Raw genomic sequence first — 72,089 nt, forward strand, 5'->3', positions numbered from 1 at the left:
GAGAAATATGAGTATATTTTTAGCCGTTCCCAAAAATAATAGCCGATAAAATATATATATATATATATATATATATATATATATATATATATATATATATATATATATATATAGTGTGTGTGTGTGTGTGTGTGTGTGTGTGTGTATTATATACATATAATATAAACATTCTATGTATATTTTGGCTAGCATATGCAATAAGTTTCGGCCGGCTGATTAATTTTATATTTTTTCCTTAAAATAGGAATGACCCAACCCGGCCTGACCCAATACCCATATACGTAAGTTAAAATAATACTAAAAATGAATTCTTCTCCCATAAGAAACTTAATTCGGAATGCATGAGATTCTAACAAAAAAACAAGAAAATAAAAGATATAATTAGACTTGAAATAAAAATGCTATCGATTTGAATAAAAATCTTGAAAAGAAAAAAAATAAAAGATAGAATTATCATGTTTTGAAGGATTTACTATTCACTTTTAGTATTATTTTAATTTTTATATATGAGTATTGGGTCGGGTGGGCCAGGTCGGGTTGGCTCATCCCTATTTTAACTGGATTATTATTTATTGGATTGAAAATAAGTAAATAAAACACCACAAAAGAAGAAAATACTACTGAAAAATTATATTTTCCAATCACTATGATTTTTGTGTGAGTTAGTAAATTTTTTATGATTTTTGTGTGATAAAACATAGTTATATGACTTTGGTGAAAAAAAGTCATAGTTATATGATTTTTGTGTGAGAAAACAAAGTTATATGACTTTAGTAAAAAGAAGTCATAGTTATATGACTATTTTTGAAATTTACCCATCCAATGCCCGTATCTGTTCATATATATATATATATATATATATATATATATATATATATATATATATATACTAGTCTCTATGTTCGCGCGTTGTACGAGAAATGCATACCGACAGTAATAAACTTTCAATTGCATATACTATTGAATATATACACAGTACGAAATTAGTTTCTTAAAATAAATAAAAAAAAATGCAATATATCATATAATCAAGTCATGAATAATGTTTTGACATAATATAGGAGGACAAATTGAAATTAAATATTCCGGAATCACATAGTTATGTGACTAAATTTGTAAAACAACTTAAAGAATACACTATTATTTATTCTGTTATCAGAGGTTATGATTAATTTTAGTTAAGCCTTAAGGTATATGAAGTTTAATATATATCTTAAGATAAAGATATATTGATAATGGAGAAAACAAAGCTTAAAAGTCATTTAGTCAATAATGTCCTTTATCGAACTTTTTTTAGTTGGACGTTATTCTATTTCAAGTATTACACATTTTTATGTTTAAACATTTTAATTTCTTAGACACACATTGAAAACACATTTGTGTGATTATACAGAAGAAATCATATTATACAAAACTTATCGCTAGGAAATTATTCAACTCAAATTCTAATTAATCCATCTCTTAGAAAGCACAGGAGTCATTATGTGTCTATACGATAATATACTTGCTCATATCAAAATTGTTTAGTATGTCCAAATCAATTGTCACAGAGAACATTGCGATGTCATTTAGTATATATATGTTTGAAAGTAATTAATTTATTATGTGTAATAATTAGTGTATATATTAAAACATCTTTGAAAGTAATTGATTTATTATGAGTAGTCATCAGTTGAGATTTAGCGTTCTGAGTTGCAAATTAGTGTATACATTAAAAGATTGTCATACCTACCAAATCAAATGTTATATCCCAAATTATTATTATTATTTTGATGAAATAATTCAATTTTGAAGGGTATACAAAATTGGTCAATATTTGAATTAGAAGGACCCGTCTTTGGGTAAAAAGGAAATAATTTCCTAATCATAACAATTTACCCATATTTATTTACTCCTACATAAATTTATAGATTATTTTGGTATAATAAATATCAAATTCTATTTAAAAACTACCTCTAATTTTGAAGCTAAAACAAGATAGACCGCTAATTATATGGTTTACATGTTTAAGCTTACTCTAACTTTTTATTTCTTTTAGGTATTCTTTCATGTGTTTAGACAAGGAGTTAGAGACTTAGAGTGACATTGGAATATTACGGTTATGTTGTGGCTTAAGAAATTCTTCTTCGTGTTTTCCAATGACAAGTGGCTTTAAGAATTTCTATTATTAGTTGGTAACTAATTCCTTTATTTTTGGCACTATAACTTGATTCACGTTATTTTATAATTTTAAAATTTTCTAGTATTAGTTGGTTTCAAACTCCTATATTTTAGGTACTAAATGTTACAATTTTATCCCATATTATATTATTTTTTTTGAAGAAATAATTTATTTTTAAGGGTATAAAAGTCGGTCAATATTTTAGAGATATTTTTTTCGTTTAATATTTACCGATCCAACATTCGTGCTTTTATAATAATATAGAAGATAGATAGATATAGATATAGAAATAGATATAGATAGATGTATAATAATATAGATATATAAATAGAAATAGATAGTTGTAGATATAAATATATACGTTCTCAATCGGGGAAGATATAGGGAAAAATAAGTACCATTAATAAGTGTTATAGTTTTTCTTTTAAGCTTTATAAATCGGTAAATCATTTAAAATTTGATCATAAGTTAAAATTCAATCTACAACATATGTTGTAGTAAATTACGTAAGACACTTTAATTTTTAAAAGAAAATTATTAATGTGCTTTTTTAATTCAAGTAGAATCAACTTTATAGGGTCGATGTATGTGTAGTTTAAATCGAAAAAGAATTCCATCATTGAGTAATTTAATTACAATTAGATCCTTAAACTATACAAATATTTAAGGGCATAAAAGTCGATCAATGTTTTAGGGATATTTTAGTCGTTCAACATTTAGCATAAATTATTCGTGCTTTTATATACTATATATACATCTTAAAATATATATATATATATATATATATATATATATATATATATATATATATATATATATATATATATATTTTATTATAGCTATTATTTTTGGGAACGGCAAAAAATATATATTTCTTTAATATTTATCCTTTTCTTTAGCAAGCCCAAATACCTGTTCGAGAAACGAAAAGAATCAAGCCCATATATATGTCTGTCTATAGAGCAATCCCGCAACATTTAGTGAACTCTTTTGGCTCAACTGGAGGCAACCTCAGTCCAATTTAAACCCAATTCACTTGAATATATACCGCTTATATATTACATTCCTCGAAAATATATTACACATATTTCAGGTTACTCTTATATTAAAATTAACTACTCTTTTACTGCTTTTAATTCTATTTATATTGATTGTTTATCGTATATTTCTGCTAGTCTATGTTTTATGTTGCAAATTAAACTTTTTAAGTCGCATCTACTCTAGAAAAATATTTTCTTAGGCAATTAATAAATTAATTTATGAATTTGAATATTTAATCTAGAACATACTAAACTTAATTACATAAAGTTTAAAGGAAATTTGAGGAAGTGCGAATAAACTTATAACCAGAACATGATTCAATTTCTTTCTTGAAGGAAATTGAATATATTGGCTTTTATTTATATTTTCCTCGTAAAGTGGTGTCTTTTAAACATGTCATTATAATTTTAGAAATTGAATGTTATGAACTTGTCATAGATTTGCTGACTTTTGCACCCAAAAGATTATTTAATTGCGTTTGAGCTTGCTTTCAAATTGGATTTAACCTCCAAAACTATTTAATCAAAAGTCAAATTATTCATTTTGTCATTTCCGTAGACTAATTAATCTCATGTGAAAGGTTTGCCATAAATGTAATTTCAACTACTACTAATATTACTTTTTATAGACATCAGACAAAATAAAAAGAAATCAATATTAGCTAGTGGCTAAAAAGGGTGAAGAATTATGATAACATGTGCTGTTTCCCATTTGGATGCAGGAGCTTTTTTAGCAGGGTAACTTTTAAGCTTTAGGGAGTAAAAAAGATCTAAACCAATTTCAGATGTGTTCGGCGGGAAAATGTGAATGATAAAAGAATATCCACTAATGCTGAAAAACACATTTATTTACATCAATTTTAAGTTGTCTTTTTGTGGATATATTCAAAAAAGGGAATTAAAACACTTGGGAAATAGCATTATTTCCTACAATTCCTAGTGGGAAAGAAAAAGACATTTGGACTTTGAGCAGAGTCAAAGATTTTTAACTCTTCTGAGTTTGTGCAGAACACCACACAAAGTGTGTAATTTTTTGCAAAGAAAAGAAGTTGGAAGCATATAGAAAAAGGCATTGGCACGAAAACAACAAAAGCTCAAAAAGAAGGAATAAATTGAAAGGAAATGAAAGGGAAAGTTGTTTTTGTATTGGGAGAGGGATCTTTTAGTGCACTCAATTCACCTACTTATTTTTGGTCTGTCATATCCGTTCACAACTATCCTTAATAGTGGTTGTCTAGCCGCGACGAACTCCAGTGTAGTTTTATCAGATTCAATTAAACTTAATATTTTTTTATTATACGAATCATATATATATATATAATTATTTAAATTTTAATTGACACAAAATAATATTAATTTAATTGTGGAATATAAAATTTAAACATATCAAAGTTAAATTCTTTTTGTGGAGTTGGTGTTTGGAAGGGAAAAAGAGTGTTCTCCTCTAACAAATCACTTTCACTGCAAATTTGCACCCACTTTCCCTTACATGACATGACAATTTTCTCCATGCGATTATGGAATGTTACTCTCAACCACACACTTTCTTTTTCTTTCTCTTTTTTCCCGGGAAAAAAGAAAAAGGGGGAGAAAAAAAGAAAGGTAGAAATTAAATAGACTGTAGATCCATAAAGTCATGACCTAAGTAGATAATAAAGTCGATGTTGGTCTAAAATCTTAGTTGGGGGAATAATTATTCAAGAATCAAAATGATGGCTTCCTCCAATTTCATCACTTTCAATTCACTTTATTTGGCATATGTATGTTATGGGTAAATAGCCATTGAACAACACTGATATCGTCCTTTCCTTTTCCATCAATTTCATACCTATAAAGGCTTCCAAGCAAAACGAGAACTTTGGATATATTACATATGTTAAAAAAGACTTCTTGGCAAAAGTGGTTTGAGGATGACATTTCATCTGTCTTTGCAATTATATTATTTTTCTTTTTGCCATACTTCTCAATAAAATTTGGTACCACGTGTCAAAGCCTTTTACCTATTCTTACCGACATGTTTGTCCCTGGACAGACCCTTTCACGATTCATTTGTAATTTTGGTTCTCATTATTTACTGAAATTGCTTTGTTGCACTCGATTCAAATATACTTCTACATGTTACTCGTATGATATCGCACCTGTTTTGAAAATGTTTTTTCAGCCGAAGTCCGAAAATAGCCTCTTTAATTCACACAAAAAAGAAATAAAGTATGTGTACATCAACATTTCACTTGTGAGACGACACTTGATATGTTTTTTTTTTTTAATAAATTATAAATATTATCATAACAATCAAAAGCTTTACAAACTAAGGTGTCATTTGGTTGGGTGTATAAGAATAGTGTTGAATAAGGTGTATTAGTAATGCAAGGATTAGTAATACATAGGTTAGTAATACAAGCATTAATTACGTAGAGATTATTTCTTATCCACTGTTTAGTTTAGTGTATTAAAAATTAAAATACATTGCATAACTTTTAAGAAAATAGTTGTTTACAAGAATGCCCTCCATATTCTTTAGCTTAAGGGACTTTAAGGATAATTTTGTCTTTAACCATGCTAATGCATGCATTACTAGTCTTGGTATTGCTAATATCATGGTTTACTATGTATTAGTTATACATAGGATAATTAACACTTGCATTTATAATACATAGGTTGAAAAGTGTACCAAACAAGGGTATTAGTAACACCAAAAGTTAACGCATATATTATTTTCTCTAATGCTTTTTACCAATAACCCCTAAGAGCATATGTTGTTGTTGTTGTTGTATTGTTTCATGTTACTCGTGTGATAGTCCTGTGTCACTCAGAGCTCGTTTGGATTGGCTTAAAAAGGATGGCTTTCAGCAAAAATAGTTTTTAAGCCAAAAAATACTAAGTTGAGGTTGTCTAGCTAATTGTTTTTGGCTTGTTTTAGACAGTTTTAAACTTATTTTAAGCACTTTTCTTTGCCAAACATTAAAAAAAATTAAAAAGAGCTTAAAAGCTGATTTTGCCAATTTAAAAGTCAAACCAAACACCCTCTCAATCTCACTATTAGAGTACTAAGGTTTTAAGTTAGGTTCACGTGCTAGCTGATGGGAAGAGGTAGAGCGGTCAATACGGTTGGCGCAATCCAGCCTAACCCAATCCACGCGCGTATTGGCATGTGATGAGCTAGTTTGGGCTGGCCCACTATTTTGATGGGCCTTAAAATGATCAGCTCAACCCAACCTTACGTGGGTCACCGGCCCCATGGGCCAGCACACTATTTTTAAAAATTATTTTTTATATTTTTTAAAATTATATATATATATATATGTTGTCTAAGTGGCTAGCTTCCATAACAAAGTAAAGTCGTATGCCCTGTGAAAGAAGCCATTTTTCCTTGGCATGTATGCCCGTGACCAATAATAAATTTGCAGGATCTTCAATCATGTGAAAGTTTATTATAACTTTAATTTCAATTCAACTTAGGCAAAATTCAGATTAGCCTAATGGTGAAAATAGTTAATGTCTGTGGCTAACAATCACAACTTAAGCAATCCCTTGTGATTTTAGGAAAACTATGAAATATATAGTGACATAAAATTCACAGTTAAAGTTGAGCTAATCTATTAGCTTGAACTAATAATCTCTTGTAAATCTAACAATTAAACAAGTGATAGTACTTATATCAGTCGTATGATAAACAAGTTCAACAAACATTCATTGCGAGCAAATGAAGATCTGATGGTTCCTGCCCAACAAATTACCTATTTAGACCCAAAAAGACCATAAATGAACTTTCATTTTATTTAAAGTCGGATTTTCACGAAATGAAAACAGGCGGTATTGCTCTACTTTTGTTGCCCTAGTTTATATATCGGAGTACACCTTGAGCATATTGCTGATAAATGAGTTGTATTTCTTCATATTTCAAAATCTAATACCTGGTTTAATCTATCCTTATAAACTTCTTTTTCCGAGGGATATTGCATCTCAATGAATTAAAAATGAAAATATACGTCGCAAACGTTATTAAAAAGCGTATTTATTTTTCTCTTATATAAATGTTTGAAGCTGGGCCAAGGGGACACGTGCAAATGATCGTAATTTTCTTACTCTTAATGATAGTTTTCCACCATTTCTTCCACTGTGTGGGTTCCCACAATCATGCCAATTTATCCCCCTTACTTCACTAAAACCTTTTTCTTTGACCAAAGAAAAAAAAACCCAATCAAATCATCATATTTTCCATCGTTTTTTAGCATTTTGATTGCTACTCATTTGTGCTTTGTACCTTCAAAGTGATCATCTACTACTATCATAAAATCAACTCAAAAGGTTGATGCCACTGTCGTTTTATCATTCTTTCACCTTGTTTCTTGTCTTAAGTACCCCAACAATATCTTCTTCTATCATGTTGTCTTTGTACTATTTTGCCTTAAGAGTACACTGTTTATTTCAATAGAATATTTTGCCTTAAAGAGTACAACCTAGCACTTAAGTTGAAGATATATGTACATGCAACGACATGCACTTGCATCAAAATTGTATTAAGTTGGGCATGTCCAAGTCATATATAGTTTTTGAGGAGGTTTGATTTTTGTGAGCTTGATAAATCTGAGTTCACACCTCAGATTTATTCATGCAATCTCAATCGAAGCTCAGCCATGGTTGAGAATGAAGAGAGGAAGAAGACAATTACAGAGAAGAAGGAAAATGATTCTATATATGTCAAAATAAAAATAATTATAAAATATATACCTCTAACTTAACTATAGTTGTAACAATTAACTATAGTTCTAACAACCTAACCATGGTCAATTGGGGCCCACCACTAACTACTAACTAACTATTCTTCACACTCCCCTCAAGCTGAAGGGTGTAAGATATTAAGCACTCCAAGCTTGCCTAAAAGAAAAGTATGTTGTGAATGGCCAAGTCCTTTGGTTAACAAGTCACCATGTTGATCCTTAGTGCCTATAAAGAGAGGCATGAGCAGACCTTGCTTGATTCTATCAGTACGAAATGGCAATCAATCTCTATGTGTTTAGTACGTTCGTGAAAGATGTGATTAGCTGCTATTTGTAAGGCAGACTTACTATCACAGTAGACATTCACAGGCTGCTTGATAGTCACACCTAGCTCAGCAAACAACCCCAACAACCATACAACTTCGGTTGTTACTGCTGCTAAACTTCTATATTCTGCCTCTGCAGAACTTCTTGATAATGTATGTTGCTTTTTTGATTTTCAAGAGATGAGTGAATCACCAAATTTGATCAAATATCCTGTAACAAATCTGCGTGTGTTTGGAGAACTAGCCCAATCAGCATCACAGAAGCAAGTCAAGTTATCTTCATTCGACTTGCCCAGAAGGATTCCCATTCCTGGCTCATGTTTGAGGTATCTGACAACTCTCACAGCTGCATCCCAATAAAACTTTTTGGGCTCCTGCATGAATTGACTAAGAGTCTGTACTGCAAATACAATGCCTGGCCTAGTGATGGTAAGGTAAATCAGCCTACCAATCAGTCGTTGATATTCATTTGCATCAGATAGTACCTCATCATTTATAACACCAGTATGTCTATCAAATTCTGCAGAAGTAAACTTTTGATTAAGATCAATTGGAGTGAGAACAGGCTTGGCACCTCCTAGGCCTAAATCAGAAATCAATTGGAGGCAGTATTTTCTTTGGTTCAAAAGAATTCCACTCTTGGACCTTAACACTTCAATCCCCAGGAAGTATTTAAGATCACCAAGGTCCTTGACCTTAAATTGTTGATGAAGCACCCCCTTAGTCTCATTGATGAATTGTGTGCTATTTTCAGTTATCAGCAAAACATCTACATATATTAGTACTGCCACAAAGTCTTCACCCTTTCTCTTAGTAAACAAGGAGTAGTCATGAAGGCTTTGAATGTATCCTGCAGCTATGAGGGCCTCACTAAGCTTGATGTTCCATTGCCTTGAAGCCTGTTTCAGTCCATCTAATGATTTCAGAAGCCTGCAAACCTTTGTCTCCCCCTGCTTTTTGAAACCTTGAAGGAGCTCCATGTATACTTCCTCATACAAATCACCTTGTAGAAAGGTATTGTATACATCTATTTGTGAGATATTCCAAACCCTGGAAGCAGCAAGTGCAATAACAGACCTCGCAGTTACCATTTTGGCAATTGGTGAGAAGGTTTCATTGTAATCTAAACCTTCTCTTTGGCTATACCCCTTGGCAACCAACCTGGCCTTAAACTTTTCTACTTCTCTACTAGCTTTGTAGTTGATTTTATATACCCATTTTGACCCAATGGCCTTTTTTCCTCTTGGCATATCAAAAACATCCTATGTCTTGTTGTCTTCTAGTGCCTTGATCTCCATTTCCATTGCTTCAATCCACCTTCTGTCCTTTGAAGCCTCAGTAAAGTTCTTTGGCTCAGTCAGCAGAGAGATGTTAGCTAGAAAACTTCTGCATTTGTCCTTCAACTTAGCATAAGACAAGTAGTTAGATAATGGATATGAGGATCCCTGGCTCCTTTTTGTGGTTACATAATATTGTAACCATAAGGTTTTCTTTGAGGTCCTTTTTTATTTCCTTATCTCATTATTTTCTAGTTCTACAACTGGTGAGATAATGACATCACCTTGCAGTGTAGATTTCTGTTGTGCTGGTGCTAGCACCCTTGCATCATCTGAACGAGACTCAGCAACTCCTGCTTCAGACATGTTTATGTTGTTGTCCTCTGCAACTACTGATAGGTGCTGCTCATCCTGTGCATATTCTTCTGTGTTGCTATCTTCCATAATTGTTGATAAGTGCTGCTCAGCATGAACATTTTCTGCAGCTGCTTCATTCTCTTTTTTTCTAGTATCAGCTGTTGTGTGTGAATCATGACATCTTGGCTCAGCTGCCTCCTCTGAGCTATCATTTCTAGTCCTCTCAGGTTGCAAATCTGCATTGCTGAGAGGTTGTGTTACAAATATCTATGTTGTTGTGTGTTCTCCTACAATTGGAATTTGAGAGGCTGACTTGTCAAATGGAAAGATATGTTCCTTGAATATTACATCTCTGCAAACAAAGAAACAGTTAGTAGATAAATCCATCAGCCTATATCCCTTCTGTGTTTCTGTATATCCCAGAAATATGGCTGCCCTTGCTCTCGGTGAAAACTTGTCTTCTTTGATCATGTTAGTAGCATAGCAAAGACATCCAAACACCCTCAAATGACTCAAGCTGGGTGATTTGTTATATAGAGCTTCATATGGAGACTTTCCATTTAACAAAACAGTAGGCAATCTATTTATCACGTAGACTGCTGCATTAACACACTCACCCCAGAATCTTGTAGGGATATTAGCTTGAAATTTTATTGCTCTTGCTATATCTAGGATATGCCTATGTTTCCTCTCCGCCACTCTATTTTATTGTGGAGTGTATAAACAACTGCTCTGATGAATTATCCCATAAGAGTTAATCAATTCTATCATGTGTTTATTAAGGAATTCTATCCCATTGTCTGTTCTAATCATTTTTACCTTGGACTGAAACTGTGTTTGCAACATAGACAGAAATTTCTTAAGCACCATAACAACATCACTCTTCAATTGAAGCAAATGTATCCAAGTATATCTTGTATTATCATCAACAATAGTTAGAAAGAAGTGTTTCCTATCATGAGTTGGGTACTTATATGGTCCCCAAATGTCCAAATGCAAGAGAGAAAGAGGCTCCTCACTTGTAGTCAAACTCCTAGAAAACACTAATCTACTTTGCTTAGCAAGAGGACATATAGGGCAGTCATTGTTTACTGCTATGTCTACAATTTTATTATGAAAGAAATCTATATTCTTCATAGTACTAACTGAAGCATGGCCTAATCTTCTGTGCCAAAGTGCTCCATCTTCCCCATCCTTCTTTGTGCTTGTGGATGCAAACTGTTTTATTCCCTTGATGAATTTGTCCAAGTCTCCCTTGAAACTTTTCTTCTATATGTACAAGCCACCCTTTTCTCTACCAATCCCCCTCACCTTGCCATTGTAAAGGTCCTAGAACAGGCAGAAGTCAGGAAAGAAATTCACTGAACATAACAGTTGCCTAGTTAGCTTAGAAACTGACAAAAGGTTAAATTTGAACTCAGGTACAAACAACACATCATCCAATTCCATTTTATCAAGAATTATTCCTTTACCAATGTGTGAAACATTAGCCTTTTCTCTTGTGGGTAAATGAACATGTTCATTACTATGTGTATTCACTTTATCTTTGACTACTAATGCCTCTAATTCACCAGCAATATGATGTGTAGCTCCAGAATCAATTATCCATTCTGTACAAGGGAAGTTTGTCATTAAGGAAGTAACCATACCTGCCATGTTGGCTTGACATTCACGAGTCTCCTTGTTCAACATGCTTAGGATCTGCCTGTACTGATCTTAAGTGAAGTATGGCCCTGTCTTCAATGCATCATTGCTGCCTTTCCCTTCACATTCCTGTATTGGTTTATCATTTCCAAAGACTCCAGTTATTATGTTAGCTGCATATGTTTTCCTATTTTTGAAATCATTTGGATATCCAACAAGTTTGTAGCAGTTTTTCTTAGAATGGCTCGGCTTATTGCAATATTCACACTTCACAAATGACTTCTTTCCCTTATATCTGTTGATTTGCATTCTTGGTTGTATTTTACCTGCTTGCATAGCAATAGGATCTCCCTTATTTCCTACAGTTGAATTAGAATTCTGGTTTTCATCTTCAATTATCAAAGCATAAGCTTGATTCAGAGTTGGCTCTATAGTCTTCATCAGAATTTGTCGTCTTGCCTGATCATAAGTCTCATTAAGTTCACTTAGAAACTGCATCAACCTTTGTTGTTGAAGGTGCTCAACATATTCCTTCGAATTAGGAATAGGCACCATTGCATCATACTCAGCCCATAGCTCTTTGAGCTTTGTGAAATATGCAGATACAGAATCTGTTCCCTATGAAATAGTGGCTATCTCCTTGTGCAATTGAAAAATTCTCACACGATTCACTTTGTCAAACCTTTCTCTCAGATCCTCCCAAACCAAATGCGCGTCAGATGCATACATAATTCCGCTAAGTAATTCCGTAGAAACTGTGTTCATGATCCAGGATAGCACAATTGCATTGCATGTTTCCTAATCTTCATGTAATGCAAGCTCGAGTGAGTCCTGTTTGCATGTCCCTAGCACAAACCCTAGCTTCCTCTTAGCTTGCAGTGCAATTCGCATTGATCGACGCCATAATCCATAATTTTTTGATCTTGTGAGCTTTACAGGAATCAAAATCGAGCTAGGAGTATCTAAAGGATGTACGAACAAAGGATGCGTGTGATCGATTTTATCAGTCGCCATTGACGGTCGTTGGTCGAGCTTCGTGAGGAAGACGATGAGAAATTACTGTTGATCGAACTAGAATTTGTGGAAATTTAGATCTTTCACTGCTCTGATACCATGTGAGCTTGATAAATCTGAGTTCACACCTCAGATTTATCCATGCAATCTCAATCGAAGCTCAGCCATGGTTGATAATGAAGAGAGGAAGAAGGCGATTACAGAGAAGAAGGAAAATGATTTTGTATATGTCAAAATGAAAGTAATTACAAAATATATACCTCTAACTTAACTATAGTTGTAACAATTAACTATAGTTCTAACAACCTAACCATGATCAACTGGGACCCATCACTAACTACTAACTAACTATTCTTCATAGTTTTACGTCTCTCTTCTTTATGTATTCACTTTTTGGATCATAATATAAAAGGCAGGGGCGAATACCAAATTCACATTATCACAAGGCGGCTTTTCAAAAAAAAAAATTGAAGATATATGTACAACTTCCACTAATTGAAGAGCACGGAAATAAAACACAAATTATTGGCACCTAAAACACATTACACACAATTAAAGGTCCTTCGTGCATTTAAATTGCATATGGCCTTGTTTGTTTGGAGTGCATAGAAATAGAGAATGTTGATATACCAACAAATTCAATTGTACCATATAATTGTAAAAATGTGTTATTTTTTTGGATTGGACTAATAAGAAAAGTGTGTTAGCTAAATTGAAATAGTGAAAGTTTTGAAAAGAAATACTAAACTATGAGAAACTAATACTCCAGAACAATAACGTTTAAGATGCCAACACATTACAAGTTTTATGATAAACTAATGCCACTATCAAACGAGTAACCAACCGCTTACAAGAACTCGTGTGCCAATATAATAATTAGAAAACATTACAAGGTAATAGTGCAAAATAATTTACATAATTGATCAATACAATTTAACTAACAGTAGCAGGTTAATTATTACACGATTTTCTGATATAATTAAACTAACAGTAGCAGGTATAAGGCACACACACGATATATGTTAGTGCACATACTTGTATCGGGTAAAATACGTTAGGGGTCACGTGGAATCAAAATTGGGAGGATGAAAAATCGGGCACAACTACCTCGTGTGTCACCGAAGAAGGCAAGTCCGTAAGGGCATTAAGCATGTTGCACACGAAGATATTTAATGAAGAATATTTTACAGTATTAAAGAGTAACGGCTCATTAAAAAAATCTGAACATTTATGTTTACCGTTAGGTTTTTATTATCACACCTCGATAATTATCATTAGTGGTGGGCCCGACCATTACGCCCTATGTGCTATAAATAATAGGCTCAGCTATCATTGTAAGGGGCGATTTTCTAGGCATCAAAGAACATATTCTAATACAACATTTTGATATTATTTCTCTCTCTAGCTTGTTGTTCTTATCATCATCGTGCCCGGAAACCCTGTTCCAAGGCTCTCCAAATCTATCGATTTATCTACATTTGAGCTTAGTATCTTGTACGGAAATTGATTAATTCATTATCTTTTGAGATCAAATTGATTCATCTGTCTAGAAATCACGAACAAATTTAACTGTATCATATTTCGGGTAAATAGTTTGGCGCCCACCGTGGGGCCTAGACAGTCGTATGGTTAAATTGATCCTTACCTCCTCCACTTGCAAGGCTTGATCGTTCTTGTCTTAGCAAAATCACAAATAACGGCAATCAATACCATTAACAACACTCACAATCCTGAGGTTCAAGGGGAACACCCTCATTTTGAGGACTCAATCAGCGACACTCGCGATGAGGGGAAAGATGTCACGCTGGTGTATGATGGGCGGTACCCGAGACAAGTGCGGGAAGCGATTCCAGATGATGCTAACTAGGGGCATGTAGCAGATGTGGTAAGGATCCCGCTAGAGCAACAAGCAATCATCTTAGGCCACCTCACGCGGCAGGATCAGGTCATGACAGAGTTAAAACAAGGGCTATCGGGCGCTTCAAATAATGTAAATAGGCGAGATCCAATTCCTCCCGTTGTTCCTACAAACCAAACAACGCAGAGAGTCGACAACAACACTCCTAGGGGCGAAGTTGGCTCCGACGGGGCTGGGGGAGCAGATCTGGACTCAACAGCGATAACGATCCGTTCAAGGAGGAACTCTTGCGGTTCATAAAGGAAGTAAAACGCCCGTATGGACCAAATCCCGGGAGCACCCCCGGTATTGAAAGACCCGAGCTCGAAGAAGTACATCCAATTACCGTACAAACCGAGTGCGACCCCGAAATTAATACTCAAGCGGTTTAGAATGCCTGAAGTGCTGAAATACAACGGAACTTCAGATCCACATGAACATATCACCACCTACACAACAACAGTGAAAGGAAATGATCTGGCTCCTCACGAAATTGAGTTCGTATTATTGATAAAATTTGGTGAGACTCTCACGAGGGGCGCCTTGACATGGTACTCATTATTACTTGAGCATTCCATAGATTCCTTTGAAATGCTCGCGGATTCGTTCATCAAGGCCCATACCGATTCCAAAAAGGTACAAGCCCGGAAACTGACATATTCAGGATCGCGCAGGGAGAATCCGAATTATTACGAAGGTGCGTTAGCCGGTTCCAAAAGGAAAGGATGTTATTACTGGTTGTCCCGTACGAATGGGCAGCTGAAGCGTTGACTAAGGATTTAAACCCGAGAAGTTCAGATGCTTCCCGGGAGTTAAAGGAAAGTCTGCTCGAGTTTTGAGCAACAACTTGGGCAGATGTCCCCAACCGGTACGAGTCAAAGATTAGGATCGAAGATGATCAGGTTGATTTCCCGTCACCAGCAAAAGGACAGGAGAATAGCAAGGAAAAAATGAAAGGCAATGTCGAATCAAATAGACTAGTTTCAAGGGGCCGGTTTCTACCCTACAAGCAGATGGAAGGTCACGACAGGAGCTTCCGGTCGGTGGATAAGTTTACCAATGACAAGAGAGCTGATCGCAGGCGGAATAACAGATCGCTGCAGGATAGAGAAACTTTGGGGCCACGAGGTCCTTCCCATCTAAAATTATCACAATATAACTTTAACATCAGTATGGTAGAGTTAGTGTCGGCCATGAGAGATATCAAAGAGGCAAGATTCCCGAGATCGATATGGTACGATCCCAGCCAAAGGGATCCACATTTATAGTGTGAATACCACGACACTAATGGTCAACGGACTGGGGACTGCCGGCACCTCCGTGAGAAGTGGCAACACTATTAAAAACGGTCATCTCAGGGAATTCTTGAGTGACCGAGCCAAAAATAATTACGGCCGGGACAGGAGCGACACGCAAACCTCGAAAGAAGGAGAGGAACCTCAATACAAAATGACCAACATGATCTTCGGAGGGAACGATATTAACGGGATCACATTCTCGGCTGCGAAGAAGACAAAAGTATCGACAACCCACAGTAAGAGGCTCCGGGATGATGATATCACGTTCACAGATGAAGACGCGGACGAATTACTACTGTCGCACAATGACGCGCTGGTAATCTCTTTAAATGTGTTAAATTTCAAAATTAAACGTGTTTTAGTGGATCCAGGAAGTTCCGTCAATATCGTACAATGGGGAGTTCTAGATCAAGCTAAACTCACCGGGAGCATCATCCCGACAACAAAGCTCATTGCTGGATTTAACCTCGCAAACGTGACAACCCGAGCGGAAATTTCACTGCTTACGGATACCGAGGGAGTAATGAAGATGGCTCTCTTTGAAGTAGTAGACGGGGACATGGGCTATAATATCATCCTAGGAAGGTCGTGGCTACACTTAATGAAAGTTGTGCCTTCGATGTACCACCAATTGTTAAAATTTCCAACACACGAGGGGATCAAAGCAGATAAGGGGTGATGAACCGGCAACAAGAGAGATGAATGAGATCTCGGTTTCCCATAGCAAGGGAACGGAACATGCAGCATAGCAGTTATCGGAGCCGACTTCCGACCCCGAGTCGGAGCAATATCATGTACCAAGGTATTTTTAGGTACCGGAGGAAACAGACGTAACGGAATCCATGGCAGAAGATCTAGAGCAGGTTGCACTGTTCAAAAAATTCCTATAAAAGAATTTCCATTTGGGAACAGGACTACACCCCGAGCTCAGGTCAGGTTTTATTGAATTCCTTAAAATTAACGCTGATTGTTTTGCATGGTCGCCCGAGGATATAACACGAAACCTAACATAGATAGTCATGCACAAGTTAATCTTGGACCCGATCATACCTCCAGTAAGGAAAAGAAGCGCCCTATTACCGAAGCAAGGAATAAATTCGCCAGAGAAGAGGTAACCCATCTACTTAAGATTGGTTCAATCCGAAAGGTAAGATATGAAAACTAGCTAGCTAATGTGGTAGTAGTTCCTAAGAAGAACGATAAATTTTGCATGTGCGTAGATTATAAAGATCTTAATAAGGCATGCCCGAAGGACTCGTTCACATTGCGAAATATCGATCAAATGATCGTCGACGCTATGACCGGGCACGAGTTAATGAGTTTCCTCGATGCCTATTTCGGGTACAATCAGATCAAGATGAACCCGGAAGATCGGGAAAAGACTTCGTTTATAATAAATTTTGGTAATATTGTTACAACGTAATGCCCTACGGACTAAAAAACGTCGGAGCCACTTACCAACGACTCGTAAATAAGATGTTCGAAAAATAAATAGGAAGAACTATGGAAGTATATATAGACGATATGCTCGTTAAGTCTCTGCATATAGGTAATCACCTGAGACATCTGCAAGAAATGTTTGACATACTGAGGGAGCACAATATGAAGCTTAACCCCGAGGGGTGTACGTTCGGGGTAGGATTTTGTAAATTCTTAGGATTCCTGGTCTCACAAAGAGGAATTGAGGTGAATCCCGACAAAATCAAGGCCGTAGAGGACATCCCGGATGAACTATTCAACCTAAAGGAAGTACAAAGACTCACAGGTAGATTAGCGGCTTTGAGTAGGTTCATTTCCCGATCATCGGAGAAGTGTTATCGCTTCTTCGCGTTGCTCAAAAAGAAAAACAACTTCGAGTGGATGCTAGAGTGTTGGAAAGCCTTGAAGGAATTGAATAAATACTTGTAAAGCCCTCTGTTTCTCTCGAAACCTAAAGAAGGAGAATCATTGTTGGTCTACCTGGCAGTCTCAGAAGTTGCGGTAAGCGCAGTTTTAGTCCGGGAGGAAAAAGGTACACAATTCCCCACATATTACGTTAGCAAAATTTTAACAGGAGCAGAAACACGCTACCCACATCCTTTCAAGGCACGTTGGCCCGGTGCTTAGGTGCATCAAAAGCCAATTACGTCATGAGAGAAGTCCATGAAGAGATATGCGGCAACCACTCGGGCGCAGATTCTCTAATGCTGAAGTTAGTCCGAGCGGGATATTACTGGCCCCGTATGGAATAAGATGCCAAAAAAATTACGAAAATGTGATAAGTGCCAAGTCCACGCACCACTAGTACCTCAACCGGCGGAACCCCTGCATTCAGTTCTGTCCCTGTGGCCGTTCATCAAATAGGGAATGGACATCGTCGGACCGTTACCACTGGCTCCTGGAAAGGCAAGGTTTCTTTTGATTTTGACTGACTATTTTTCAAAATGGATGGAAGCAGGTCCTTATCAAAAGATCGAAGAGCGCTAAGTGGTCGACTTCCTGTGGAAAAACATAATTTGCAGGTTCAGAGTACCGGAGAAAATTGCATGTGATAACGGGCCACAGTTTATCGGCGCAAAAGTGACAAAATTCCTTGAAGATTTGAAGGTAAAAAGGATTACCTCGTCACCGTACCATCCGAGCACAAACGGACAAGCAGAGTCAACAAACAAAACAATTGTGCAAAATCTGAAGAAAAGGCTAGAAGCAGCAAAAGGCCGCTGGCCCGAGGAATTGTCGCGGGTACTCTGGGCCTACCGAAAAACTATCAAATCTAGCACCGAAAAAACTCCATTTTCCCTCGTGTATGGCGCAGAAGCTTTGATATCGGTGGAAGTGGGGGAGGCCACTTTAAGGTTTTCCCAGGCAAATGAAGAATCAAACTATGAGGCAATGCTAATCAACTTAGAACTGCTCGAGGGACGCATGAACTTGGCACATGTAAGAATGGCAGAACAAAAGTGGAGAATGGATCGGTATTACAACCAAAGAACCAACCTTCGTTACTTCAAAGTAGGGACTTGGTCTTGAGGAAGGTGACTCAAAACACCCGAGAACTCAACGCTAGCAAGATAGCCTCTACATGGGAAGTCCCTTACCAAGTTTCAGCTATCACCGGTAAAGGGTCATATGAGTTAGAAAACCACAACGGAGACAAGTTGCCCAGCAACTGGAACGTGGCTCATCTTAAAAAATATTACTGCTGACAAACAACATTCAAACAACAGTGAGATAGAAAGCAAGGTTTTTTAACGAGGCAGTGACCACAAGCATACTACAACAACATCAATAATAAGACATTTTATGACAAGGCAAAACAAACAAGTCTCAACCCGAGGACGATAAGGTAATCTTTGATTCGGTAGCAAATTCCCACCGAGAAGTTAAGTTTGCTACCGAACAAGGGTTATGCGGTCGTTCACGAGCAAAAATCACTAGGGATTGTCAGGTATCCTTTCGCTCGACAGCTTGAACTCCTAAAGGGAAAGCAAAATATGTTACCGAGCTTAGGGTTACGCGGAAATTTATCGGTGGAACCTTCGAAGATACAGGACTTCCGGTGTACCAACTCGTATTCTTCGCATTAGAACACTGGGGGGGGATAATGATATGATTATAAGGCAACATTGAAAGCCACGTCAACCGGGAATGAAAATCCAGCAAGGCAACTCTGAATGCCACATCAACCGTGAATGAAAATCTGGCAAGGCAACTCTGAATACCACGTCAACCGGGAAAAAAAATCCGGTAAGGCAAAACTGAATGCCACACATCATCGGGACCGGGTACTGCACAACCATCAACGAAGAAACAAGATAGCCACAAGTCAAGGCAGCTTCTTTCCTACGTAGCAAAATGCCTATGTAAACTATGAAAACGAAAGGAATGAAATGAAATCCTTTTCCTTTTGTCTTTTTTCTTGTCTACACGATGAGCTAATTTTGTCATTTAAAAGTTAAACAAGTACTTCAAATGTTAGTGCCGTAATGAATAGGAGACGTCATCTTCAAGAGCACCGTAAACATAAGAGGGCCCTCTCTTATTGAAACCCTCATGTTAAAGGGTTTGTTCTGGAAGAATATATGCCCGAAACTGAAAATGCTATCAGGATAAAATAGACCCGAAGCCACATATGAAAAAGACGTAGAAACCAAACTTGCGCAAATACTTATTGAAACCCTCATGTAAAAGGGATAATTCTCGACAACAGAAATGCATCGAAGAAAATGCGCCCGAGACCACATATAGAAAAATCAAAAAATATGCAGACATTAGAGCAAAAGAAAAACTCAATCAAACATTTGAGTAAAAATATGTATTCATTCACAAGAATGAGCCAAAAGAAACACAAAACAGGAAAAGAAAAAAGTAAGTTGCATCATCACTGGAATCAGGAGGAATAGAAGTATTCATATCCCCGGGAGCAGTAGCCGGTTCAACCGATAACTTAACATCTCCCCAACTTGATCTTCAACATCATCGCTTTCCAATTCCTCTTCAGTATCAGAAATATCGAAATCAGAATTAGAAGAACCGGGAGCGTCAGACCGCGTCGGGAGGTTATTCTTTGCAGCCAACTCAAGCTCGCGTGCCTTAGCAATTTCGGCATCAATATCAATAATATCAGTGTTGGCTGCTTCCAAGGTTTTTCTCCTTATGTTGTATATGGAGTAAGTTTTTTCAATAACGAGGGAAGCCTCTCGGTGCCTGAGTTCTTCTTTGAGCTGCGTAACCTCGGTAGAAAGATTATTCCGGGCGGACCTAGCGGGCCAAAGACTAGCATCGAGATCATGGACAGTTGAACTATAAATCATGTTGTGCTCGATAGTCTTCTTATGCTTCTCCTCCAATCGGTCATGTCTCGCCCCCGCGGCAGTAAGTTCTTCGGCCTTAGAATTCAAGGCTTCTTCTAAATTAGTTATCCTTTCAGCAGCAGCAGCCTCACAATCATTGGTAACAAGAATGGCATTTTAGATCTCAGCCCATTTAGCCTTGACTTCATCAAAGCAGGCCCTCAGCGGCGCAACTTCCCGGCTGAAGGTTACCACTTCTTGCTCACTTTTGCTGCAAACGGGTTTCCAAAAGATTTGCCTCAGTGGCCCCGGTTTCCAGTTCTGAGAGGCAAAAAACAGTCTGGTCCTGTTCCGCTAAAAGCTTATCTTGTTCAGAAGAGATTTCCTTCTTCTCGCGGATTAATCTTTGAAGGCCCTCGGAAGCAAGAAAATTGGCCTACGAAATAAAAAGGGGTGAAACTTAAAATTCACTCATTCAAAAGCTGAACAAAATAGCAGAGAAAGAGAGAAGCATACCGTTGCAGCATTATACATGCCATTGTTCAACAAACACTCTCCCGAAAGTGTCTGAATCTTTTCCCAATATTTCTCTGAAGCCAAGGGCTTCAGATAATTTGCAACCTCTATCGACCGGGAAAGAAGGTTGCATCCGGTAGATACCGAGAGGGTAACATTCCTCCTTATCTGAGGATCTTCATAAGGGGTAGCATAATTTTGCCCCAAATTCCCACGAACAGGAGATTGGGGAAGAGGAACGCCTTCAGCAAGGTCAGGTGCGGCCGTTGGAGATGATGTTGTTGGGAGAAGCGAGGATGAAGATGGAAAAGAGGTAGTAGCCACTGGTGGCGAAGAAGGTGGTGATAAAACTAGAGAAAGAGAAGAGCGGGAAGTAGCTGCACTAAAGGCAGTACTGATTGCTGGGTGTTCACCAGCCGAGGATGACACTGACCTGATACTCTACCTTGCAGTATGGGGCACGATGATTGGAGCCCGAGAATGGGAGTTTGCATTTTCCACCTAATTAAACTCTCCCCAAAGTGCCGAGACATCATCCTCGGCAGGTGTGACTGTATCAACAGGTTGAGCATCTTATTGAGAAGATAAGGATCGTTGTTTTCTATCAAGAATCTCCCTCTTCAATAGCTTCTTCATCATCAATCACTACGGTGTCTATGACCAGCCCGGAGGAAGGACCAGCCAAAGTCACCACCTGGGATGATTCGGGGGCAGCAACCTTTGACCTCTTATTCTTCTCCCTAGACGCAGAGGAACGCCTTCTTTTTGGTTGCTTGTTCTCTGGCCGGGGACCCCGTGAGGAAATATTTGTGCCCGGAGTAGACCCGGAGGCACCCGTTCGAGCAAGCGCCTCCTGGAGTAGCCTCGCCGTATCTGCAGGGTTGGCCAAAACATCCTCTTCGGGGATCTCGACTGAGCCCCGGAGGTAGACCTAATTTGACAAACAAGTCAAGAGATTCAGCCAAAATCCACATATGCAAAAACTAAAGGAAATCAAATCATAGTTACCATAATTCTTATCCTTCCACCCGTATTTTATGGACAGTTCTTTCCACAGGCGGATTTCGGGCATGGTGATGTCCAAAATCTTTTGAACACACCGGTCCAAGATTTCTACCACTGATGGGGGCCATCAGGTCATTATAACATACAGAAGTTGAAAGATTAATACAGGCGTAAAAAACATTTAGGAGGGGAGAACGTATTAAAAGAAACTCACGGGAATGGTTCCAAGCAACCGGAAAGGATGAGGCCGTTGTTGGAATAATGTCATCGGAGGCAACTGCAACAAACTGTTCCATCCATCCTCGGTCATTGTCATCATTCATGCTGGAAATCAAAGTATGGTTTCAAAGCTCCTCTCTGGTTTCAAAGCACAGGCGCTAAAAGCAGGCAACCGTCCTCCACACAGAAGGGCTTACCTGTGCCAAACATACATGGTAGCGAAGGCAGAATTCCGCTTTCACGAAATCGAGCTCCCCACTCAAAGAGACCGTACCCAAATATAAAAGGGTACGTGTATAAGTATGTGAAACCCTCTCTGGGAAGGGTCACTCGCTCCGATAGGTCGGGAGCGATGACGTCCAAATTCGGGCAGCATCAGTCTTCCTTCATAGCAGGGATACTGGAAGGACGAATGGAAGATGGGTACCTACTAACCGCCCATTTACGAGGGTTATCAGTGGGAAGTTTCTCCTCCAGATCCTTCAAAGTACTGAGCCTTTTGGGGATTATGGAACTTACTGTTGGGGGAGCAGAATCTTCGTTTTTGTTCTTATTTTTCGAAGAACCAGAACGTTTAGATGAAGAAGCCATTAGAAGAGGAGAAGAAGAGATTCTGTGTTTGGAAAAGATTAGAGAAGAGACGAAGAGAAAGAATGCATGTTAGAAGTTCAAGAAACTAGTAAAACCCAAAGGAAAAGGGAGTTGATACGTATAGGTAAATTTTTGGGCGGCTAAAATACTCGGCTCTAATTACCTCGATAACCGGCAGAAGGCGTGCTAAATCATAGGAAGACGCGTGTTCTAGACATTAAATGCGGGGAGACAGGTGTCTAATCAATCGTCAGTAACCTACAAAAGGGATTATGGTAATTTCCGCCAAAAGGGGATTCTCACCAACTTTCTGGTAACACAAAGTTATGTCATCGGAAAGCAGGGGGACTATCTGTATTGGGTAAAATACGTTATATTACGTGGCCACCTGAGAAAGGGGACACATGGAATCAAAACGAGAAGGATGGAAAATCAGGCACAACTACCTCGTGTGTCACCGAAGAAGGCAAGTTTGTAAGGGCATTAAGCATGCTGCGCCCGATGACATTTAATGAAGAATATTTCACAGCATTAAAGAGTAACGGTTCATTAAAAAAATCTGAGCATTTATGTTTACCGTTAGATTTCCATTATCACACCTCGATAATTGTCATTAGTGGTGGGCCCGACCATTACGCCCACTGAGCTATAAATAATAGGCTCAACTATCATTGTAAGGAATGATTTTCTGGGCATCAAAGAACATATTCTAATACAACATTTTGATACTATTTCTCTCTCTAGCTTGTTGTTCTTATCATCATCGTGTCCGGAAACCTTGTTCCAGGGCTCTCCAAATCTATTATTTTATCTACATTTGAGCTAAGTATCTTGTACGAAAATTGATTAATTCATTATCTTTTGGGATCAAATTGATTCATCTGTCTAGAAACCACGAACAAATATAACTGTACCATATAATTATAGAAATGTGTCATTCTTTTTGGAATGGACTAATTAGGAAAGTGTGTCATCTAAATTGAAATAGAGGAAATTTTGAAAAGAAATACTAAAGTGTGAGAAACTAATACTCCAGAACAATAACGTTTAAGATGCCAACACATTACAAGTTTTATGATAAACTAATGCCACTATCAAACGAGTAACCAACCGCTTACAAGAACTCTGTGTGCCAATATAATAATTAGAGTAAATTACAAGGTATATACATTAATAGTGCAAAAAAATTTACATAATTGATCAATACAATCTAACTAACAGTAGCAGGTTAATTATTACTCGATTTTCCGATTTAATTTAACTAACAGTAGCAGGTATAAGGCACACACACGATATATGCTAGTGCACATACTGAAACTCTAATAAGTTTTATATTACTGAACAATACCTTTGCGTTTGAGTCTTTGAGTCCCCTTATAAGTATAGAATGATGAATAATGAGTGTGTTATTATATTTATATCCGAAATGACCATAAGAACTTAAGTCATTATGTAGTTCTCATACGTATGTTATTACGATCCTCTAATCTACTTTTTACTTCTTAGTTCCATAATTAAGAATGTTCTTAGGCAAAATGTTGTCATCATAGTTCGTCTGATCCTCTTTCTTCTTTTACCTTGAAAGATGAAATTACTGGTCACTTTAATCACTCTATTGAAGCATCTGTTTACAAAAAAATTCATTTTGCCAACCTTTATATCAGCTACAGAACCATGAACACTGAACACACCTAAAAAAATCTAAAAGTTGGAGATTTACCGACCACGAACAAGGTGGATTCAAAATTTAAATTTTTATAGATTTAGATTCAAAATTACACTACTAATTTTTTAGGTTTAGAATTTAAATTAAATATTTATATATATTTAATGAATTTCTGGCAAATATACATAGTTTAAGTTGAAATTATGAATTCAAATGAACACATCACTTCTATAGTAGATACACCCCTGACCATGAAACTCTAGACACTCATACGAATAAATGCTTCCTCAATCTAGAAAGCTTCAGTTTAAATATAATCTTGAACGAGTTTAAAGCAAAAAAATAATATAGTAAATGTAGTACTATGTACTCGTATTTATTTGCTTACAAGTCGAAAATAAAATTTTGATCAGGTTGAATTCCTAGGGTTATTGTCCCTCTAACGTTGGGGCACCGAAACATGAAAATAGGATAATGTGATTTTTCAACATTGAAATCATTACCATGTGAAATATTTCTACGTAGAATGACTTCGTGCCAATAAGACAACTTCTTTGGTTTCTGGCCGAAAGGCCAAAAGGACAAACTAATGCAGTAGAATTTTTCAATCTTCCCTAGGTTTTGTAGGTATCTCTGTTGATTTGGTTGGGGAAAATGACAACAACCTTTACCTATATTTTCCAACTATTTTAAACTGTGAACGCAAAATTTGTAAATTTTGTGATCTTTGTAAATTCTTACCTGGGGTGATATAATATTGGAAATCAAATCTGATACTCATGTACGTTAAATTTGACAGTCAATATGAATAATTTGAATAAAGTTACTACTCCTATAAATTTGTCAGAAAAAAACATCCCATGTTTGATTAGACATCACTCTTTCTATGTCTCATGCGCCTTGACGTATATGAAAAAATATTTCCAATGCTTCCTTTATTCAAAGAGTGGTTACTTGTCATTTGACACTCTCCACGCCAAGCTTTGAAAAACGTAGTAGTAGTAATCTTATGAAGATATGCCTATATCATTTAATTTCTTGCTTTGATTATATTATGAAACATTTATGATGAGCTTTTGGTCTATGGAAAATATTTGGCGGGTAACTCTCCATCCTCACCTTAAATACACAAAAGGAGCATAGAAATTAAAGAAATAAAATAGAAAATGGACATATTAGCCTTTTTTTAAAACCATTTCATCCAAAAATTAATTAAGGCAATAAACATAAGGCTATATAATATATGATTTAATTTCATCGCCATGGCCTATTGACAAATTAATTTTACATGTTTCATTCAAGAAAAATTATAAATTAAAGTCATGAATTCTAGCATTACTGTTACCACTCATTACAAAATATTTTCACGTGTTTAAACGAGACGATTCATACAATTCAATAATTTTTAACTTTGCAAAAATATTTTTAGTTTCAAAGGCGGATAGGAAAAAGGAGATTTATGTTCATACCAAAATCAATACGATCAAGATTAGAAAGTATAACGTACATCTTTAAGGATCGGGAACATGAATTTCAGCACTCCCTTGAAGACTTTCACTAAAAAGTTTTTGTTGGATTCACATTTCAAGTATCTTGCTGTCTATCTTTAATTGAGGACAAACTATATATAAATATTATACTCAAGAAATATATACCTGCCTTCAATTGTATGCCTCCACGTTTGTGAATGAGCCTAAAATCATCTCTCTGAAGTATATATTTTAGTCAAGCTGTAGATTTTCTTTTTACCTTTTTTTAAAGCTAGAGAAATTAATGGGTTTCGGTGCATTCTTGGAATAATTAATTAAAAGAACAAAGGATCTAGAAACACAAAAGAATAAGAAAGAAAATATTTACCAACGGTCTTGACTATCAATTGAGCATAAATTAATAATTCAATCATTGATTGGGTGACAGATAATTAGGGGCTTTACTTTGATACACTACTTTGAGCATGTGCTTGAATCATGCAAAGATTTTGCTATACAAAAATGAGATAAAAAGTGAGAATGGTGGTTTTATAATATTTGGGAAATTGGAGTATACAGTTCCCAAAGAAAAAGGGATATATTTGGGGTATGTGTATATCTAAAGCTACATCAGATGGATTTTGGTCATATATAGTATACAAATTCAATATATATGTGTACACACGTCATGCATGTAATACACATACTATAATATTATAAACGTAGTGGTATTTTTAATATCTTCCACCACTTAAAGACGGTATTCAATTTTTCCACTCACTAATTTATCCATATAATTTCTTTATTTTTTTTCCCTCCCTATAATCTCTCTTCACTTTATAGTGATAAAGTTTAGAAGGAGAAGAGGCCACCGAAAAGCATGGACGACTTATAATCATGAAAGTAAGAAGAAAAAAGAAAGGAAAGGCAAAAAGAAATAAAATGAGAAAAAAGAAAACCAACTCATTGCATTTGATTAGACTAGGCAACTACACACACGCATACATTCACCCACACGCTCACCTATCGATAGATTCATTCATTCATAACAATTATATACAATTTTTACACCTCTCTTTTCCCCCCTCTCTCTAGCTATCTAGATCCACTTTTTTTCTTGCTTTTTAAAATGGAAATCATAAGTCAACCTCACCTCATCATTTGGTCTTGGTTCTTCTTGGCACCCACCTCATTTCCCACTTTCTTTTATTGTTTTTTTCCCACCCCTTTTTACTAATATACACTAAGTCGTATAAATAAATTTTTACACTATCAATACACTTTAAAATTATGTAATAAGTTGTCTTTTTTATTTTTTTTCATAATTTCACTTATTATGAATTATTATTTTCTTTTAGTTGACATGATAGTATAAAAACTCGTTTACAATATCAATGTGTATCAGTTATACTCCACCTTTTATTAAGAGGCGGACCTATCTTGTAAAACGGGATCATCGGGTCACCCGGAAAGTTATGCATAATGTCACATGTATATGTATATGTCTTTAAAAAAAAGTGATATATACATAACAGATTTTAGTTAAACGCAATTGTAGCAAATTCTGGTCCACCTATGCTTTTATTAATAGTGATTTCACTTGTATATAATGGAGGCTCCTCTGTCATCAATGTTTAAAAATTCCAACCCTCCAATGTACATGGGATCATCATCAGGAAGCTTAAGCATGAAGGTGCATCAGTTCACACGTGGATTAATCTTAGAGCATGATTCAGCTGCTCCTTCACTTACACTTGGTTGTAAACGTTTGCGACCTCTTGCTCCTAAGCTCTCAACCTCCACAAATGATCCTAATATTGTCACTCCTCCTTTCGATCTTAAGAGCTTCATTAGACCTGAAAGTAGCACTAGCCCTGGAAAAAATTCATTCAACGACGACAAGAAAGACTCCTCTCAGGTAATTTACTATCATATACATACGTATCACTTGCCAGCTATACTATATAATCCCTATGACTTTGAACAAGGAAATATAATGGTGGGATTCTAACATGTTTCTCTAGCTGGGAAATGGAACACATTTTTAAGTGTTTCTCAAGTTTTTAGCAATCTTAATTAAATAGGGTTTTTAAGTTGCGGGAGTCGAGAGTCTCCCGGAAACAGCATCTCTATACTTTTCAGGGTAGGGGTAAAGTCTGCGTACACTCTACTCTTCCCATACACACTAATGAGATTTTACTGGGTATGTTGTTGTTGTAAACTGACAGTATAAAGAAATTTTACATTTTCGTAATTTGATCAATTATAAACAAGTTATCGCACTTACATTTTTTAATTACTATTGGTGCAAAGAACTTCATCTTTTATTTTGCTAGGTTAATCTCAGTTTTCTAAATATCTTGTACTATTATTACTTAGCTATTAGTGCTTCTTTCATTTTTTTTTTAGCTGAGGGTCTCTTGAAAACAGAAGGCTGTCATACACCCTCCCCTTCCCAGACCTCACTTATAGGAATAGCACTGGGTCATTGTTGTTGTTGCACAAAACTTAAACTTTTTTAACATGTTATGTAGGTGGAATCGCACCCGGGAGGTACAAGGTGGAATCCGACACAAGAACAGATAGGAATACTGGAAATGCTGTATAGAGGTGGGATGCGCACACCCAATGCCCAGCAAATCGAACAAATCACAGTACAGCTAGGGAAATATGGGAAAATAGAAGGGAAAAACGTGTTCTACTGGTTTCAAAACCACAAAGCTCGTGAGAGGCAAAAGCAGAAGCGCAATAGTCTTGGTCTTAGCCAAAGTCCAAGAACACCTCCAGCCATTGTCACTAGTCCTTTGTCATTTGACACTAGGGTACGTCTCATCTCCTTACTTTCCTCAGACTTCTGCTGTATAATTTTTTCTACACTATCAGTACATAATAAATAAAAAAGTTAGCCCGTTGCATAAGGCATACCTAATGCAATGCTTCACCTTCGAACTATAAGCCATAAGTTAAAATATTTAATTATGGAGTTATATGGATTGTCATCGTAAAAAAATATACACTATTGGTCTACTATCAGTCTATTTTGACGTGTTTTAGCATGTCGTTATCATTTTTTATATAATTAAATAATTATATGTAATTATCTTTTAAGTAATAGTAAAAATTCTAATGGTTAATGAATTTTCTATTCTTATAGGGAGAAGTAGTGAGGGAGGAAGATAGTCCATACAAGCGAAAATGCAGAGGTTGGACATTTGAATATTTGGAGGAAGAGGAAAAGAGAAACTGTAGAGAGGATAATGGTGATAGGACTCTTGAACTCTTCCCATTGCACCCAGAAGGCATGAGATGAATTAAATGAAGGCTTAGCTGCACAAGAATATTCTTTTTTATGATCTGACTCTTCTCATTTTCGTCATCTTTTTACTTTCATCTGCATGCTTAAGTTTCTACTTTAATTTGTTCCTTTTCTTTCTTTCTTTCCTTATGTATCGGGAAAGAGAAAAGAACAAAGACATCAGATCTATGTTAGTCTGTACCAATTAATTCCCTTCTCTTGGATTCTGGTTATTAGACTTATTCCTGACCTAAAACCTACTATATGTGTTACATGTTTCATGGGAAATGCTGCAAAACTAATCTACTCTATTATTCTTCCTACTACAGTCACGTAGCTTGCGTATTGCACATTTAAAAAAAAAAAATTGGAATTAAGTATGTATTTCGTCGTTAATCTGTCGCTAAATCGCTCGTAACTAACTATTAGTATTTTTGATAATCCGTCTCTAATCCGTTCCTAAATGATATTAGCAACAGATTTTTCTGTTTAAGTGATTTTCTAGTAGTGTATTATATATAATTAATTGTCCAAACCTTGTATTTATATTAATAAATTTATTAAATATGTATATAACTTATTAAAATTCAATAACTTAAAAGAATTAAAATTTTAAATTTATAATTTTAAAATACTGGCTTCGCCTCTAACTATACTACTACCACTTCCAACTTTCCTTTTTTTTTTTACGTTTTATTTTTTCTGTTTTTCTTGTAGATGATACTTTTGACTAAAGTGCTGATCAAGACGCTGAAGTCCACGCACATATCTTTACATAATTCTTCTTCTTTTTTATCTTTTGTTGTTATTGGAGAATTTCAAAATTGATAGGAAGTAGTGGTTGATCTTTACTTTCATGCTATAGTTTGATGTTTGAATATTTTACTAATTTCGGGAAGACTTTGATAAAGTAACTTGGCATGTCAATCAGAAGACATGCAATTTTTTAATTTTAAAATATTGACTAATGGATTGTGGGGTAGAAGATCAGTTTATAGATACGAATTTGGAGGGAAAAGCAAAAGAAAACATAGATTTAAAATAAGAGTAGGGTGCAGTTTGGAACAACCAAACTGTATGCGATGAAAATTACACAAATAATTAAAGATAATTCATGATGGAGTTTCGATTTGGTGGATGAAAAAAAGGAGTTGATTGATTATCTTTGTCCTTTTCTCCTTTAGTTAGTATAATTAACTACTTAATTGATAATTGAGTTTAGAGGCACCAAAAGAAGAGAGGAATCTCAATCAAAAAATATAAGTTAGATCGTGAGTTAGATAAGCTAGTATAACTTATGAACATCACGGCAAGGAGATACGATTTATTTAAAAGTTGTAGTTTGATTGTCGAGTGAAGGTCGAAAATTAGGGCAAGAGGTTAGTGGGTAGTCTGAGTTTCTTCTTTTTCATACCAGTAGTATTAATATGTATTCTCGTATTTTCTTATTCTTAGGTTCCTATTACTACCTTTTATTATTTTTTCCATGTCTTCTTATTATCTTGTTTTATGTAAACTAAGAGTCCACCAAACTGTATAGAAAATCTGGTTCTTTATCAGTTCCCACAGAATACACAGCAGTAGGCAAATAACACAACAATATTTACGTGTAAAACTCCCAACTCACGGAATTAAAAACCACGACCTGGACTCGTCGGATTTCAACCTCATAAACTGAGCAACTTTAGATTACAACATATTGTAACCTAAGAATTAAACTATTAATCCCTCACTCACTTACAATAATTATATTGCAAGTTCCTTTGTAATAACTCTATTACAAAGCTAACCACTTGACTAACTCTAGTCAACACAAACACAAGGTTTATGATTTATAAAGTGTCATACGAAATGCTTCTAAATATGTTGAATAGGAGTTACAAGTGAATAACATAAGCAAAGACACAACAATACTAAGGACACACGATGTAATCAATGCTGGGATCTGGTCCTTCTTCATTATGTTGCTGTTTTTGTTCTTCAAGTGGCTGCACATAAATATGTTTTAGGTTTTGCAAGTGTGGGTAATCCCTTACCTCATGTTGGTAATATATAAGTGTGGTCATCAAAGATGATGCAAGGGAGTGCCCGGTACACAGCATGCTTCAACAATGCTGTTATATTGTTGCATGTGCAGTGCATCAACTTTAACAAGATGTAAGAGTTGACTTATACTGTGACTGGAGGAGCTGATATATATCTGTTCCCTTAACTGATTTCATTGAAACTTGTGCCAGGCATTAACTTGTTGTTCTGAACGCGGAGAGGCTAGTTGTATCAGGTTCCTATATGGTTCTCATATTAAGTTTGTTAAATCATCAAAACAAAATGCGCATAACTTATCATTGTTGTTGTTATCGCTTCATTTTTATGACTTTTACAGTATCGTTTTTCCTTACCATTACTATTGTGCTTATGCTTTCTTTGAGTCGAGGGTCTATTAGATACAATCTCTCTACCTCCACAATGTAGGAGTAAAGTTTGCGTATACATTATCTTCCCCGTATCTCACTACGTGGGATGACACTCGATATGTTGTTATTGTTGTTGTTTAGTTTGATTATTGATAATGGAGTTAAGAGGCCCGTATACACATATACAAAGAAAAAAAAGTATCAAAATTGAGAGATAGAGTAACAAATTTAAGAGGTAGTATGTCATTGAGTTGAGATCGGTAGTATGTCATTGAGTTGAGATCGGTAGTATGTCATTAAGTTGCAGTACTATATAACACTTGAACTTGCTAAAACAGATTAAAGCTCAAATCTAACATACCTCATAGAACTAAAATAGAAGTCGATTGAATGACAACCATGCAAAACTTCATATATCAACATTATTTCACACATTTAAGGTTCTTCCTAGCATAATAAGAAGACTAATAATAAATCATATACTTAAACTACACTAACGACGTACAAAGAATTATTACGATGTCTGTTTATAACTTAAATCCAACATTAAAAAAAAAAAAACAGTTACATAAGTTGCAGCTTATAATAAGCATCATTACAAGGAACTATCAGGTAAGAAGATCAATTCCACATTTAAACTTAAAATCCTTCCATTTTTTCTTTACAAATTTTATTTTCAGGGAAAACTACAATATCTTTATCCAACATACTGTTCTTATTTTTTAGAATATAAAGTTTACTGTATTCTTTATTTACTTAAAGATGTAAATTTTCGATGATTTTACATTTACCTTTTAGATGTTCTTATAGGAACGTGCCTAGCACAGGTAAAATATGGAATTTGGATCTCACGCGAAACTAAGTGACAAATTAGGCCCGATAGCGAACATTTCCATAGGCGGAAAACATGGGCAAACAATTGATTCTCGTATGTCGTGGCCTGTGGGTCAAGGCCCAAAGGCTATTGTCCGGTACACCTGGTGAAAATTGCATGGGGCGCCTTATTTGGTCGCCCCCTTTTAACTTATATCCGTTTTGTTTTTCCGTTTGTATCCGTATCCATTTTTTTGTTAAAAGCATTTTAAAAAGATGATTTTTCCCTTCAGGACTATTGACAAAACTGTAGACTGCAGGACAACACTTCAGCATGTTTTGGCATGAAGTTTTAGCAAATGAACTAAATAACCTTAAGCATGTTTAGTCTGAAATTTTAGTAAATGAACTAAATAACTTAAGCATGATAAGTCTGAAGTTTTAGCAAATGAACTAAATAACTTAAGCATGTTTAGTCTGAAATTTTATCAAATGAACTAAATAACTTCAGCATGCATTAGCAAAAACTCATTCGAAAATTACATATTACAAGAAAAAAACTTAAGCATGTTTAGTCTGAAGTTTTCGCAAATGAACTAAATAACTTCAGCATATTTAGTCTGAAATTTTAGCAAATGAACTAAATAATTTAAGCATGTTTAGTCTGAAGTTTTAGCAAATGAACTAAATAACTTAAGCATATTTAGTCTGAAATTTTAGCAAATGAACTAAATAATTTCAGCATGCATTAACAAAAATTCATTAGAAAATTACATATTGCAAGACAAAAACTTAAGCATGTTTAAACTAAAGTTTCAGCAAATGAACTAAATAACTTCAACATGTTTAAACTGAAGTTTTAGCAAATGAACTAAATAATTTCAACATGTTTAAACTGAAATTTTAGCAAATGAACTAAATAATTTCAGTATATTTAGACTGAAGTTTTGGATAAAACTCATGACAAAACTGTTGAATGCAGGATAAATAACTTCATCATGCATTAACATGAAGTTTTAGCTTCAACGTAAAACAGCTTCAGCTGCTACTATAATTGGCTGAAGTTTTACACCATCTCGCATGCTAATGAACAACCCCCTAGTACTGTAAAACAACGTCATCTCCAAACGTTAGAATGCTGCTACGTTTATTAGGGCTTGTTTTACAGTATGCTAATGCGAATGAGGTCATCTCCAAAGTAGCATGCTAATGCTACTACTATCAAGGGTGTAATTGTCATATTATTAAGGATTTTTTGTCAAATGACTACCAAATCAATAATTTTTAAAAATAGGGTACAAGTTAAAAGGTGACACAAATATAAGGTACGACTGCAAATCCTCCGGTACACCTACGAGAAACTTTTTGGGCTTTTGATGCATTTGGACCGTCGACAAAAATAAGAGGCAAGTGTACAAATAATCATTTTTAGGGATGCTATTTAGAGATTAGCCAATATTTATTTCGTCCTGAATTTTTAAACTAAAAATCTCAATTTTAGGACAATTCAAAATATTTTTGTCTTGAAAAATTAAAATAAAAAACTAAAATTAAATAGCAGCCCTTTAGAGTGGGGTACTTGATGTCATTTATATCAAAAAAGTAACTACAGTTACTAGTAAAATATACAAAAATATATATACTAATTAAGTATAAAATATATATATATATATATATATATATATATATATATATATATATATATATATATATATATATATATATATACTGTGTAAATTTCCTGGAACTAACTTACTAAGTAGATAAAATAATGAGAACTACCATCGTTCCCTTTGCTTTAGAATTTGTCTCGCCGTTTTGGTACAATCAAATATTATTTTAATAATAGAATACTTTATGATATACGAGATGAAAATTTTAGAATTAGTCCAATATTTATTTGCATTAGATTTTATGACACGCACAATAACCTTTTCTCCTTTTTCCCGAAACGCGTGATCCTGACCTCAAAAATAATAAATGTACTTTCGACAAATCACCTTACTAATTCAACAACTTTTCCAGTAAAAGCGGTAAAACTCAGTCCTTTTTAATCTAAGGGTAATTAAAAAGGCGTGGTAAATTTCGCTGCCACGTAATATATCCCCGGATAAACCTGAAAATAAACAGAAATCCACGTACCCAAAAGACTCGTGCTCATAGCATACGTGGCAAGATCTACCGAAACAGTCAACAAATGCGAAATACTGGATCACGTCCTTTTCGTCACTTGCTGAAATAGCCAAAACGCTTCGATCATCCAAAAAATATAACAGACGGTCCAGATTTGTTAATCACATCATATTAGGGTTCTCGTCTCCGGCAGTATAAAAACCTCACAGTTTCCTCTTTGCCGGTTTGCGGTGCAGTTTTCTCTGCCCTCCCCAAAGCAAAAAATTATCCTAATTTTTCTTTCATATATATTTTTGTCTCTCAGTTTACTCACCTCCCGCCGGCGCCGTTCGGTTCTCCGACGATAATTTATCCCCATTTTATCCTTCCAAAAAATCTTCTAGAATTTCACTCTGTATCCAATTTTACTGTTCTTGGATATTGATAAAAGGAAGAAAGGACTTTATTTGGAGAATTATGGCGCTACAAGTGCAGCAACAGACTCCGGTGGCGGGTCAAAATGGTGTGGCGGCAACGGCTGGTGGCGGCGGCGGCGCCGTCGGTTCACCGCCGCCGGTGGTAGGAAACAGCCAGGTTGTTGTGTCGACGTCACTGTACGTGGGTGACCTTGACTTTAACGTGAATGATTCGCAGCTATATGATCTGTTTAACCAGGTTGGTCAGGTAGTATCAGTTAGGGTTTGTAGGGACTTGGGTACTAGGAGATCCCTTGGTTATGGCTACGTGAACTACAGCAACCCGACAGATGGTTAGTACTGTTCTTGAAACTGTCTAATGTTCACTGGTTTTAGCATATCCTTATTGAGTTTAATGTTGATATTATGTGTTCTAGAACAATTGATAGTACTAAGCTGCAATGCTAACTAGCTGAGGTTGGTTATATGGATCCTGTATTAGTTCTGTACCATTATACCATATCATTTCACTACTAAATAATCTGTCCGGAATTTTCAAATTTTTTGGGGTTACATTTAAGGTGAAATGACTCTTAGGTAGCAGCTTCTTGCGCGCTGTGGTTGTTGAAGTTTGCTTGTGTTTCTTGAGTATCTTTTTATTTTTCTTTTATTGATAATCGAGAAATCCCTGTGCTCAAGTGTAGCACGGTACGAAACTTGATAGATAATGGACTAACACCTTTGCCTAGTTTCACTAATATACTAGGCTTGTGAATATTACACAGCACAAGTGCTTATCAAAATGTTCCACGTAGATGTGGGCGTCATTGATCATTTGGGAGTCTTTTTTCCTGAAAGAGCAGAATTTCCCTTGCTTTGTTTGAAAATTTGTTGGTAATAATTTCAATTGGAGTGAGATGTATCATTTAAGGTTGTGATGTTGTTAGTTCTATATGACTTGCTCACTGCTGTGTGGAATAGAATGTGCCAAATGGTTACAAGTTAGGTTGAATGGGAATGGTCCTTTTCGGTTCTTCATTTTTCTGTTGTTTCATATGGTTTTGTTTTTCTGTTCTCCCTTTGTTGTTTCAATTGGTTATTACACAGATTCACTGGTAATAATATTCCGGTGAAGATATAATGCTTATGTATTTGTTCGTTTCCAAACAATAATGTACGTCTTACATTTGTTGCCTTTTTTTAATTCACAGCCGCCAGGGCAATGGAGGTGTTGAACTTCACTCCTATTAATGGGAAGTCCATTAGGATAATGTATTCTCATAGAGACCCCAGTATCCGTAAGAGTGGAGCAGCTAATATTTTTATTAAGGTATTTATAGCTGAACCTGAAATTTTCAAGAACATTTTGGTTTATCATTTGATGCCTTCTCCGCATGGCTGGAGCTTGCTTGAACATTTAAGTATAGCATGAAATAGGTTATATGTATTTTCTATCCGGGGCTGCAGTATTTGTTGCTTACATATAGCTGAATAGTACAATTTTTTTCATGGACCAAGTGAAATACTTTTGACTGTAACGTTCACTCAACGTCATATAGTCTCTTTCATGTGTTTCTGTCCTTGTAAAGCTAATGTATTAGAGAAACATATGCAATGCTTCTTTTATTGCTGATTAAAATAATCTTTTTTATAATCTCGTTGAATATCTTAATCCCTGTGTTACCTGCATCTGTTCTTGATGTTGATTTGTTATTGTTTTCTTACACGTGGGCATTTGGTTTTCTTGTACAGAATTTGGACAAATCTATTGATAACAAAGCTTTACATGACACTTTTTCAAGCTTTGGGAACATTCTTTCTTGCAAGATAGCTACTGATTTTAATGGTCAGTCTAAGGGCTATGGTTTTGTACAATTTGACAGTGAAGAGGCTGCTACAAGTGCAATAGCTAAGTTGAATGGCATGCTTATGAATGATAAGCAGGTGTATGTTGGGCATTTTCTTCGTAAACAGGAAAGAGATTCTGCAATTAGCAAGACTAAATTCAATAACGTCTATGTGAAAAATTTGGCAGAGTCCACAACAGATGAGGAACTGAAAAAAACTTTTGGTGAGTTTGGTAATATTACTAGTGCAGTAGTGATGAGGGATGCCGACGGAAAATCCAAGTGCTTTGGGTTTGTCAATTTTGAAAATGCTGATGATGCTGCTAAGGCTGTTGAAGCTTTGAACGGGAAGAAATTTGATGATAAAGAGTGGTATGTTGGGAAAGCTCAGAAGAAGTCTGAAAGGGAACAAGAACTGAAAAGCAAGTTTGAGCAGACAGCCAAGGAGGTAGTAGATAAATACAAAGGAGTTAACTTGTACATTAAAAATTTGGATGATACCATTGACGATGATAAACTCAAGGAACTTTTTTCGGAGTTTGGCACAGTTACTTCTTGCAAGGTAAACTGCGTATACCCAGGAATCTAATTCTCTTGGACATACCACTTTTCGGCATTGGCTGAAGCCTTAGGCCTGTTGTGTTACTGTATTCTGCAGGTTATGCGAGATCCTAGTGGAATCAGCAAGGGATCTGGATTTGTTGCTTTCTCAACTCCAGAAGAAGCTTCCAAAGCTGTAAGTTATTGTTTGTGTGAGTTTTTCTTTTGGGTTGATGAAATGCTGGTTAAGATGACACATTCATTTTAAATTTTTGGGGGTTCAAGCTTTCTGAGATGAACGGGAAAATGATAGTTAGCAAGCCACTCTATGTTGCACTTGCTCAGCGCAAAGAGGAGAGAAGAGCTAGGTTGCAGGTAAGAATCCAAGCGGTCCCATTCTTTTGACATATAGATTATATTTTCGAATACTGCTCTATAGATTGCTCATAGTTTCTAGCAGATAATAATGTATCTTTTCAAACTTTATCTTCTTGGCTGATTTCTGGTGAAGCATCTAAAAGAGGTATTTTTGAACTGTGGCTCAATAGCTGATATGTCCTCTTTGCTGATCACTTCAATCTGCACTATATTGTCCCTTGTGGGACTTCAAATAAAAAAATTGTGTAATGTATGGCATGCCGCACTGCTCTTGTATACACAGGCACAATTTTCACAACTGCGGCCAGTTGCAATGGCTGCATCTATGGCTCCTCGTATGCCAATGTATCCTCCTGGTGCTCCTGGTATTGGACAGCAACTATTTTATGGGCAGGCTCCTCCTGGTATGATACCACCCCAGGTAACCATCTTCCCTTTGGTTGGAGTATCAATACTAGCAATGCTTGTGGATCTCAGTCTCTTGGGTTATTTCTGCACATCCGTTTCATAGTTTAATGTAATTGGTTGGAATAGTGGTTTCTGATTAGAGGACAAGACTAAGGTTCAGGATTGCCTAAGTTTGAGTAACAATACTATAAACTCTTCTTGACATCAGGTTCTTTGGTTACTTCTGGATGTCATTTGCACAGTTTTTTATGTTCTTGGTTGGATGGTTGGTTTGTGATTATAGAAGAAGACAGGTTCAGGATTGCCTAACTTCATGTGGTTGAGTCAATAAAAAGTAATAAAAGTCACTCTTTCTTTTGGGAGAAAAATTAGGATTCTATGAGAATTGTGTTCTGTATAGTAAAAAGAGTGTTGTTTCAGGCTGGTTTTGGCTATCAACAGCAGCTTGTTCCTGGAATGCGGCCTGGAGGAGCTCCTTTGCCCAACTTCTTTATGCCATTAGTCCAGCAGGGTCAGCAAGGCCAGCGACCGGGTGGTCGACGTGGTGCAGGGCCTGTGCAACAAACTCAGCAGCCCATGCCCATGATGCAGCAGCAGGTTAGTCTCTTATCTCTGTTGTAGAGTTTATCTTTATGAAAGAAAAGTCATTCTGAAATCATCTTTTCAGATACTCCCAAGGGGAAGAATGTATCGGTATCCACCTGGTCGTAATGGGCAGGAGGCGCCAATACCAGGCCTGGCAGGGGGTATGCTTTCTGTTCCATATGACATGGGTGGCATGCTGCCTCGAGAAGCTGCTATGGGACAGCCTATGCCAATTTCAGCATTGGCTTCTGCCCTCGCAAATGCACCACCTGAACAGCAGAGGACGGTAAAGTTCATTTAGTTGCATTGTTATTTTGTTGCCCACTTTAGTTTGATTTCTTTTAACATTGTGCATTATGTTGCAGATGTTGGGTGAAAGTCTGTATCCACTTGTTGATCAGCTGGAGCACGAGCATGCAGCAAAGGTGACGGGCATGCTTCTTGAGATGGATCAAACTGAGGTCTTGCATCTGCTTGAATCACCAGAGGCGTTGAAGGCCAAAGTTAATGAGGCTATGGAAGTTTTGAAGAATGTTCAGCAGGCTAATAGCCCTGCTGACCAACTAGCCTCGCTTTCCCTCAATGACAACCTTGTGTCTTGAGTGATTATGCGCTGTCCAAGTAATGCGGAAGTCTCCTTTTTTATTAGATAATTTCCTTAGTAGTGAAATAGATTTTGCTAGGATGACCTTTTCGAGATAACTTTTTAGGTTTTCGTTATAGGATGTTTTATTTTGGATTCCGGTTAGCTTTATACATTGTGGAAGTTATCTTCCTTTTATGTTATGTTATCCAGTCTTGAATCTATTATGCTTTCGTGTTCTGAATTTCACTATCCGGGCCGGCCATCTTTTCAGTCTTTTTGGGTTTTAATATTGTATTACAATGGCAAGTCCCGGCAACACAGGTTTGATCCCGGGCATCGGCACTATGAAATTTGATTTTTGGCGGAATAATGGTTAGTTTTTAACTACATTTGTGGATACAAAAGATTTGTGAGACCGGTGGTATGGGTTATAACTCATTTTGAGATAAGTATTTAAGAAAATGGGAAATTTGAATTATATCCTAGTGTTTGGCTCTGCAAATTTTTTAATTATTAATTCTAGGTTACCTTAGAATTGTTTGGTTCGATGAAGAACTTGATAATTGCCAAATGTTAGTCTTAAGTGTCAGCTTCATAATTACGTTATGTGTATGTGTTAAAGTTAATCTCCTCTTGCTCAAATTATTTATTAGAACTTAGAACCTCTATTTAAGTTTGATATACACAATTTATCATTTTTTAGAACTAAACATCCATGTGATCTTGTGTGAATTATAAAATAACTGACATTAATTTATTTATTAGAACTTAGAACCTCTATTTAAGTTTGATATACACAATTTATCAATTTTTAGAACTAAACATCCATGTGATCTTGTGTGAATTATAAAATAACTGACATTAATTTATTTTAAGAGAGAATCACAATTGAACTTTAAACTTTAACTCGATGAAACATTGATTAGTTTGACTATGAGACTTAAAAATGAAGAACAAGAATAGGATCTGCCTCCCCAAGTCAACTTTCCAAAAACAAGATTTAGTTTTAGACTAGTCTACAACCACACAAGTGAATGGTTCATTACAGCAACTCCAACTCCTGTTACCGACTTTGACTCGAAATAGCGAGTTGAGTCTTCAAAAATCATATGAATAAATTGGTAAGAAATACTTGCTCAGCAAGCAGTACTATTCATTACTGTGGTGTCAGCTACCTACTATTATAAGTACATTTTTCCGACTAAAACAGCCAAGATGATGAAGTAAACGACAGTAATATAAAATACTTTCGCAACTTCCCAGTATTTTATGTGCACCTTTTTTCAGCTGTTTGTGACTGTCAATGAATTTATCAATGCAAAATAACTTTTACATTATTAAGTCGCCTATGTGAAAATAACAGCTAATTTATTAAAAGAATGGGCATAGTAACCTAAAAAATAAGGCAAGTTCATACGATAATAGGTTAAAATATATTTATAGCGTAAAACTTCTTTTACACTGCTAATGTATACTTATAAGAGATTCTTAGTATTCAAACTCATTTATTTATTTATTGACTATTGTAATTGGCTTTTGACCATATCTTGGCTTTGACAATCAAGCGATTCGTCAAGATAATCTATGCAAATATTAGATGTCACCAACCATTATCTACTTATTTAAAACTACTATTTTTACCTAAAGAAAATTACAAACTTTCCTAGAAACCCCTCAACAGGTTGGTAAGGGTGTAGGTAAGACAACATCAAATTCTCTATAAAAACCCCAATCTTCATACAGAAAAAATAAGAAGAACACGCAGAAAAATGTCTTCTTCTTCACCTACTGTTCAGCACATCTCAGAATGTTTCATTAAACCACTTTACGAATCCGAGGAATCTAAAAAACCTGTTTATTTATCATCATGGGATTTAGCAATGCTCTCAGTTCATTACATCCAAAAAGGTCTGCTTTTCACTAAACCTTCATCTTTTAAACTTGATATTTTTTTGCAAAAACTTAAAGAATCCCTCTCACTTACCCTTGTCCAATTTTATCCCTTAGCTGGTCGACTTTCTACACTTAAACAAGAAAATCCTCCTCTTTACACTGTCTTTATTGACTGTGTTAACACCCCAGGTGCAAGGTTTATTCATGCTAATCTTGATTTAACTATTTCTGATATTCTTTCACCAAAAGATGTTCCTTTAGTAGTTCAATCATTTTTTGATCATGATAAAGCAATTAATCACGATGGACATGAATTATCTTTGTTAACTATTCAAGTTACAGAATTAATTGATGGGGTTTTTATTGGTTGTTCAATTAACCATGTATTAGCTGATGGTTCTTCTTTTTGGCTTTTCTTTAATACTTTTTCTGAAATTTTCAAAGCCAATAATGGACAGAAAAAACAGAACATTCCAATTTCCATTTCTAAATCACCACCTATTCATAACCATTGGTTTCCAAAAGGACATGGTCCAATTATTAATCTTCCTTATACTCACCATAATCAATTCACTAGTAGACATGAAGCTCCAAATATGAGGGAAAGATTTTTCCATTTTTCAGCAGTGTCTTTGAAAAAACTCAAAGCAAAAGCAAATATAGAGTGTAATACAACCAAGATTTCAACTTTACAAGCTTTGTCAGCTCATATGTGGAGGTGCATAACTAAAGTTAGAAATTTTCCATCTGATCAAATGACAAGTTGTAGAATGGCTATAAATAACAGAGCAAGATTAGACCCTCCATTGCCACAAGAATATTTTGGTAATTGTATTCAAACTGTTCGAGGAAATGCCACAGCTAGTGAACTTCTTGATCAGAATCTTGGCTGGGCAGCTATGAAATTGCATAAATCTGTGATTAATCATAACAATAAGGAAATTCGTGAATGGGTTGAGAAATTGGAATCTGGTATGGTTTATCAGATGGGATTTTTTGATCCTTGTAGTATTATGATGGGGAGTTCACCAAGATTTGATATGTATGGAAATGAATTTGGATTAGGAAAAGGTGTGGCATTGAGAAGTGGATATGCAAATAAATTTGATGGGAAAGTGTCTTTGTATCAAGGAATTGAAGGTGATGGTAGTATGGATTTGGAAGTTTGCCTTTTACCTGAGTTTATGGCTTCTCTTGAATCTGATGAGGAGTTCATAGACAGTTTGTCAAGTTAACTAGGTGCTGTGATATTGTAGAATCTTTTATACAAGCTTGCTTTGAATCGAGTGTCTATCCGAATAGTTTCTCTACCTTAATAAGGTTGCATACTGTTAACTTCCCCAAATCCTATTTGTGGGTGGGAATACACCAAGTATGTTGTCTGTGTTTGATATTGTAGAATTTTTGCTTTTCAAGAATGGTGTATGATCAATATTGATCAGTTTGACTTTTGGGGATTAAACAAAATTTGCTTTCCTCCGTTAGTTTAATGTTTATACACCAAATGTAAAAGTATTTTTATAATGTTGGATCATTTAAAATATATTTACAGGTATAATAAATAAAGTTAGTAATCCGGAAAATGACTCAAGTAACATTGCACAGCATATTAAATTGCACTCATAGATTTTATTGGACGATAGCGGGTAAAAATTTACCTGCATCAATATTTACATCAAACATATATTTTTTTTTCATGGTTAAGAAATAAACTGAGCTATGAATGTGTATTAATTACTTATATTTTAGTAATAAAAGTGCATGTCAAAGCATATGTTAGTTATTAATTGACCTATTGTAAACGCTAGATTTATGTGAATTATTTTCCTGTACAAATATTACTAACAAAAGAAAGAAGAAAATTGCTCTTTGTTTCCTCACTCACCAAAAATGGTGAAGCAGAGTTGGTGTATAAATAATTGCTCTCTTCTTTGATTCTTTCTCTGTTTGACCAATCGAAACTTCCTAGCACTTCATATTTCTACATGAAAAGAATTTTTTTTTTTGTTAAAATGAAATGTATCTATCTCTTCACACATACTCTCTCATATATAAACAACATTATACAAGGTTTGACCTAACACTTGAAACTCTAAAAATCATATCTTATCAATGTAACGAACCGACTTATCGTTTTAAAAATTTACGCCCCGTTCAGTGACTTAAGGTCTCGAGAAGTTTCGCAATATGTATTATGACCCGCGGGTGTGATCGAATTTGATTTACTGAAGATTCGAAATTAAATTAAAAGAACAATCCTTATTTAGAAGCTTAAATGGAAAGAGTTGACCGGAGAATTAACTTTTGAGTAAACGACTCCGGAATAGAATTTTGATGATGTCAATAGCTCCGTATGGTGATTTTGGACTTAGGAGCGTGTCCGAAAAATTATTTGGAGATCCGTAGTGGAATTAAGCTTGAAATGGCGAAAGTCGAATTTTCGGAAAGTTCGACCGGGGGTTGACTTTTTTATATTGGGGTCGAAATTCGACTCTGAAAATTTTATTACCTTTGTTATGTCATTTATGACTTGTGTGCAAAGTTTGAGATCAATCAGACTTGATTTTATAGGTTCTGGCGTCGTTCGTAGAAATTGAAAGTTTCAAAGTTTATTAGGCTTGAATTAGGGTATGATTCGTGTTTTTAGCATTGTTTGATGTAATTTGAAGGCTCGACTAAGTTCGTATGATATTTAAGGACTTGTTGGTGTATTTGGTTGGGGTCCCGGGGGGCCTCGGGTGAGTTCGGATGCTTAACGGATCGAATTTGGATTTGGAGGAGGAGCTGAAGCAGCTCGGCATCTGGTATGATCGCACCTGCACGAAAAAGGGCCGCAATTGCGAGCTTGCGGATGCGAGGCATTAGTCGCAGAAGCGGAAATGCATGGGCTGGCCAGGCACCGCTGGTGCGAAAACTTTTGCCGCAGGTGAGAAGACCGCAGGCGCGAAGAAATCGCTGCGGGTGCGGACATCGCAGGCGCGAGAGTTTTGCCGCGGGTGCGAAGACCGCAGGCGCGAAGAAATCACCGCGGGTGCGGACATCGCAGGCGCGAGAGGTTTGCCGCAGGTGCGAAGAAATCACTGCGGGTGCGAAAACCCTTGGGCAATACAAAAACAGAGGAGTTCCGAGCTTTTGCCATTTTTGGGCATTTCAAGCTCGGGTTGGGCAATTTTTGAGCAAAGTTTTCACGGAAAAACTTGAGGTAAGTCCCTTGTGATCATTTCTACTCCATAATATTGAATTATCATCGAATAATCCGACTAGATTATATGTGTTTTGAGGTGTAAATCGGGGGTTTGAACTTAGGGATTTGAAAATAAGATTTGAAGATTTGGAGGTCGAGTTGAGGTCGGATTTTGGTAAAATTGGTATGGTTAGACTCGTGGTTGAATGGGCTTTGGGATTTTATAATGTTTGTCGGGTTCCGAGACGTGGGCCCCACGGACAATTTTTGAGTTAAATTTCGGATTTTGTTGGAAAATTAGTATTTTCATATGGAATTTATTCCTATAATTAGTATTTACTGAATTGAATTTAATTTGAATAGATTTGAGCTGTCCAGGGGATTTATTCAAGCAAGACGACTATTTTGGAATATCAGTATAACTTCAAAAAAGGTAAGTGTCTTGCTTAACCTCGAGCGGGGGAATTACCCCTTAGGCATCGAGTCTTATGTGTCATTTGTTAAATGTGAAAAGCCGTGTACGCGAGGTGACGAGTACGTACTCAGCTTATATGTGCAAATTTTATTGAGTTAAAATCTCGAGCATATTGTGTAGTAAATTGGATAATTGTTGGCATTTATTTAGTCATCTATTTGCCATGCTTCAATTCGCATTTATTGAATTTGTTTTTATATGACGATTTGATGTGCATGTTACCCGTATATTTTTGAGAATTCCGTGAGTTTGATGGTTTGATATTCTGTCACGACCCAAACCGATGGGCCGCGACGGGCACCCGGTACCTTACTCAACCGAGTACCAACGTAACGTATTTTTCGTATCATACTATCATAGATAATTGAGCCATAGAGGCTGTCGTAAAATAAGTAGAATAAAACATTAGAAAATACTCAATATAGGGTGACCCAACTTGATATACCGACTTATACATATGACGTACTGGCCTATAAGGCCATACTAGTATCCGTATACATGACATCTGTCTACAAGCCTCTAAGAGAAAATAAATATTATAAAGGTCGGGACAGAGCCCCGCCATACCAAACAATACATATTCAAATCATACTGACCAAATAGGCAACTCCGGAGCAAGTGGAGTGCACAAACACCTTTTGCTGAGCTGATAGCCTACTAGGAGAACTCTCAACCTGTCTATTGGGACCTGCGGGCATGAAACGCAGCGTCCCCAGGCAAAAGGGACGTCAGTACAAATAAAGTACCGAGTATGTAAGGCATTACAGTAGTATATAAAAGACATGAAAGAAACATGGAGTAAAGAACTCAACCTGAAATTCTGAATAGCTCTGTGAATCATGAAAATTTATAATGTCATGCATGTGCATATAAATGTCATACCATGCATAGGTATATGTGTACATAAAAGCCTCTGAGGGCATCCCACCATATCATCTCAGCCACTGTGGGAAAAATCATCAACGTATACCAGCTGATCAGGTGGTGGTGCGTATATAACGCCGTAACCTTTTTCCATATCCCATATACATATAATATACGCGTATATAATGCCTTCTGGTCATGGGTCAATGTATATGTATAAATGCATACAATGCATAAGAAATACGTTAATAAGATTTCTCGAATATCATAAAATCAATATGTCTTTCGGACAAACTTTATAAAATACGTATTTTTCTGAGACCCATGAATAGAGGATATAATAATAATTCATATGGGGAATCAAGAATATAGACACCCCCAGTATTTCTATGAATAGAGTCATTTATGAAAGTTGCGTATTTTGCTCGTTTCGTTTGTATATTTTGGATCATGCCAAAAAGAAAGAAGGGATAGCCTTAACATACCTTAACTCTGTTGAGTCTTTAATACCTTCTAAGAAATTCTTCAAACAACTCAATTCAATCTACCACATCACAAGGAGATTCAAAATCAGTGTTGAGTAACGGCTAAGTCCATAACTTAAACTAGTTGCTCATTTACGTAAATTTGGGCAGCATCTCCCCTGTAACTAGGCCCTCCTCCAATACCATAAACCAACAACAACAAGAACACAACAATAACAACATGTAAGCACCATTTTCCAACCTTATCTCCATCACAATATACCACAAAACAGCCCACACACCCTAATCAGTTCATACATAGAACGACAACCAAAGTAGTGTCAAACAACTTAAATAATGTAACGACGAACGACCAGCCCACCATTCCATCATTATTTGGTGTTTCTTCACACCATTTATCCTCCAAAACTCCATTAAACAGTAGAAAAATATACAGCCCAAAGGCAACACGAAATAGCCCACAAAACAGTCCATTACAAGTCAAATAACTCGAGCTCACGACTTCCGATCACCATCCCGTGAGTTCTAACTATTAGGAAACGAATTTATGAACTTTTCTTGATATTTTAAAGCTTAAATAGAGAAATTAGGAATTTTTATTAACTATTAAATACATTCCAAAACTCAAACTACAAAGAAAAAGAGAGGCGATATAGCGATACTTACGTCGTAGGGATCGTTTTAATGTTATCGCTTCTTGATTTCGTGTCCGAGATGATAGTATTGTTTGAAGCACTATTAGAGAGCTCAAGCACCGTTTTTATGGAGTTCTCTGGTCAGATGCTATGTAAAAATGAAGAGAAAGAGACGAGTTAACAAAATATATATCAACTTTTGAAAAGTCAAAAGGTGCTAGCTTGGCACCCTCTCATTCGTCCATCTTCCGACGCTTATATCTTTTTATCCGGATGTAGTATGAATGAATGATTAAGTGTGTTGGAAACCACATTACAAGACCTTCAATTTGGTATATAATATATCCCAAAAGACCTCATATAGCATCCGAAATATATTTCTCAAAAAGCTCTGTTACATGGCAAATCCTTCGTCGGTGTTTCCGCAACTTTAATCCGATTTTTTCGAAACTTCATATTTTCTATCCAAACATTATATATAGACATATTATGACTTTAAAATTATTTAAATAATGATTAACAAGTCTCATATTTATTACGTCACCTTGGGACGCACATGGTGTAACAATCTTCCTCCCTTAGAAAGACTCGTCCTCGAATGTTAAACTCCCAGAAATCTATAGAAATTTTGGCAGTCTCCTCTGTAACGGTACTACTACCAACCTGTCACACATCAAACCTAAAAATACAAAGCCACACAGGGCCACAATCATCAATAACACCAATGGCCTCACACGACCAATAACAATAACTAACATAAGAATCAAGTACCATATACGTACCTAAAGGTTGTGATGTCTCAGTCTGATCCTCCTCCGGAAGTGGAAACAAGTGAGGATACCTAGTCTTCATTTCTTATTCAGCTTCCCAAGTCATCTCCTCCACATTATTGTTAATCTAAAGTACTTTAACCGAAGCTAAATCCTTAGTTCTTAATCTCCGAACTTATCTATCTAGTATAGCAATGAGAGCTTCATCATATGATAGCTGTTCTGTAACCTGAACATCGTCAACTGGATTGAATTTAGAGGGATCTCCAATACACCTACGGATCATAGACACATGAAATACTGGATGTACAGACTCCAATTTGGAAGGCAAGTCTAACTCATATGCTACTTGGCCTACTTTGCATATAATCTTATAAGGTCTAATGTACCGAGGGCTAAGCTTTCCTTTATTACTGAATATCTTAACGCCTTTCATCGGTGATACCTTTAGGAATACCCAGTCATCTACCTAAAACTCCAAGTCTCGTCATCAATTATCTACATAGGACTTCTGACGACTCTGAGCTGCTAATAGCCTTTCCCGTATAAGCTTAATCTTCTCAACTGCCTGTTGTACTAACTCTGGTCCTACTGACTTAGTTTCCCCAACCTCAAACCATACGATAGGTGACCTATACTTCTATCTGTAAAGAGCTTCGTATGAAGCCATCTGAATGCTGGAATGATAACTATTATTATATGCAAACTCAATAAATGGAAGATGATCATCCCAGATACCCGTGAAGTCCATCACACAAGCCCATAGCATATCATCCAATGTCTGAATAGTACGTTCAACCTTACCGTCTGTCTGGGGACGAAATGTTGTACTAAGACTTACCTGAGTCCCCAATCCTTTTTGGAAGGACCTCTAGAGATTAGCTGTAAACTGAGCACCTCTATCTGAGATAATAAATATAGGGACACCATGAAGTCGTACTATCTCCTTAATGTAAATCCTTGCATAATCCTCTGCTGAATACGTAGTCCTGACAGGCAAAAAATGGGATGATTTTGTAAGTCTATCAATAATAACCCATAAAGAATCGAACTTACGCTAGGTACGAGGTAAGCCAATGATGAAATCCATGTTAATCACTTCCCATTTCTAAGTCGGAATCTCTATAGCCTGTAATAATCCATCGGGTTTCTGATGCTCAATCTTAACCTGCTGACAATTAGGGCACTGAGCAACAAACTCTGCTATATCCTTCTTCATTCCGTCCCACCAGTATATTCCCCCGATATCATGATACATCTTAGTCGCTCCTGGATGAATATAATAACGAGAATAGTGAGCTTCTCCCATAACCTGTTGGCGCAACCCTGCCACATTAGGAACACATAATCGACCTCAATATTTGAGAACTCCATCTCCTATAATCTCAAATGGTGTATTCTCCTTTTGAGGAGATGTATCTATGTAATGAGCTAGCACAGGATCCTTATACTGGCGTTCCTTCACTTCAGTTACTAAAGGAGATGTTGCCGTGTCCTGAATAGTAACTCCGGTATCACCTGAGTCCAGTAATCGAACTCCAAGACTAGCTAGCTGATGAATCTCATAGGCTATCCCACACTTCTCTGGCTATAAATATGACAGGCTACCCATAGATCTACGGCTGAGGGAATCAACTGCTACATTCGCCTTCCCCGGATGGTATAAAATATCAACATCATAGTCTTTTAGTAGCTCCAACTATCGCCTCTAACGTAAATTCAATTCCTTTTGCTTGAATATATACTGAAGGCTCTTATGATTCGTATAGACACCAACATAACTGTCATACAAATTGTGCCTCCACATCTTTAGTGCATGAATCACCGCGGCTAACTCTAAGTTGTGGGTCAGATAATTCTTCTTTTGCTTTCTTAGTTGTATTTAAACATATGCGATTACTTTTTATGGTCGTTATTCCACTTGTTGCATGAATACATGCCTTATCTCACTGCCCACAAATACTAAAATTTTCTGTAACTCATATGATCTCAAATATCATCTTTTAATTTTTTTGTCCTTCCCGTTCATTAGCCACGATAAGTGCCACTTTCTTATGGAGTGCATACAATGTTGTTGTAAGACTGTTGTTACAAGACCATTTCTTTCTTATGTCACTATGCTTAAGTTGAAGCCTTATTCCTTATTCCCTCAGCTAGTCTTTTTTTGTAGTACTTAAGAGAGACCCTTTGACTCCTGTAAAGCTGCGAGCTTATTACATCGTATACCCGAAAGAAATTTTTGATGTTCTTACTCACCTATAGTTATCCTTAATTACTTACCTTCGTGCCCTTGTGCTCGTAAGGTTGATTCTGCACTGAAATATTTTGATTGTCTTCTCAGTGGCACCATTTTTTTTTTCGTAACATTTATGTGGTACCTTTAACAACCCCAACTCCTATCTGAATATTTATCAAGGATTACGATGTCATCATATTTACGAGACTAAATTCCCTATGTTGGGTTTCGCTATGTGTATCTTGCACAACCTGCTGATTTGTCGGTACCCTCTTGTTTAGCCATGGCTAGGCTCTTCCTGAATCAACTACTAACTACACGTTAGTCCATTCTCATATCTATATTCTGCGTAATCTCTCTTGGGTTATATCATTTGTCTTAACTTACCCCGCACACTGGCTCCTTACGTATCCTGTGTTCATTTGCACTTATTTATCAATAACATCTAGTGATGGAGCCCTTACTGCCTCTCCCCGTCGTCATGCTTACATAATGTTCTGGAGTCGTATCATATCCGTAAGATCTGAATAAATGCAATCTCACTCCTTTCGCCTTTCTACCACATTCTTTCTTTACTATTCCATAGTTACCTTAACCACATAACTCCGACTTAATGCCATATCACACCATCTTCCCCCTTTTAGGGGAGTACTAACATTTATTGCTATGAAGATTTACCTATAAATGTTTCACCTCTTCATATTTGGCGTCTTTTCACATCTTCACGGACTCTTACTTGCCTTGTGGTAACCCTTCTATACCAGGGATAATTTAATTTCTTACACACAAAGGTGACACCTAGTGTAACTGTCACACTTAATCCCCTAAGCTTAACTCTGCTCACAGCGCTTGTTTTAGGGAAGCGTCTTCCTGAATGACCTTTAAAGGTTATTTTTCTGTTGTCCATTCAATTATCGTCGGAATGCGACCTCTGAAATTCTCGCGATGTCAACTATTATCAAATTCTTAGGTCCCGAATTCATGTTCAGTTCATCGTATTCACTAGCCCATACTAATTTCTATTACTCCGGGGTCTAACTTTTCCTTCTGGTAATCATGTGTGAGTCACCAACTCATTTCTCGAAATGGGGACATGACTTTTTGCTAGGGACGAGAGCCATACAAAGGTAAATATTTATCCCTTCTAGGATTCCAATGCCAAACTTCTGAAATTTGTCAACATTCTAGTATTCATATCTGATTGTACTATTCTGGAGTGCACTATATGGGTGCCTCACAAGGAGAATCATTACCACGTTTGCAATATCCTTCGAAAATGTGAGCTAATGATAACAATCCATCCACAATTTTGGGTTACTCTAACCCCAGCTGGATGAAGATATCCCATACTTCTCTTAAATTATATATGTTAGCTCCCACAGGGCATAACTGAAAATGGGTGTTGTCAAGTGAATATATCTTTGTTATTGTTGAAAGTAACTCAGAATGCTTATATTTCTCTGGCTGAATTGAAAATACAGATAATCTTCACTAACTCGGTACCTCGTATCCTTCTTCACCTAGCTTCTTTTACTTGTTGAAACTTGTATCTAACTTATGATTCTCTCGTTGCTTTTTACCATAGGGGTAGATAGATATTCATACCTTAGGGCTCCTTATCAAGAAGCTCACGCGTCGTATTACACACATAATCTACTGAAGGCCTTACATTTACTCATCATAAGCATGACGCAAAATCGAGTTCCTCTGACTCAACTCTTCCACAGCCACATTCAATCTCTTACCAACTGTCTTTTTGGATGTAGATATCATTGTATAACGAATAAATTAGAACTTAGGAGTTTGAATTTCTTACAACTGAGCTCTACCACATGATCTAGAGTAAGAAGAAAGAATGACAGTCCTAAATGCCTTGTAGCCTCCTGCTTATAAGCGTGGTGCACAACACACCCATAAACAAGACTCTACTGGATACGACTTATAGACTCCCTAAGACAGAACTGCTCTAATACCACTTCAGTCACGACCAAAACCGATGGGCCGTGACGGGCACCCGGTACCTTACTCAACCGAGTACCAACGTAACGTATTTTTCGTATCACACTATCATAGGTAATTGAGCCGGAGAGGCTATCGTAAAATAAGTAGAATAAAATATTAGGAAATACTCATTATAGGGTGACCCAACTTGATATACCGACTTATACATATGACATACTGTCCTATAAGGCCATACCAGTATCCGTATACATGACATCTGTCTACAAGCCTCTAAGAGTACATAAATATCATAAAGGTCGGGACAGAGCCCCGCCATACCAAACAATACATATTCAAATCATACTGACCAAATAGGCAACTCCGGAGCAAGTGGAGTGCACAAATACCTTCTGCTGAGCTGATAGCCTATTAGGAGAACTCTCAACCTGTCTATCGGGACCTGCAGGCATGAAACGCAACGTCCCCAGGCAAAAGGGACGTCAGTACAAATAAAGTACCGAGTATGTAAGGTATTACAGTAGTATATAAAAAATATGAAAGAAACATAGAGTAAAGAACTCAACCTGAAATTCTGAATAGCTCTGTGAATCATAAAAATTTATAATATCATGCATGTGCGTATAAATGCCATACCATGCATAGGTATATGTGTACATAACATCATCAAGCCTCTGAGGGCATCCCATCATATCATCTCAGCCACTATGGGTAAAATCATCAACATATACCAGCTGATCAGGTAGTGGTGCGTATATAATGCCGTAACCTTTTTCCATATCCCATATACATACAATATACGCGTATATAACACCTTCTGGTCATGGGTCAATGTACATGTATAAATGCATGAAATGCATAAGAAATACGTTAATAAGATTTCTCGAATATCATAAAATCAATATGCCTTTCGAACAAACTTTATAAAATACGTATTTTTCTGAGACCCATGAATAGAGGATATAATAATAATTCATATGGGGAATCAAGAATATAGACACCCCTAGTATTTCTATGAATAGAGTCATTTATGAAAGTTGCGTATTTTGCTCGTTTCGTTTGTATCATTTGGATCATGCCAAAAAGAAAGAAGGGATAGCCTTAACATACCTTAACTCTGTTGAGTCCTTAATACCTTCCAAGAAATTCTTCAAACAACTCAATTCAATCTACCACATCACAAGGAGATTCAAAATCAGTGTTGAGTAACGGCTAAGTCCACAGCTTAAACTAGTTGCTCATTTACGTAAATTTGGGCAGCATCTCCCCTGTAACTAGGCCCTCCTCCAATACCATATACCAACAACAACAAGAACACAACAATAACAACATGTAAGCACCATTTTCCAACCTTATCTCCATCACAATATACCACAAAACATCCCACACACCCTAATCACTGCATACATAGAACGACAACCAAAGTAGTGTCAAACAACTTAAACAATGTAACGACGAACGACTAGCCCACCATTCCATCATTATGTGACGTTTCTTCACACCATTTGTCCTCCAAAACTCTATTAAACAGTAAAAAAATATACAGCCCAAAGGCAACACGAAACAACTCACAAAATAGTCCACTATAAGTCAAATAACTCGAACTCACGGCTTTCGATCACCGTCCCGTGAGTTCTAACTATTAGAAAACGAATTTATGAACTTTTCTTGATATTTTAAAGCTTAAATACAGAAATTAGAAATTTTTATTAACTATTAAATACATTCCAAAACTCAAACTACAAAGAAAAAAAGAAGCGATATAGCGATACTTAGGTCGTAGGGATCATTTTAATGTTATCGCTTCTTGATTTCATGTCCGAGATGATAGTCGGTGTTTCCGCAACTTTAATCCGATTTTTTCGAAACTTCATATTTTCTATCCAAACATCATATATAGCCATATTATGACTTTAAAATCATTTAAATAATGATTAACAAGTCTCATATTTATTACGTCATCTTGGGAAGCACAGGGTGTAACATATTTGTGGGATCTAATTTCATTATGAATTTTTTTCTTTGCAAATAATTAATTAAATGAGCTTAAGAAGAGGTGTTAATATAATTATTTAAATTTGGATTAAGGAAGGTGTGCCCTATGTTGATTATTTTTCTATCTCTGTTGATTATTTTTGAGGTTTTATATACATTGTGTGGAGCCTTGGGCTATTTATTGTGAAATTAATTGATTGTATTATATCCTTGGAAGTTGTTATGGCCATTGGGAAAACTGTAATGTGAATTGATTTTTGTTATGTTGCCGTGATAATTTTCCGTGTAAATTATTGTGTTGTGTGAGTTGTTATTTTGAGGATATAAGGGTGGCATTCCATTGTTGATATTATGTGGGTATAAGGGTGACATTTTACTGTTGTTATGTATGTTGGAATATTGTCTGGGTGGAGTGATAAGGATGGCTATAGGAGCGATAAGGACGGATATATGAGCGATAAGGGTGGCTATAAAAGAGATAAGGGTGGCTATAGGAGCGATAAGGGTGGCTATTGATATTGCCAGGGCGAAGGGATAAGGCTGGCTATATGAGGGATAATGGTGGCTATTGTGAGGGTGATATGTGATGATGTGGAGTTGTTACGTTGGTGATTGTTATGTGATATTGTGATTTTTCTTGTGTTTATTTTTATATCTTGTGCCATTGGTCTTGTTGTTGGAAAATTGGTAATAGTCTGATTTATGTTAAGATTGGGGTCCGTGGCCATTGCCAGGCGGATTATGATATGAAATGTGGGCACGAGGTGCCATGAGTAAATAATGATGATATTGGCACGTGAATTATCCGTGCAGTTGTGATATGAAATGAGGGCACAAGGTGCTGGGGAAATATGATGATTTAACTATAGGCACGAAGTGCAGTGGAAATATGAAAGATGGCTGAGACGCGTGTTTATGAAAAAAAATATGAAAATAGGTTAAGACCCGTGGTTGAATGATTATGAAATGAAGTGTCACATGGTGACTTATTTATTGGAAAGGATTACATTCGAAAGATATTTATTTAAAAAAATTATAATTGAGAGAGATTTATTGGAAAGGATTACATTCGAAAGATATTTATTTAAAGAAATTATAATTGAGAGAGATTTGTTTAAATGAAGTATATTTGAAAGATATTTATTTAAAGAAATTATAATTGAAAGAGAGTTATTTGGAAGAATTATATGTAAAAGAAATTTATTTGAAAAACTTGAATTAATTGGGTGTAACTGTATTTATTAATTATTGAGCGATATTAATGGTGTTCTTGTTGTCTGCTATGCATATCACTGATTGCTTTATATTGTCCTTATTGTTATTTGTTTCCTATTATTTTGTATATTATATTGCACATGCTATTAGACTAGTGAGTGTCTTGAATGTACCTCGTCTCTACTCCATTGAGGTTAGTCTTGATACTTACTGGGTACCGACCGTAGTGTACTCATACTACACTTCTGCACATTTTTTGTACAGAGCCAGGTATTGGAGATCTCGGACTTGAGCAGAGTTAAAGCGGGATCGTAAGGATTCAAGGTAGAGCTGCTTGGTCGACGCAGTTCCTTGGAGTCTTTTCCTTTCATTGTACTATTAATTTTTAATCAAACAGTATTGTATATTCGGTCCTCGTGATCATCACATGTATTCAGTTAGAGTTCGTGACTCAGTACTACAAGTCTTGGGATGTTGTATATTCATATTTGTTCCGATGTTAGTTTTGATTACCTATTTAATTTTTTAAAAAAATGGCTTCAAAAATGTAATTAAAATCGGCTTACCTAGTCTTAGAGACTAGGTGCCATCACGATGCCTGTGGTGGGATTTTGGGTCGTGACAAGTTGGTATCAGAGCTCTAGGTTCACAGGTTCTACGAGTCACGAATGAGTCTAGTAGAGTCTTGCGGATCGGTACAGAGACGTCTTTACTTATCTTCGAAAGGCTATAGAACTGTTAGGAAATTTTCACTTCTTTCATTCGTGTCGGGAGAAATTTGTTGAATTTGGAATTTGAGCCTTTGTATCTCTATTCTCTCATAGATGGTGAGGACACGTGCTACCGGGTTAGCTAAGCAGGCATCTGCATATACTGCTAGGGCTGTAAGAGGTCGGGGCCCAGGTAGAGGCCGAGGCAAAGGTCGAGGAAAGGCACGTGCCGCGACTAGAGCACCTGTCAGAGCAACAGTTAAGTAGCCACTAGTACCTCTAGTTGGGGGACAGGTACCAGAAGCACCTGTTATTACCCCCGGACTTAGGGAGACTTTAGCACAATTCCTGAGTATGTTTGGTACATTAACTCAGGCGAGATTGATCTCTGTGGCACCAAATATTTCACGGATTGGGGGAGTGGCTCAGACTCCTACCACAACTCCAGAGCAGCAGGTTCACGTTGGTCAGACTCCGGGTGTAGTACCGGTACAACTTGTTATTCCGGTTCGGCCTGAGGTCAGGCGAGAAGCATCAGAAGAAGAACAAAAGAGACTTGAGAGGTTTAAGAGGTATAGTCCACCTATTTTCAGTGGCGCAGCTACAGAGGATGCCCAAGGATTTCTAGAAAATTGTCACCGTATTCTCCGCACCATGGGTATTGTGGAAGTGAGCGGAATTGCCTTTACTACATTTCAATTGTCAGGCGCAGCGTATCGGTGGTGGCAAATCTATGAAGAAGGTAGACCAACCTATACAACACCACCAACTTGGGCTCAATTTTCGGAAATGTTCTTGAAAGAGTTTGTTCCCCAGACTCTCAGAGATGTGTGGCGCACAGAGTTTGAACGGTTGCGTCAGGGCATTATGACAATGTCAGAATATGCTATCAGGTTCAGTGAGTTAGCCCGTCATGCACCTATCTTAGTTCCTACAATCAGATAACGGGTCTGCAGATTCATTGAGGGGCTCGATTATGATATTAAAATATGCATGGCTCGAGAGTTGTAAACTGATACTCCATTTCAACAAGTAGTGGAGATTGCAAGGAAGATTGAGGGTGTGTTAGGCGAGGAAAGGGAGTCTAAGGAGGCCAAAAGGTCTCGAAGATCTGGAGGGTTCAGTGGATTTTACTCTTCAGCTAGGACCCATTATAGTGGAGGCTCGAACAGTCGGCCAGCTCAGTCCGCACATCAGATTACTCAGAGTGCTCCAGTACCGGCATGGGATTCCTGTAATAGTTATTCCAATTATCCGGCACAGACTCAGTATGAGAAACCGCGACCTCAGAGGGGCTGTTATGAGTGTGGTGACACTAGACATATTATGAAAGATTGTCCCAGACTTGGGAGGGGTGGATTTTATCAGGACACTTAGGCTATAGACCCCAATGCAGTTACTACTCCATGTACGCAACCAGTTAGAGGTGGAGGACAGGCGGGTAGTGGGCGTCTAAGAGGTGGAGGCCCGACCCGTTAATATAATCACTATGATTTGGCTGAGGTAAATACATCAGATGGTGTCGTTACAGGCACGATCCTGATTTTGTTATAAAAGGATATTTTCCCTTGATTTGATTCGGTTCTGAATATTGAGGTGAGTCCTCCTATTATGCTCCACTTATGGGTAAGCTTCGTAATTTTGTGACCCACTTATATGTTATCCATGTTGGGAGAATTGAGGATGTGAGCCCGTGTCTGTCATTTTTATTTTTGTGCACCATTGAGGGCTATAAGTCCAAAAGTAGTTTTTATTATTCATCACAATGGGTTTAATGTGTTTCGGAATAATTGATTCTAATTTTTATGAATTATATGCCCTAACCAGTATGAGGGTTCATTATGTATTGTGAAAACTGTTTATGAATATATTGAACAGAAGAAAAGAAAGGAAATTAAAATTTTCAGTTGGCACAATGTGCAAAATACTTGTGATTCGGAGTTGAGGACGAGATCCTCACATTTTTATATGATGTGAAATATTTAAACAGGGCTACAAGCCGCGGTGGAAGTTATATAAGGACAAGGTCCTTGTGGTGAAATATTTATGAGTTTAAAATTCTCCTTTTATAAAATTTAATTTGTACAATAATATTAATAGGGAGTCATGCCTGTTAGGCTAATTTGATAATTCTTGTATATTTTCTGTTCATATTCAGCCATGTTCGTGCTGTAAATATTGAGTTTTAGCCTATAAAGTGAGTGCCCAGGTGGCGTTAAATGTGACTCATTAATCCGAGTAAGTAATCATGAGGTCTTCAAACCTCACATTCAGTTGTCAGTGTTGTGAAAATTTGAAACGAGGGTGGTTAATATGAGATTAATTGATGATGCTGGAATTAATTATGAACAACTTTTAAGACCAGAGATGTGGTAATGAGCATACATATGATGTGCTTCATGTCCTGATATCATTATAATAATGCAATGCTGAGATTAGTGTTATTGATATATACCTTGTGGTGTTTTGTTGGGTTATGGATGTGTTGTAGGAGTTATTTTGGTGTTACTCTAGCAGGTGGTTAGGCCAAATTACAAGGGAGACTCTGCCAAAATTTTTGAAAAATTTGGGAGTTAGTAAAAATTTGGGGGATTGAGACGTGCAAAAGAAGAGACAAATTATGTTATGTGTTTGAGGGCGAATGATCCTAAGCGGGGAAGAATGAAACACCCCAGAAAATTTTTGAAGTACTTCAATACTATCAAGAAAGTTGATGTGTGCATAGGCACGAGTTGTTATAGTCAGTTAAGACTAATACCGTGCGTCGAAGTAAAAATCAGGCATTTTGTAAATGATTGGAGAGTTAGGAATTTTTGCTCTAAAGCTTATAAGAATGGAGAAAAGAAATAATCTCAATTGAGATGGTGTTGTCGGACCCGTGTTAAATTGCGAGAATGTAGAATCACCAACAAGTATGTGTGCAAAAATATACTCAGCAATTTAAAGTCCTCAAAAAGATTCTTAGCATGTTCAAGGACAAACGTTTGTTTAAGAGATGGAGAATGTAACGACCCGACTTGTCGTTTTAAGAATTTACGCCTCGTTCAGTAACTTAAGGTCTCGAGCAGTTTCGCAATATGTATTATGACCCGCGAATGTGATCGAGTTTGATTTACTGCATATTCAAAATTAAATTAAAAGAACAATCCTTATTTAGAAGCTTAAATGAAAAGAGTTGACCAGAGAGTTGACTTTTGAGTAAACAACTCCGGAATGGAATTTTGATGATGTCAATAGCTCTGTATGGTGATTTTGGACTTAGGAGCGTATCCGAAAAATTATTTGGAGGTCCGTAATAGAATTAAGTTTGAAATGGCGAAAGTCGAATTTTCAGGAAGTTTGACCGGGGGGTTGACTTTTTGATATAGGGGTCGAAATTCGATTCTAAAAATTTTATTACCTCCGTTATGTCATTTATGACTTGTGTACAAAATTTGAGTTCAATCGAACTTAATTTTATAGGTTCTGGCGTCGTTTGTAGAAATTAGAGGTTTCAAAGTTCATTAGGCTTGAATTGGGGTATATTCGTGTTTTTAGCATTGTTTGATGTGATTTGAAGGCTCGACTAAGTTCGTATAATATTTTAGGACTTTTTGGTGTATTTTGTTGGGGTCTCGAGGGGCCTCGAGTGAGTTCGGATGCTTAACGGATCGAATTTGGATTTGGAGGAGGAGCTGAAGCAGCTAGGCATTTGGTATGATCGCATTTGCGCGAAAAAGGGCCGCAGGTGCGAGCTCGCGGATGCGAGGCATTAGTCGCAGAAGCGAAAATGCATGGGTTGGCCAGGCACCGCGGGTGCGAAAACTTTTGTCGCAGGTGCAAAGACCGCAGGCGCGAAGAAATCACCGCGGGTGCGGACATCGCAGGAGCTAGAGTTTTGCCGCGGGTGCGAAGACCGCAGGCGCGAAGAAATCACCGCGGGTGCGGACATCGCAGGCGCGAGAGTTTTACTGCGGGTGCGAAGACCGCAGGTGCGAAGAAATCACTACGGGTGCGGACATCGCAGGCGCGAGAGGTTTGCCGCGGGTGCAAAGACCGCAGGTGCGAAGAAATCACTGCGGGTGCGAAAATCCCTGGGCAGTACAAAAACAGAGGGGTTCCGAACTTTTGCCATTTTTGGGAATTTCAAGCTCGGGTTGGGCAATATTTGAGCAAAGTTTTCACGGAAAAACTTGAGGTAAGTCCCTTGTGATCATTTCTACTCCATAATATTGAATTATCATCGAAAAATCCTACAAGATTACATGTGTTTTGAGGTGTAAATCGGGAGTTTGAACTTAGGGATTTGAAAATAAGATTTGAAGATTTGGAGGTCGAGTTGAGGTCGGATTTTGGTAAAATTGGTATGGTTAGACTCGTGATTGAATGGACTTTCAGATTTTGTAACTTTTGTCGGGTTTCAAGACATGGGCCCCACGGACAATTTTTGAGTTAAATTTCGGATTTTGTTGAAAAATTACTATTTACATATGGAATTTATTCCTATAATTAGTATTTACTGAATTGAATTTAATTTGAATAGATTTGAGCTGTCCGGAGGATTTATTCAAGCAAAACGACTATTTTGGAATATCGGCATAACTTCAAAAAGGTAAGTGTCTTACTTAACCTCGAGTAGGGGAATTACCCCTTAGGCATCAAGTCTTATGTGCCATTTGTAAAATATGAAAAGCCATGTACGCGAGGTGACGAGTACGTACTCGGCTTATATGTGCAAATTTTATTGAGTTAAATCTTGAGCATATTGTGTAGTAAATTGAATAAATGTTGGCATTTATTTAGTCATATGTTTGCCATGCTTCAATTCGCATTTATTGAATTTATTTTTATATGACGATTTGATGTGCATGTTATCTGTATATTTTTGTGAATTTCGTGAGTTTGATGGTTTGATATTCGTGGGATCTAATTTCATTATGAATTTTTCCCTTTGCAAATAATTAATTAAATGAGCTTAAGAAGAGGTGTTAATATAATTATCTAAATTTGGATTAAGGAAGGTGTGCCATATGTTGATTATTTTTCTATCTCTGTTGATTGTTTTTGAGGTTTTACATATATTGTGTGGAGCCTTGGGCTATTTATTGTGAAATTAATTGATTGTATTATATCCTTGGAATTTGTTATGGCCATTGGGCAAACTGTAATGTGAATTGATTTTTGTTATGTTGTCGTGATAATTTTTCGTATAAATTATTGTGTTGTGTGAGTTGTTATTTTGAGGATATAAGGGTGGCATTCCATTGTTGATATTATGTGGGTATAAGGGTGGCATTTCATTGTTGTTATGTGTGTTGGGATATTGTCGGGACAGAGTGATAAGGGTGGCTATAGGGGCGATAAAGGCGGCTATAGGAGCGATAATGGTGGCTATAGGAGAGATAAGGGTGGCTATATGAGCGATAAGGGTGGCTATTGATATTGTCAGGGCGGAGGGATAAGGGTGGCTATATGAAGGATAAGGGTGGCTATTGTCAGTGTGATATGTGCTGATGTGGAGTTGTTGCGTTGGTGATTATTATGTGATATTGTGATTTTTCTTGTATTTATTTTTATATCTTATGCCATTTGTCTTGTTGTTGGTAAATTGGTAATAGTTTGATTTATGTTAAGATTGGGGTCTGTGGCCATTGCCAGATGGATTATGATATGAAATGTGGGCACGAGGTGCGGAAGTAAATAATGATGATATTGGCACGTGAATTGTCCGTGCAGTTGTGATATGAAATGAGGGCACGAGGTGCCGGAAAAATATGATGATTTAACTATAGGCACGAAGTGCCATGGAAATATGAAAGAGGGCTGAGACCCGTGTTTATGAAAAAAAAATATGAAAATGGGCTGAGACCCGTGGTTGAATGATTATGAAATGAAGTGTCACATGGTGACTTATTTATTGGAAATGATTACATTCGAAAGATATTTATTTAAAGAAATTATAATTGAGAGAGATTTATTGGAAAGGATTGCATTCGAAAGATATTTATTTAAAGAAATTATAATTGAGAGAGATTTATTTAAAGGAAGTATATTTGAAAGATATTTATTTAAAGAAATTATATTTGAAAGAGAGTTATTTGGAAGAATTATATGTAAAAGATATTTATTTGAAAAACTTGAATTAATTGGGTGTAACTGTATTTATTAATTGTTGAGCGATATTAATGGTGTTCTTGTTGTCTGATGTGCATATCACTGGTTGTTTTATGTTGCCCTTATTGTTATTTGTTTTCTATTATTTTGTATATTATATTGCACATGCTATTAGACTAGTGAGTGTCTTGACTGTACCTCGTCTCTACTCCATTGAGGTTTGTCTTGATACTTACTGGGTACCGACCATGGTGTACTCATACTACACTTCTGCATATTTTTTTGTACAGAGCTAGGTATTGGAGATATCGAACTTGAGTAGAGTTAAAGTGGGATCGTAAGGATTCAAGGTAGAGCTGCTTGGTCGATGCAGTCCCTTGGAGTCTTTTTCTTTCATTGTACTGTTAATTTTTAATCAAACAATATTGTATATTCGGTTCGCGTGATCATCCCATATATTCAGTTAGAGTTCGTGACTCAGTACTACCAGTCTTGGGATGTTGTATATTCATATTTGTTTCGATGTTAGTTTTGATTACCTATTTAATTTTTTTTTTAAAATGGCTTCAAAACTGTAATTGAAATCGGCTTACCTAGTTTTAGAGACTAGGTGCCATCACGACGCCTGTGGTGGAATTTTGGGTCGTGACAATCAAGTGCCAGCCGCAACTGTTTTCCTCAGGTGCACTCAAGAACAACGCCGATACAAACTAAGGACGAGATCCCAATATTAAAGATGTCTCTTGAATCCTTATGTTTGTTTAGTCTTTGTCTTTTGTTCTTTACTTGTAAACCTACACGGCTTTCTAGAAGTATTTTGTAGGACATCATTTAACCATTATTACTTTGGTTGTTTGGCTAGTGTTAGTCAAAAGTGTTACTTTGTAATAGAGTTATTACAAATGGCTTACAATAGAGTTATTGTGAGAGGTAAGGGATTAAGAGTTTAATTTCTAGATTGAAATAGGTTGTAATATGAAGTTTACTCAGTTTAGTGGAGTTAAAATCCTATTAGGGTAGGTCGTGATTTTTAATCTCTCGAGCAGAGAGTTTTCTACGTTAATATCACGTGTTATTTACTTACTGCTTGTTTACTGAGGAAACTGATAGAAAACCTGATTCTCTATACTGTTTGGTTAACCCTTAGTTTTTATCAAAGCTAAACTTAAAAAGTTAATACCGAAAAATTGATTATACATTCTACATATAGGGGATAGACTCACCTTCTCAAACTAATCGCTTTGAATAGCCTGGACTTCAAATAGCCCAACAACTACTTAGCTAGCGTTTTCATATAAATTTGATTGAAAATTTTAAAAAAATATTAAAGTTGTATCAAAAATAATTTTAAAAATTAAATTATGTTTGGACATGCATTTTACTTGAAAAAAAGTTAAAATTTTGTGAGTGAAAGAAAAGGTTTCACCCAAAAACTGGCCCAAACTAGTTTTTGGAGCTTGAATTAAACTATTAGAAAAAAAAAATTGTATGTCCAAACGAGAGCTTAATTGACACAGTAACACAAGTTCCTTAACTATTTGACATACCATCAGTATCAGTAGTAAAAGACATTAATATTGTACTAATTGACTGACAATTAATATAAAGTTGGATATAGATTGAAAAGAGAAACGCGAAACAATAAAGAACTATCACTCTCATTCAATGTGTAATTGACCTTGTATTTAACAATTTTTCTTTCTTTAAAACGAAAATTTCCAATTTGTCTCACTAATATATTGTGTTAACCGCTAATGTGCCTTGATAAAACAATTTAAACAATGGAAGTTTCTAATTTTAGCACTCGCTACAAAAATCATAGACATGCCGTGGTAATACTAGGAGCATTACCTTACCTGAATTGAGAAAATTACAACGGCTAAAACCCCTATAAATGAACGTAATAATTATAGAAATACTAATTTGAGTTTCAGGAGGGAAGCTTGGGTCTTTGTTTGATTTACACGGGATTCGAATCGTAAAAATAGTCATTAATATTTATATTAGAGTAGATTGTCTATAACACACGTGGCTCTATATTATGAGAGACAGTCTACACCACACCACACGCGAAAGCGGAATGCGTGTTGTCTTTTTTTAACTAATTTAGTCTCGGAAATTAAAATAAAAACTAATTTGAGCCAAACACGTGAGATTAGTAAGCGGAGTACGTACACAGCAGGGTGACACTAGAAATCCCTGAAGAAACTTCACAGCCACGCTTCGTCTCTTATATAAACCCCACCACCTGTACTGCTCCTAATCGAACACTCAGCATAATCTTACTCTCTCCCAATTATGGGAGATCCTAATCCGATGTCGTTTTCACTTCCTCCCGGTACCCGATTTTACCCCTCCGACAAACAACTCATTTGCTACTATTTATCCTCAAAAAACAGCGCCGATCATCGGAACGACTTTCAGTTTAACCTAATTCGTGAAATTGATCTCTACAATTTTGACCCGTTTAACTTACCCGATTCCGCCTGTTTCAAATATGGACGCGGCAGCCTTAAAAGGCACTGGTTTTGTTTTGTGGCTAGGGTTTTAAAAGGAGGGCGGAGGAGAGCTGGGGGTGGGTACTGGAAGAAGAGAGGTAGAATTAGGGATGTGATGGGTGAGGGTGCAGGGAAAGTTGTGGTCGGTACGCGAAAAAGTTTTGTTTTTTATTTAGGCGATTGTATTAAGACTGCTGTGAAGACTGATTTGTTGATGTATGAGTACGCTTTAACTGGAAATCCTATGGTACATTCTGCTCTACAATCTTTGTTACATCATTTTTTCGTATTCGTACATGAAGTGTTATATATATATACGCTTATGTATACATGCATTATGTGGGTCTTTGGTTATATCCTCAGTTAGGGGCCGATGTACAGTTTTAGCTATGTGTTTAGTAGAACCTAGTAGCTTTGGTTCAAACCCTATATTAGATTTCTAACCCAGTAATTGAAACCATAAAGTTCAAATCTTGGATCTTACACTGTCTTCAATGGGGCTATATAGGGGTTTGAATTTTTTTATTGAATCAATTCTGGGTTGGGTTTCTTTTAATTTGCTGTGGAATTGGTCTTTACTTGAATACAGTGTCAAATGCTTGTTTTTTTAGTGCACATTGTGTTCAAGCTGACTTTGGCAAGTGTTGCTTATTTCCCTTCTTGGAGTGCTAGAAACCACTCTGATTTTACACAGAGGTTATGTAATTAGCTTGATATTCAGGATGTGCTTGTTTTGTTAGGTATATTGTCACCCATTATTAGTTATGTTAAAGAAAAACATTGTAAGATATAACAGTTTCCCCTGCATCTCAAATGGAGTAGGCGAGTCAGATATACTTGTGTGTTATATGATTTTTTAACTGAATTAAGCACCATATTAATAAGGGCGCGTAGGGATGAGGGTTGGTGATTCTGGAATTAGGGCATATGCTTTCATTTGATATAATTTTGATTGTGATTGCTGAAACAGATCATTGAGTGTCAACGGCTTCTTATTTAGCTTCCACTTTTGGGTTTGTATTATTGTTCTGAAGTCTTGATGATTTTTTTTTTCATTTAAGAAAGATTATTAAAGTGATACATCCGAGTTTAACCATAAATTCTGCCTTTTATGTTGGTACCTCTCATATCTCTCTCTGCATTTAGTCTGTGGCTGTGCTTAATCTACATATTAAGAAGTTTGAGGTAGAAATTCACCAAATCATGGTACTCAGAGTTAGAGCGTTTTTCGTGTTGTTGCAGTTTTCCGCATTTTCACTGTGTTTACCATTGTTGCTACATATTTCATGGTTCTACGGTCATCAAAAATATCATGTGGTTCTGCTTATATGCAGATGTCTGTATCCTGCTGCGTATAAGATATTTGCTACATGTAACATGTCTCCAGCTTCTACTTGTGTGCAGGCATCTTTTGTTCTATGCCGAGTATTTATCAAATCTCATTATCGAAATAACTTGTCAGAGCATGTATTTAGTTCCTATGGTGAAGAAACTGTGGCGGCAGTACGTCATGTAGGTATTCAATGTGACGGAACTGCTGTATCGGTTACTGAGTCTAAAATGCATGATGAAAATACCGTTGACCCGGAGAATGATAGTCAAGCTCTTATAGAACCTGTTGCCAAGCAGGTATACCGAAAAGAAAGCTTTTTCTGATTAGTATTTTAAAGATGCTTAGTTACCTTTTGTTTCATTCACTATGCCAAGCTTTCATGCTGATTTGCTTCTCTTGTTTGTTGCTGGTTCAGGAATCATCACTGACTAATATGTATGCTCATCAAATAGTTGACACGCACAAAATATGCATTTTATCTTTAGAATTTACCTACTCATTTTGTTAACATTTGAAAACAAGAAACCTCTTGGAGAATTTGGGGCTGGAGTAAAATGTTTGAATTGCTGCCTCTATTAATGAATGTTTTCTTCTTTTGTTTTCCATATCTTTTGTTAGGAATGGAATCTGAGTTAATGTTTCTGCATTTAGGTGCTTATAATGTAGGCTTAAGAGGTCTACCTTCAGTGTGCCTTCTTTATTAGCTAATTGAAAACTTTTCATCCTTCAAACTTTAATTGTGTTAGCTTGTTAAGTAAGTGGTGATTGTCCTTTTCCTATTCTTTTTCAATATAAATGGGCCTCCCTAATGTGGGTTTTTGATTGGGCTTTTTTCACTTTTAGCCCGCGCCAGAAACTATTTTACATTTGGTAGCCGAAAAAGTGTATAAAACTTGTATAATTTCTGTATATAACATACAAAATGTATATATATACAAAAAAATATACATTCTGTTGGCTATTATTTTGAGAGCTGCTATACAATGTCATTTGCCCTTTTTGATTCATGCAGCAGATTGATCTTGAGAGTGGCGGACCTCCAGTTCTCAATGGTTTTTCTGCTCAGGAACTGACGGCGATTTTAGAAGGAGATTTTATAGAGTTGGATGACCTTCTATGCCCGCTTTCCGGCATTAACTAAAAGAAGATAACAACAACAATCCCAAAAGTTCAACAGCAATCCCAAGCAAGTACAACCAATAACAATTCAAGCAAGTAAAATCGATAAGAATCCCAAGCAAGTAAAATCGATAAGATCCCGAGCAACCTATTTTTGGGAATCAGTATAGCATCAAGTTTAAGCCGGATTATATCACTAAAGGCGACAATAATGGTATTCAGGTCACTTTTCTGAGCAATAGAAATTGAGATTATAATAGGTCAATGAAAGAGTGGTAGTTATCAAAACTGTGAGGTCACCTCCTACAGAGGCATCATTTTTAAAAATCAGCTCAAGAGAATTGGATGAGTAATTGTTCACATTATTTTGTTGTCTGGATGGATATCTTGACAGTTACCAAATTATTAGGTCACTTCAACGGCATGATTTCTGAAAATCAGCTCAAGAGAGTAGATGGGTTGAGTAATGAGGCTCACCTTTCAAGTATACAATTGCCTGGAAGGATATCTTGTTTATGGGTGAAGAGTTATGTTACCTAATACTGTGTCATGAACCATGGAAATTGGCTCAATAGTATTAGATTGCATGAATAGTGGCGCACGTTACCTGGACAGACATCTTAAACAGTTATCAAATTACGAGGTCAATTCATACAGTTTCATGATTGCTGAAGATCAGCTCAAGATAACAGATGGAGTGAGTAATAAGGTCAATTTACAATTATACAATTACCTGGACGGATATCTTGAGTAGTGGCTGAAAGAGTTAAGTCACTTTATACAGTGTCATGATCCTGAAAATCAGCTAAAGAGAATTAGACTGGGTAAGTAATGGCTAGCATTATATTGTTACCTGAATGGATATCTCAACAGTTATCAAATTATGAGGTCACTTCATACAGTGTCAGAGATTGCTGAAAATCAGCTCTGGATAATAGATCATGTTAGCAAGGTTCACATTTTACAATTATGCAACTACCTGGATGGATATATTGGATATGGTTGAGAGTTGAATCAACTTAATACAGTGTCATGATTGCTGCAGATCAGCTGAAGAGAATTAGACTGGGTGAGTAATGGTTGTATTATGACCTGGATGGATATCGTAACAGTTATCAAGTTATAAGGTCACTTCATACATTATCATGATCTAAATATCTCAGAGGTAATAGATCGGCTGAGTAAAGCTTGGATTACACTTATACAATAGGATGGATGTCTTGTTATATGGGTGAGAGTTGAATTACTCAAAGAAATGTCATGAATGCTGAGCATCAGCTCAAGACACTAGATGGGTAAGTAATGGCTCACATATTACAACTACCTGGATGGACATCTTGTATTTGGTGAAGAGTTAACAACACAAGTAATGACAGCTATAGCAATGACATGGATGGCCATCTCATATGTGGGGAAGGATATCTTGTGTATGGTGTACACTTAATTACGGGAGCACCAACATGGATGTATATCTTGTATATGGTAAAAAGTTAACAGCAGCAACAACAACAAGTGTCTCATAATACTAAGCAAGTTGGATGGTGAAGAGTTAACAAATAGCTCCAAAGTCCATAGGATGTGACAATGTCGGTTGGTTATGAGGTGACAAAAATGTGAGGAGACCGGTGCTGGTGAGAGAGTAGGTACAAGCACGTACCTAGTGGAATAGTCGAGGTGTGCACAAGCTGGCCCGTTTGTCAGGACCCAAGTTCTCTTGCTTTCAGGTATTTAACATAATTTTGTATTTTTTTAACAATATTTTGATGCAGAAAAGCATTGATTCCTATTTGATTTGTGATGCAGACCGGCAATTTTGGCTCCTTAGTAGACTCTGCTCTTGGTGTAGATGTGGCAGCATAGTTAAGGTTATTGGTACGTTTGGCGAACTCGGCAGTGTAAGATAAAATCTCAACATTGCCTTTTTTTTTTTTGCTTCACAAGTCTTCCAATTTCTAGCGATCATGCCTAGTAGTAAGTTGGGGAGAATGTAAAACTTCAAAGTCCAGTTCCAGATAAGTATGTTTTTAACAAATCCTAGTACAAGATGGTAGCATTATGAGAATCTGCTGATTCTCTTTCAGATTAAGTACTTTGGGTATTTGTACGATATGTTCTCTAGGATCTTTTCCTATGCACTGACTGTAGTTTGTGAAGCTTGAAACTGTTGTTTTACTCTATTCACAGTACGAGTGCCAGAGGAGCTAGTGGTATACAAGTATTACTGGCACTTGGACTGTCTTTTCTGTTAGGGAAACACTCATGAAACTCAACAGTTAAGGTGCTTGGTTGCTACACTTGTACTCCTTAACGAGGGACTCTTGTCTTTCCCCCCGACTATCCAAACTTAACCCCAACATTCAAAGAAATAGTTGGGCGTCGTGAATCTTCTGTTTCTCTGGAAAAAGAATGACTCCAGCAAAGTTTCAGCCAAGTTTTTGGGTTTTCGATAAGATGCTATAGTTTTTGTCCTTGCAAGATATGAAGAAGATAGCCTACGGTCTTCTTGCACTGCAGGAATCCGGGCAGAGAAGGATGGAAAAAAATTCAGTCAGCAAAAACAAAACGTTTCTTATATCTTTTGAAAAAGGAAAATAGACACTTCTCAAATAGGAAATGAAGAGATGGTTTGGTTTGAGTAAATCGTTAATCAATCTTCATATTTAGTTATTATGTCCCATTCATCTTATTTTAAATGGTCCTTTAATCGGCAGCAAAAATTTGGTTAATGATGGTGTCATGTTGGCTCTTATGTAACAAATTTCGAAGTAAAAAAATTAACTAAATAAGGAAATCAGAAGACTGTGTGGAAACAAATGGGCTGAATTGAGAACCGAGAAAGTTTTTTATTTTTGTTTTTCTCAAGCAACAGTTATTGTTTTCTGAAATAAAAGAATATCATCCCTAGCACTTGGCAAGTTTTGGAAATAGAAATGACATTCACCATCATTTTGATTTGAGATTTGAGAAACATCGTGGACGATTTGCAAGAAATTTTATGACATGACCAATTTCACAATGAATAGTTTAGGGACATATGCAATAGCACCTGAGAAGTGTAACATAGATAATTCGGATCCTCAGCCATGCTATAGTATACTGTATGAATAATGCCTCTTTTCTGGAGATTTGCTTGAGGTGAGATAACAATTGTGTTAAAGCTGTCCCTGTCCCTATTAGACATATCACCTTCGATTGGCTTTGATCTTCCGTAACTCTTGGGATCTTACTTTTTTACCTTGAGAGGACTTTGAATTATAGTCTTGTATCTATTGATGCATGCCTGTTGAGTATTATTTAAGCAAGCAGCCAATTGATTGGAGTACGTAGTTCATTAACGAAGCATCACGCTTTCTCTCATGTTTATGCTTTGATGCTGTGTGTTTCTGTCCCCCATTTCGCCCCAACCCACACCTCATTTCCCCATCATAAAAGGAGGGCTGCAGAAAATCTTTCGTTTATTTTCTTTGTTTTAAAGTATTTTGCTACATGACACATTCCTCATGTTCTGCGCTGCAGCGATAGTATAGTCAGTCAAGAGGATGCAATCTCCAATTTTCTCTCTAATTTTGGACTCACATGAATAAAATTTTGTTACTTTCCTCATAGGAGACAATTACCCACCAAAATAAGTATTCTATTGATAACGTTGGACTCAGATAGTGCAGGTGTTGGTTCTATTTTTGAGAAAGTCCAGCTAACATTTGCTTTGATCAGCCAACAATTATCAATGGTAGAGAATAGAGATACACATTAATGATTAGTAAATACACAAACTAATTTAGGATTTGTGACAGAGAGGATTAACTAAGAAAATACTGGATCTAGCTACGATGAATTACATGAATACAAAATTTGTTAATAGATGAAACTGACATACACTATATATTCATATAATCGATTCAACTAATTTAGGATTGAGACGTAGAGGATTAACTAATTATTCAACAACTGAAAAACTCATTGGTACGAGTAGGGGACTAAAATTGATACACTTTGTCTTTGCACCCATAGTTGATGTAATAATCATGGAAAATTATTCTCTCCCAGATTTTTGTTCGTCTTTCTCTTTTCTTCCTTCCTGCAATAATACATGGTGTTTGTGTAAAATGTGTTCATTGCTTAGTGGGGACATGTGTGGTAATGATTTAAAGATTCTATGCTACTGAAGGTTGGTACAAAAATTACTCTTTTCACAGAAGAGAGGTGCTTTTCTTTAATGTTCATAATTCCAAATCAAAGTGTTTAAAGGGGCAATTCTCTGCGGTTTGGTAGCTGCAATACATTGTCGGTCCTAGCAAATATTTTTGTCATACCTTCCTCTGGCCATTATTATTTTTGACACTCAGAAAATTGTCCATTGTCGACCCCATGTTTTACCTCTTCATGTCAAAACTCCCTAATTCCTTTGCATTTTCATTTTTCCATTCTCATTTCAAAACTGTTTGGACTTTGTTATGCGAATTCTTTATATTTATTGGGCTTTTAGTACATTTGGCCAGTAGACCGAAAATAATTATAAAAAATATATACTTATTATGTATAAAATATGCATATTATATATTAATATACAAAAAATATATTTTTTTTGTTATTATTTTAAAAGGCGGCTATATATAGAATATCGATTTCGCATATTATATTTTATTGTATTATAGTCGGGCCAATTTAATTCAGTAAGGGTAATCGGTTGACTTTTAAGACTAATGAGAAGATCTATAAAGCTAGAGATTCTCTAAATCTCATAGTACTTATATCTAATTGAATTTAATGTAAGTATAACTACAACACTATCTCAATTTAAGTAGTTGGTATCACATATATGGATTACATATTTGATTCCATATATTTTTCGCGTTCATAATCTTTTAACGATAAGGGTATGTTTGGAAAGTCATCAGGTAATTGGAATTGGTGTAACAGTTGTGTAATTACGACGACTTGTTTACTTGTCATAGTGTAATTACAAGTTTACTGTTTGGTTGCACAAGTGTAATTACACAGTTAAATTAAATTTTAAATAAAATAATTATTAAAACTTAAAAGTTAATATACTAAATATATGCCTATAAATTTTTATAAATATAAATGATATTATATTTGGTATTTAAAATGTATATTTTTTTGCGAATATATATTAATCAGTAATCATATATTTATGTAGTAACTAATATTGTAAGGACTAATTTATATATATATATATATATATATATATATATATATATATATATATATATATATATATATATATATATATATAT

General features: G+C 36.3%; 6 protein-coding genes across 8 annotated transcripts; 5 read left to right on the forward strand and 1 right to left on the reverse strand.

Moving 5' to 3' along the window:
• Positions 1-11,598: 11,598 nt before the first annotated feature.
• On the reverse strand, positions 11,599-12,540 carry LOC138910425 (uncharacterized). The gene is made up of 3 exons (XM_070201664.1): positions 12,383-12,540; positions 12,190-12,262; positions 11,599-12,144 (listed from the first exon to the last, which is right to left on the reverse strand). Exons 1-3 carry the CDS (start codon positions 12,538-12,540, stop codon positions 11,599-11,601), a joined length of 777 nt encoding a protein of 258 aa, XP_070057765.1.
• Positions 12,541-18,081: 5,541 nt separating this feature from the next.
• On the forward strand, positions 18,082-18,744 carry LOC138910426 (uncharacterized). The gene is made up of 2 exons (XM_070201665.1): positions 18,082-18,125; positions 18,237-18,744. Exons 1-2 carry the CDS (start codon positions 18,082-18,084, stop codon positions 18,742-18,744), a joined length of 552 nt encoding a protein of 183 aa, XP_070057766.1.
• Positions 18,745-27,627: 8,883 nt separating this feature from the next.
• LOC104106634 (WUSCHEL-related homeobox 4) lies at positions 27,628-29,481 on the forward strand. The gene is made up of 3 exons (XM_009615219.4): positions 27,628-27,891; positions 28,508-28,795; positions 29,128-29,481. The coding sequence occupies exons 1-3, from the start codon at positions 27,628-27,630 to the stop codon at positions 29,281-29,283; spliced, it is 708 nt and encodes a 235-aa protein (XP_009613514.2). The 3' UTR covers positions 29,284-29,481.
• A 5,374-nt stretch (positions 29,482-34,855) lies between these two features.
• Positions 34,856-39,613, forward strand: LOC104106636 (polyadenylate-binding protein 2-like). The gene is made up of 9 exons (XM_009615220.4): positions 34,856-35,376; positions 36,235-36,353; positions 36,776-37,432; positions 37,529-37,606; positions 37,696-37,785; positions 38,072-38,209; positions 38,617-38,793; positions 38,864-39,067; positions 39,147-39,613. The coding sequence occupies exons 1-9, from the start codon at positions 35,085-35,087 to the stop codon at positions 39,381-39,383; spliced, it is 1,992 nt and encodes a 663-aa protein (XP_009613515.1). The 5' UTR covers positions 34,856-35,084; the 3' UTR covers positions 39,384-39,613.
• Positions 39,614-41,101: 1,488 nt separating this feature from the next.
• On the forward strand, positions 41,102-42,744 carry LOC104106637 (uncharacterized acetyltransferase At3g50280-like). The gene has a single exon (XM_009615221.4). The coding sequence runs from the start codon at positions 41,137-41,139 to the stop codon at positions 42,493-42,495; it is 1,359 nt and encodes a 452-aa protein (XP_009613516.1). The 5' UTR covers positions 41,102-41,136; the 3' UTR covers positions 42,496-42,744.
• Positions 42,745-64,070: 21,326 nt separating this feature from the next.
• On the forward strand, positions 64,071-69,471 carry LOC104117814 (NAC domain-containing protein 19-like). Of its 3 annotated transcripts, none has more exons than XM_009628926.4 (4): positions 64,071-64,626; positions 65,784-66,008; positions 66,728-68,555; positions 68,635-69,471. In XM_009628926.4, exons 1-3 carry the CDS (start codon positions 64,180-64,182, stop codon positions 66,851-66,853), a joined length of 798 nt encoding a protein of 265 aa, XP_009627221.1. In that variant the 5' UTR covers positions 64,071-64,179; the 3' UTR covers positions 66,854-68,555; positions 68,635-69,471. The 3 variants fall into 3 exon arrangements, 2 of the variants coding, with proteins under 2 accessions (XP_009627221.1, XP_009627220.1); XM_009628925.4 differs by having other exon boundaries at positions 64,073-64,626; positions 66,725-68,555; XR_004512470.2 differs by having other exon boundaries at positions 64,082-64,626; positions 65,767-66,008; positions 66,725-68,555.
• The last annotated feature ends 2,618 nt before the right edge of the window (positions 69,472-72,089 follow it).

This window comes from Nicotiana tomentosiformis, chromosome 4 (assembly GCF_000390325.3).
Source record: "Nicotiana tomentosiformis chromosome 4, ASM39032v3, whole genome shotgun sequence".
NCBI lineage: Eukaryota > Viridiplantae > Streptophyta > Magnoliopsida > Solanales > Solanaceae > Nicotiana > Nicotiana tomentosiformis.

Excerpts from the sequence above, each read along its gene's own strand:
- LOC104106636 (XM_009615220.4), top strand. The coding sequence starts at position 35,085 with ATGGCGCTACAAGTGCAGCAACAGACTCCGGTGGCGGGTCAAAATGGT. Across the intron at positions 37,607-37,695 it reads CAGAAGAAGCTTCCAAAGCT|CTTTCTGAGATGAACGGGAA; the intron begins GTAAGTTATTGT and ends TGGGGGTTCAAG. Across the intron at positions 39,068-39,146 it reads CACCTGAACAGCAGAGGACG|ATGTTGGGTGAAAGTCTGTA; the intron begins GTAAAGTTCATT and ends ATTATGTTGCAG.
- LOC104106634 (XM_009615219.4), top strand. The coding sequence starts at position 27,628 with ATGTACATGGGATCATCATCAGGAAGCTTAAGCATGAAGGTGCATCAG. Across the intron at positions 27,892-28,507 it reads ACAAGAAAGACTCCTCTCAG|GTGGAATCGCACCCGGGAGG; the intron begins GTAATTTACTAT and ends CATGTTATGTAG. Across the intron at positions 28,796-29,127 it reads CTTTGTCATTTGACACTAGG|GGAGAAGTAGTGAGGGAGGA; the intron begins GTACGTCTCATC and ends CTATTCTTATAG.
- LOC138910425 (XM_070201664.1), bottom strand. The coding sequence starts at position 12,540 with ATGGCGACTGATAAAATCGATCACACGCATCCTTTGTTCGTACATCCT. Across the intron at positions 12,263-12,382 it reads CAAGCTAAGAGGAAGCTAGG|CGGAATTATGTATGCATCTG; the intron begins GTTTGTGCTAGG and ends GGAATTACTTAG. Across the intron at positions 12,145-12,189 it reads GGTTTGACAAAGTGAATCGT|GGAACAGATTCTGTATCTGC; the intron begins GTGAGAATTTTT and ends ACTATTTCATAG.
- LOC138910426 (XM_070201665.1), top strand. The coding sequence starts at position 18,082 with ATGGACATCGTCGGACCGTTACCACTGGCTCCTGGAAAGGCAAG. Across the intron at positions 18,126-18,236 it reads CTGGCTCCTGGAAAGGCAAG|GTTCAGAGTACCGGAGAAAA; the intron begins GTTTCTTTTGAT and ends CATAATTTGCAG.
- LOC104106637 (XM_009615221.4), top strand. The coding sequence starts at position 41,137 with ATGTCTTCTTCTTCACCTACTGTTCAGCACATCTCAGAATGTTTCATT.
- LOC104117814 (XM_009628925.4), top strand. The coding sequence starts at position 64,180 with ATGGGAGATCCTAATCCGATGTCGTTTTCACTTCCTCCCGGTACCCGA. Across the intron at positions 64,627-65,783 it reads CTTTAACTGGAAATCCTATG|GCATCTTTTGTTCTATGCCG; the intron begins GTACATTCTGCT and ends ACTTGTGTGCAG. Across the intron at positions 66,009-66,724 it reads TAGAACCTGTTGCCAAGCAG|CAGATTGATCTTGAGAGTGG; the intron begins GTATACCGAAAA and ends TGATTCATGCAG.